At 25.3% G+C, this 65421-nt stretch overlaps 9 protein-coding genes across 16 annotated transcripts in view; 6 read left to right on the top strand and 3 right to left on the bottom strand.

Annotated features, from left to right (window-relative positions):
- The first annotated feature begins 52 nt into the window (after nt 1-52).
- LOC126902731 (protein Pixie-like) lies at nt 53-1500 on the top strand. The gene is made up of 2 exons (XM_050680309.1): nt 53-620; nt 1380-1500. The coding sequence occupies exons 1-2, from the start codon at nt 204-206 to the stop codon at nt 1425-1427; spliced, it is 465 nt and encodes a 154-aa protein (XP_050536266.1). The 5' UTR covers nt 53-203; the 3' UTR covers nt 1428-1500.
- A 3879-nt stretch (nt 1501-5379) lies between these two features.
- LOC126902729 (E3 ubiquitin-protein ligase Mdm2-like) lies at nt 5380-7665 on the top strand (the record flags this gene model as incomplete). Its single annotated transcript, XM_050680306.1, is given in 5 exon segments — nt 5380-5433; nt 5540-5692; nt 6105-6274; nt 6680-6871; nt 7225-7665. Coding segments are annotated over 5 exon segments (933 nt in total). The 3' UTR covers nt 7591-7665.
- Nucleotides 7666-11416: 3751 nt separating this feature from the next.
- On the bottom strand, nt 11417-12217 carry LOC126902068 (uncharacterized). The gene has a single exon (XM_050679090.1). It carries the CDS (start codon nt 12215-12217, stop codon nt 11417-11419), a length of 801 nt encoding a protein of 266 aa, XP_050535047.1.
- A 4800-nt stretch (nt 12218-17017) lies between these two features.
- Nucleotides 17018-26311, top strand: LOC126902728 (synapse-associated protein of 47 kDa). 6 transcript variants are annotated; one of them, XM_050680299.1, is made up of 10 exons: nt 17018-17167; nt 17257-17423; nt 17491-17673; nt 17789-17856; nt 18496-18617; nt 19648-19785; nt 21563-21702; nt 21757-21884; nt 23163-23303; nt 25256-26311. In XM_050680299.1, the coding sequence occupies exons 2-10, from the start codon at nt 17299-17301 to the stop codon at nt 25372-25374; spliced, it is 1164 nt and encodes a 387-aa protein (XP_050536256.1). In that variant the 5' UTR covers nt 17018-17167; nt 17257-17298; the 3' UTR covers nt 25375-26311. The 6 variants fall into 6 exon arrangements, with proteins under 6 accessions (XP_050536256.1, XP_050536257.1, XP_050536259.1 ...); XM_050680300.1 differs by lacking the exon at nt 25256-26311 and adding an exon at nt 24809-24970 and having other exon boundaries at nt 17050-17423; XM_050680302.1 differs by lacking the exon at nt 25256-26311 and adding an exon at nt 24348-24782 and having other exon boundaries at nt 17050-17423.
- LOC126902730 (ER membrane protein complex subunit 6) lies at nt 25631-29261 on the bottom strand. Of its 2 annotated transcripts, XM_050680307.1 has the most exons (5): nt 29061-29259; nt 28835-28995; nt 26433-26525; nt 26292-26311; nt 25631-25776 (listed from the first exon to the last, which is right to left on the bottom strand). In XM_050680307.1, the coding sequence occupies exons 1-5, from the start codon at nt 29089-29091 to the stop codon at nt 25746-25748; spliced, it is 336 nt and encodes a 111-aa protein (XP_050536264.1). In that variant the 5' UTR covers nt 29092-29259; the 3' UTR covers nt 25631-25745. The 2 variants fall into 2 exon arrangements, with proteins under 2 accessions (XP_050536264.1, XP_050536265.1); XM_050680308.1 differs by lacking the exon at nt 26292-26311 and having other exon boundaries at nt 29061-29261.
- Nucleotides 29262-29445: 184 nt separating this feature from the next.
- Nucleotides 29446-33772, top strand: LOC126902727 (protein Pixie). The gene is made up of 8 exons (XM_050680298.1): nt 29446-29617; nt 29728-30177; nt 30275-30482; nt 30966-31152; nt 31210-31331; nt 31389-31673; nt 32345-32892; nt 33652-33772. The coding sequence occupies exons 2-8, from the start codon at nt 29749-29751 to the stop codon at nt 33697-33699; spliced, it is 1827 nt and encodes a 608-aa protein (XP_050536255.1). The 5' UTR covers nt 29446-29617; nt 29728-29748; the 3' UTR covers nt 33700-33772.
- A 2376-nt stretch (nt 33773-36148) lies between these two features.
- LOC126902468 (nuclear pore complex protein Nup98-Nup96) lies at nt 36149-53543 on the top strand. The gene is made up of 26 exons (XM_050679779.1): nt 36149-36372; nt 36469-36678; nt 36740-37009; nt 37340-37566; nt 37635-37770; nt 39529-39705; nt 39772-39875; nt 42318-42603; nt 42913-43072; nt 43142-43262; nt 43371-43696; nt 43757-43926; nt 44157-44402; nt 44899-45311; nt 45382-45526; nt 45588-45737; nt 45799-45954; nt 46038-46090; nt 49269-49577; nt 49700-50099; nt 50157-50391; nt 50900-51307; nt 51376-51525; nt 51813-51913; nt 51975-52191; nt 53240-53543. Exons 1-26 carry the CDS (start codon nt 36366-36368, stop codon nt 53415-53417), a joined length of 5355 nt encoding a protein of 1784 aa, XP_050535736.1. The 5' UTR covers nt 36149-36365; the 3' UTR covers nt 53418-53543.
- Nucleotides 53544-53837: 294 nt separating this feature from the next.
- Nucleotides 53838-60295, bottom strand: LOC126902471 (prefoldin subunit 3). The gene is made up of 5 exons (XM_050679786.1): nt 60071-60295; nt 58403-58527; nt 55650-55809; nt 55215-55327; nt 53838-54068 (listed from the first exon to the last, which is right to left on the bottom strand). Exons 1-5 carry the CDS (start codon nt 60128-60130, stop codon nt 53981-53983), a joined length of 546 nt encoding a protein of 181 aa, XP_050535743.1. The 5' UTR covers nt 60131-60295; the 3' UTR covers nt 53838-53980.
- A 103-nt stretch (nt 60296-60398) lies between these two features.
- LOC126902469 (zinc finger MYM-type protein 3) overlaps nt 60399-65421 on the top strand; it is a 14204-nt gene continuing 9181 nt past the window's right edge. The window contains exons 1-7 of one of the 2 annotated variants that reach the window (XM_050679781.1): nt 60399-60976; nt 61077-61300; nt 61365-61475; nt 64174-64372; nt 64468-64670; nt 65190-65295; nt 65369-65421. The exon at nt 65369-65421 is cut by the window's right edge and continues 99 nt beyond it. In XM_050679781.1, the coding sequence (XP_050535738.1) occupies nt 60619-60976; nt 61077-61300; nt 61365-61475; nt 64174-64372; nt 64468-64670; nt 65190-65295; nt 65369-65421 (1254 nt within the window). In that variant the 5' untranslated portion in view covers nt 60399-60618. Of the gene's footprint in view, nt 61013-61076; nt 61301-61364; nt 61476-64173; nt 64373-64467; nt 64671-65189; nt 65296-65368 lie in introns of both variants that reach the window. The other variant, XM_050679780.1, reaches the window with a different exon arrangement.

Raw genomic sequence — 65421 nt, 5'->3', positions numbered from 1 at the left:
ATTTTATTTCAAATATATTAATTATAATATTAACATTATTATATTCAATTATATATTTAAAATTTATTTTAGCTGATTTGCCTCGGTTAAATGTAAGTTACAAACCACAAAAAATTAGTCCAAAAAGTCAATGTTTAGTTAGAGTTCTTCTACATGAAAAAATAAGAGATGCTTATGTACACCCACAATTTGTGACAGAAGTTATGAAACCTTTGAAAATTGATGATATAATGGATCAAGAAGTTCAAAACTTATCAGGAGGAGAACTGCAAAGAGTAGCTATTGCACTTTGTTTAGGAAAACCTGCTGACATATATTTAATTGATGAACCATCAGCTTACTTGGATTCTGAGCAACGTTTAGTGGCTGCTAAAGTTATTAAAAGATTTATTTTACATGCTAAAAAAACTGGATTTGTGGTTGAGCATGATTTTATTATGGCAACATATTTAGCCGATAGAGTCATAGTCTTGGAAGGCCAACCATCTATTACTTCAACAGCCAATGCTCCTCAAGGCTTGTTAGCAGGAATGAATCGTTTCTTGGAATTACTTGGAATTACATTTAGAAGAGATCCTAATAACTTCCGCCCACGTATAAATAAAACAAATTCTGTAAAGGTAAGTTGAAAAGTATTAAAATTAGTAATTGACTAATTTTAGTGAAGAATTTATTAAATTTAATTTTGAGTGCTTTGTAAGAAATAGTAAATTAGACCCCTCAGTTTATTATATTTAATCAAATTTTAAGCTCAATGTTCAATATTTCTCTCAGCTGTACACACTAATTTGTCAGTTTAAATAAAAGTTTATCAACGTGTGAATTAGAAGTGCATGGTAGCCTAGTATGTCTCTATGACACCTTGGTTTGGCGATGTAATCCCTTGCCTTATTTTTATTACATTTTTGATAATAGATCGTTAATTCCCATTAAATTCTTTTGAAAAAAGAAAAAAATTTTACTGAAAATAAAATAAACTTTTGTTAATTACCCACTTTCAAATGGCTGAGTCATATTTAATTGTATGTAGTTTTTGAAAAAATAATTTTTCTATAGTATTTTTATCTTGTTTATTGCTTTTGTACATTTAAAATGTTTCTAATATGTAATTTATGATTAAAATAAACTACTAAAAATAATACTTATTTATTCATAGATTATAAATATTATAAATCAATTTAAATTGAAATTGTATAATTCTAAAATTTTAATAGAACATATAGAAGCCTACATGTGAATTATGTAAATATTTAATATCTATAAATATTCTCAATATTTTAAATCTTCTAGCAGGATATAGTTTCCTCTTAATTTGTAGTTATTACATTTTTACAATAATTTCAGGTATCTTCATATTAATTTGTGTTCCTTTTTTCCAGGATGTGGAGCAAAAAAGAGCTGGCCAATATTTTTTCTTGGAAGATTAAATTGTTATGTTAAACTTATTTTTTCAATGTATATTATTTACATTAAATATCATAAGTACAAATTTTGATATAATGTTTTATTTTTTTAATGAAATTTTTTTTGAATTTCTTCCTTTGAATTGCCTTTCTTAAAGAGATATAAAATATTTTACTTGGGAAATATTTGAAAATTGTAACAAAATTAGTCACTTTTTTGAAAGTGGTGCATAAATAATTTTCATTTTATAATAAAATTGACTAAGAAAAAGTTAGAGGGATCAACTGTCTCCTTGTTGTCTCCAGTGGAATTTTTTATATTGGATATGTAATATTTTTATTCATTAATATTTTGTAATAACATAATTTTATATTGGCATGGAATTAAAAGAAAAAAATTTTCTATGAGATGAAATCCAACGTAACTCTAAAAGAAAAAATGTTTTACTTTTATTAGAATAAATAAGTTCCTTTAAGGAGAAAATTAATCAAATTGAGGTATGAAGATCTTGAAGAAAAGGGATCAAGAATAACAATAATAATCATATATCATTTTGTGTATTTTTTATAAACCTGACCCTTTATCTGGCCACAGGTAAAGGATTCAAAATGACAATTTTTTCACAAAAAATTAACTTTTTTTGAAAGTGTTCTGGAAATACTGACACTTTTATATATATCTTAAATTAAAGCTAATGTAATATACTTTATCAAGGAAAAAAAAATTCGGACTTTATTTTAATGAAAATGGCTAAAAAGTTTTTAAATCATTTGATTTTTATCTCATTTAGATTCAATAACTTTATTAAATATCAAGGACCCCATCACTGTAGTCCCCCCTCGTCTGAAGAAATTTCTTATTCATATTAATGTTGTCTTTTATTTTCTCAGCTCTGGACCAACTTTTTTTAACGATACATCAAATAATCACAACTAATACACTCAATTGAGTAGATTTTTTTAACAACATTTCGATTGGTTTTTTTAGTTAAGTAAATCATTAAAATTAATGATTTAATGTTCGGAATACTTCAATTGTAGAATATTTTTATTCACCAAAAAAATACTTAGAAATGATTACTGTGCTGTCTATTTATGTGATCTATGACAATAAAAATATTGAGTTTTTCTGATAAATTTACAATAAATAGTAATAACAATAAATACAATTTCCTGACTGCAAATTAATCTTAACGATGTAATTTTTTAACTCTCATAAAATTTTCTATTTAAAAATGTAAATTTCAAATATGAAATTGAGCTATAAAATATGGTAGAAAATTCAACATTTTTTTTTTATTATAAACTCACAAAATTCAACTTTAAAGGATTAAAAAAATAGGTTAAATATGTAATTTTGTATTGATTATTTATAACATATAAAAAATCAAAATCTTTTATAATTTAAAAACAATTTTGTTTTGTTTCAATTATTTTTTTATCGTAATAAATCATTTCAAAAGAAATATTAATTATTTCTATGTCACTTGGTGTATATAATTATATAGATGATATAATTGAAATTTTCCTCATAGTTTTTAATTAATTAGTAATAATATCAAAAATTATTGGTGAAAAAATGTAATAGCTAATTTGAAATTAGCACGAAAAATTGAATAATAAAAGTTTATTTTTGACCCTGATGAACATTTTTTGCATAATTCATAATATTCATAATTAACAACAAATTTTTATAAAAAAAGTTTTATGTCGAGCCTTTCAATTTTTATACACGTTTGCCATAAAAATAAAAACTACTTTATAATTTTTTATAAATTCCCCGAAANACGTTTGCCATAAAAATAAAAACTACTTTATAATTTTTTATAAATTCCCCGAAAAAATTACAATACTAAATTATTAAATATAAATTTCATACTACGTTGAATTGCTTTAATAAATATTTATTCATTAATTATACTTCAAATAAAAAAAAATAGTAATCAGGAATAATAAAGGAAATAGCAATTCATTATGTTTTTGGTATAATCCACAAACATCTTAAAATTAAACTNGAAATAGCAATTCATTATGTTTTTGGTATAATCCACAAACATCTTAAAATTAAAATTTATTTACAGAGTTGCATCGAAGCGTATTTTATAATTGTGATTTTAATCACTGTCAGATATTATTTATACTGGACCAACTATACCACGTCCCTATCGCAATACTGTTTTATTTATAAGTTTTTCATATAAAACTGATCAAGCAAATAATTTTTACTCTATAAGTAAATTATTAATATTTATATATGAGATATAAAAATTACATTTATTAGTTATGTGTTGTAGTGATCTTCATTTTAATTTCAATTCAGATAAAATGTTAATTCGTATTAATAAGTATTAATGCAGAATTGTTATCAATATATTTAATTGTTTTTTTGAGCTTAAATACATTTCACCACCCCATCGAGTTTTTAAAAAAAATTTTTTTTTAATTGATTCAGTTTTTTATACTGACTAAGAATATATAAAAAAATTTTGTCGGCGAAGTCCAGTTTAAAAGTTATGAGCTTTCAAAGTTTTCAACCATCATTGACAAATTTTGTTATATACTGCTGTTCTTTTTATTTTTTGGCATTAATTAATTAGAAAAAGTATTCTTGATGATGGAGTAATCGAATTTTATTTATTTAATTATACTAAAAATAAAAATATTTATATTTGTGTAGGTACTTAAATAAAAAAATTTACGTCGCGTCGCGCAATTCAAACTGTTGCTGAAAAGGTATTGCTGATAAATTTTATACATACAGTATCAGTTTCAAATCTAACTATTTATAAAAATTTTTGCATTTTTTAAATTATGATAATGCATTTTTATATTTGACAGTTGGTAACAAAGATGCACTGTTTTAATTTCAAACAGCTTAATTCTTTTTCTATTTAAGTTTTTTTTTCTCACTATGAACCGATGGATGTATAATGGAAATTTGTACAAATTTAAACCACAATGACAAATGTAAATATTCGGGATAAACTTAATAGTTATTTAGAATCGAGTAACACGCAATTTTTTGTGTGTCGTAAAGATTATACTGATCCAACACGTTGTCGATACTTTAAATACATGGCTGAAAATTATCACAACTGTAATTGTCATACCGAAGCATCATTATGCATTACTAGTTCAGGAAGTAATAAGGACAGACCGTATTACTGCTGTGCAAAACCGCGTACGAACCCACAAAGGTGCAATTATTTTAAATGGTATCAAGATGAATACTAAAATTTCAATATCTAATGTAATAGTTTTTTTTTTTTTTTTTGTTTTCAACAAGTGTTAATTAGTATACATAATATACTGTAAAAACTTTTATTTTATTGAATCAACAATTTTAAGTAAAACACCATATCGTGGTCTTTTTTTTTTGCTCAACTTGAATTAATTGAGTTTCTTGTTATTACTAATCATTATAATTACTTATATAAAATTTTATGAAAAATTCATTTTTATTTCGTATAGCGTAATTTTGATGTGTATAGTTTTGAAAAAAAAATTTTTGGAAAATCCTTATTTTTAAAGTTAATTTTCGTTTTAGGATTTTAAGAATGAGGATATTATGTAACAGTTACGTCATTATAGTTTCACAATATTATCATGAGAAAAAATACCAAAAATTAACAAAAAAAAAAAACAATTTTTGAGCTATTTTTAGTTTTTGACGTTTCAACTTTAAAAAGCTATAATTTTTGAACCAATTTTTCAAACACTTTGGAAAAAAGCATTGAAAAACACACGTTTAAAAAAAAAAAATTTGAAAAAACTCGATGGGGTGGTAAAATGCATTTGTTCGGTTTTTTTGTGCTAAAAAGATAATTTATAAATGGTTCATTAGTCAATTTCTGTTACAGCAATTTTAATAAATAATCATTTTATGTTAGACAATTAATTAATCATATTTATATATCATCTTAACTATTTTTTAATTTTATCGTTATTTAAATTTTTTGCTTGAAATACATTTTAGATATGCCTCCCCAAACATTAAAACGACAAGCAGAAGATGTAAGCTTTAATAATGGTATGTACACTGTACTGTTAGAATGAGTTTATTGTCTAATACATTGGTATAGTTAAATTCCTATCATTAGTATTATTTACTATGTAAAGTGTTAAATTTATTATAGATAATTTAAATGATGATGAATATGATGTTACTTGGGGAGGAAAGAGATCAAGATACATTTATACTTATACTCTACAATCTCCAGATTTATACTCTGCTATTAGTGATTCAGATGAACCCGAAAGTGTATATAGTATGCAGTCAAAAGCAACAAGTAATTTGGTTTCAATTCAATAATAATACTGATTTCCTAGTATATTGTTTGTTTCTTTAGGCCTAAAAATACATAAAACAATTTTTAATTGGAAAACCTATTTATATTTTATCTGTTTCTTATAATTAATAAAACCAGCTTTAATTATATTTACCAACATAACTGTAATTATTTAATAAATATTACATATTATTTATAAAATTTGTCATAGAAAAATGTTTTCCTTTTTTTAAAAACGGTAAATGTAAGAAAAATATTAACTTATTTATAATCAATGTAAAATTATAATAGTTTTTGAAACTCTATGAAATAAATCCGGATACACTATTACAACTTTTGTTAACTTAATAATATTTTAGATAACAAGTATTTATATATATCATTTATAACATAAATGATTTTGATTTTATAGTTCAAGTTGTTGATGAAAGTGATACGTCATCTATTTCAAATTGTTGTGGAACTGACTGTGATTGTCAAAATTCTAGTCAATCGGACAATACTGAGTTTGAGGTAGTCAGTTCATTCTCGTCTACACACGATTTTAATTTTTCTGACTCATCAGATTCTTCTATATCTGAGGTAAATATCTAATTAAATTTCTTTGAAGTATCTCTATAAATATGTTTTTATTTAACATACTTGTATATATATGGCATAATTCAGCCTTCTAGATAAATGATACATAAATTTTAGTTATTTTTGAAATATAGTTTAAAAAATTATATTGTCGTAAAAATAAAATTATACTTACTTTGGGAAAATGTTTCCTCTCCTAAAGTCTAAGAAAATTGAATACAATGATCCAAATAATTAAATATTAAATGTGATTAAAGTAATATTTAATAATAAAAATCCAGCTTAAATGAATAGTATATAAAAAAATTTCAAAACCACTTACTTTTACAAAAAATTTATATTGAATTTTTTAATTTACTATAAAACCAAGTAAAACATTATGTCTTTAATCAAAATAATTTTGTTTAGGATATTAAGGTAATCAATTTTCCAAATTTATCTTCGAAGAGCTCTGATAATGGATATTTGCCAGATGAAACGGATAATTCAGTTGTGAAATCACAATCAAATTTACCCCCACCAGCTTGTTTTAAAACTTGTCTCCAATGTAGAAAAGAAAATCCTAATCCTTATTTTCAATTTTGCTATTTATGTTTCAGAGTAAGTTAAAATAAAAAAAATACTTTTATTCTTTTATGTGAATCAGTTATTTTAAAATTAAATTACAAAAAACAGGGATGTAGAAAAAAGTGTAATATATCAAAAATATTTTGTACAAATTTTATTTATAATTAAAAAAACTAAAAATTAACTAAATAATCTATTAACAGATACACGAATATGTTAAGTTCTAGTAATATTTAGATTAAACATATAGAGATCTATGTTAAACCTGTACTTCAAAAATTATTTTTTGTGATTGCTACTTTAATGTAGACCAAAATTAAAAAATCTACTGACTTTCTGTGTATAATTACAAATGTTTATTATAATAATTACTTTTTTTTTTTTAGTATCGTATGCAGTTTTTCGAAGATAAACCATCACCTAAATCAAGAGGTATCAAACGATTAAACACAAATATGGAAGGTAAAAATGACAATTCATTACCAAATTCTCAAGAGTCTGGTTCATTTGGCTTATCTAGTTTAAATTTATCTCAAAAAGAAATTGATGATTTTACAAATCAGAAAAATGATAAAACTGATAGTTTATGTAATGTTTGTTTAATAAGACCAAAAAATGGTATATTTAACCATGGTAAAACTGGCCATGTTTATAGTTGTTATCAGTGTGCTAAACAAATTTGGAACAAAAATGGAAAATGTCCTATTTGTAATGTTAAAGTTAGAACTGTTACCAAAATTATAACTGTTTAGTAAATTCTGATTGTGACTGTGGTTTTGTTATAAGAATTTAAAAAATTTACAGGGAAATAAATTTTAACTCAATTATTTTGTTTATTTTTTTTAGTCTTGAATATATAAGAAACAAAAATTCTTTTCAACATAAAACAAACTTTTATTTTACCTGATTGAGTATATACAGTATATGTAGATTTATTAATATAAAATGTATAATGGGGTGGCTCTTATTTTATAAACTTTCATTGATCAATCTCCGTACCCACCAATTTTTTTCATTATTATAAGTCATTTCAGTAAAATTTGATTTTCATAATATTATTCCTTAAACCATTGTTAACTCATTATGAAAAGGAATATTTAGGTTCATTATAATATACTCAAATGAATTGAAATATTTAACCTTGAATTTATTGTTAATCAATGTTTAAAGTTGAATTAAAAGTAGGAGTACTATTAACCCTACCATTATGAGCATTCCAACTATTTTAATAAATCGATGGAATATTTTAATAAACCTTAAAGGGTATACTAAATAACCATTTTTAAAAGTAAGAGACTAGGTGTCTTAAATGCCTTCTATTTTCAGTCCTGCAATAAATAAAACTAGTAATGGATATGTTTTGATGAATACTATCTCCTCCCTGATCAGAAGTGTCATTTTAAACTATTTTTTATTTCAACATATTGTAACACGAATTGATTGTGGAAAATGTAGAAAATAAATGATTTATTGGAATTGTTATAGAATTTTCAATGTATCCTGACAATTTATTTTTTAAAGAAATTTTTACATTTTTAATCATCTTGTTAAAGGGCTTATCCTAGTAAGTCGTTGTCAACTTTACATATAATTGATGGGGGCAATGACACAAGCTGTTGCATATTTACCTTAGAGGGGCACAATCGGTTTGAATACTTTTTATGTTTGCTACCGAGGAGGAAGTCGCACATTTGAGACACCTCTTAATATTATAAAGTTATTATTCTTAGGTTTTTAAGTCACGGTACCAATTCTTTTTGAGGCGTCTTTTAGGGTTCCCAGGAAGTGTTAAAGAAGCTAAATCGTGTATTATTTGTTTGGGAATATCTTTTAACTTTGTGTGGAAGCGTTTATAATATATAGCAGCAGTATTATTGATTGAAGGTAGTTTGAGGTTCGAATTTAAGGTCTCGTTTGAGACGAACCAGGCTACATCAGTGATTATCCGCTGGCAGACGTTTTGGAATGCTTGAATGGTTCTTTTATTTGAGACCTTAGCAGAACCCAAGATTACAATACCATATGTCCAAATTAGTTGAAGAAGAGTTTTGTACAAAAGTATTTTGGTGGGTATGGTTAGGTTAGAACGGAGGAGTAGCCTTAACAGATGGAGTCTAGAATTTAGTTTTTTACGCTTATCTTTAAAATGACAAGACCAAGTTAGGCGCCTGTCGAATGTAAGACCAAGGTATTAAACTTCATTCGAGTGAGAAATGATGATATTGTTAATTGATACAGTTGGGCAGTTGTGAGGTCTGAGTGATAAAGTAACAAAGGAAGACTTTGATTCATTCATTTTTATTTTCCAGTTGGTGAACCATTGTGAAAGAGTATTAAGGTGAGTTTGAAGTTGTTGAGACGCAATGTTGTGATCGGGAGAAGCTGACAATAGGGCGGTATCATCAGCATAAGTTCCGACTATAGTGTTTTTAGATGTAGGCAGGCTGACGTATAAATAGTATGCAAGAATGGAGCGATATCACTGCGTTGAGGGACACCGGCAGGGATAGGGTATTGATTTGAATGTTGTAGGTTGTGACGAACATTAAATGAGGGGTTTTCAAGATAGGATTTTAGTATTAAGTACAGTGGAGCTGGAAAAGTATTTTTAAGTTTGTAAAGGAGACCATCATGCCAGACGCTATCAAATGCTTTCGCAACATCCAAAAAGACTCCGGCGCAGTATTTTTTGGTTTCGAGTGCAGATGAGATGGTGTCAGCAACCCGGTGAAGTTGGTGAGTTGTGGCATGGTGTGAGCGGAAGTCAAACTGGAAGTTAGGCATAATGTTGTTTGATTGTGCTATACTGGTAATGCCCTTGAGAATAATTTTTTTTAGAATTTTTCCCAATACTGGCAGTAGGCTAATGAGCCTATACGAGGAGGGGTTTTCTGGCGGCTTGCCAGGTTTGAGCACTGTGACAATAACTGATGATTTCCAGGTAGTTGAAAAGTATGATAAACGAAGGGCTGCGTTATAAATACGAGTTAAATGGACGATCACTTTCATTGGGAGATTTTTAACTACTTTTTTAGGAATCAAACAACAAATCCCCAGGTCATGACCTGGGGATTTGTTTGCCATTTTTTTTATGATACTCACTATCTCTGCTGGGGAGATTGGTTTAGCAGGAAAAGCCATAGGTAAAGTTGACTGAAGAGACTCCATGACTGTTGACATATGAAGTGCTGGTGTAGAGATGATATGGTTCTTCCGCGAGAGCATCTGCTTTTTCCTTGTCTGAGGTAACGAGTGAGTTGTCTGGTCGGCGTAGAGGGGGAGAGGAGTCCTTAATCCGCAGTATTGACATAGTTTTGCTCCAGAGAGAACTGTTTGTGAAAGAAAGGATTTATATGTGATTTTTGTACAGGTTATTTTATATATTGTACAGGCGGGTGCCTTCAGAAGATACTAGGTAACCTAGAAATTTCACCTCGGCCGAACTTAATACACATTTTTGCGGGTTAACGACAACACCGTAGTCAGAAAGTCTCCCGAAAAGAGTGCGTAAATGCTGTTTGTGGTCCTCTTCCGATTTAGAGAATACCAAAATGTCATCAATATATGCATAACAGAAGTCCAACCCATTGGTAACTTCGTCTATGAAGCGTTGAAAAGTTTGTCCAGCATTTCGCAATCCGAATGTCATAAAAGGAAATTCGTAAAGTCCGAATGGAGTGGTAATGGCTGTTTTGCATATATCGTCCGGATTAACAGGTATTTGATGGTAAGCCTTTACCAGATCGATTGTGGAAAATAGCGTGCAATTAGCCAGGTTGTGCGAGAAATCATGTATGTGTCTGACTGGATAGGAGTCTGGTATAGTTCGGGCGTTCAGCGCGCGGTAATCACCGCAAGGACGCCAGCTGTTCTCCCCTTTCGGTGCTAAATGTAATGGTGAAGACCACGGACTGCTTGAAGGTCTAGCGGTACCTGCCTTGACCATTTCCGCGAATTCCTGTTTGGCGATTTTTAGTCTACCTGGAGCTAAGCGGCGTGGGCGGCAGGCTATTGGCTGACCAGGTGTCGTAAGAATGTGGTGCACTGTTTGATGTTTTATTGTCCTGGGCAATCCGGTGGGACGTGTGATGTCCGGAAATTCTGCGAGAAGTGCAGCCCAAGGGGAAGTGTTGGCAACTGATTTTATGCTGCATTGATTTACAGAGGAAACCTTACCATTCACAGCCAAGCCTGTGACACCATCAATAAGACGTTTGGTACGGCAATCCGGCAGCAAGTGGTAGTATGCCATGAAGTCGGAACCAATGATAGGAGTACTCACGTCGGCGACAATAAAACTCCACGGGAAACTGCGTCGAAGTCCTAAATTCAAATTGAGATGGACCGTCCCGTAAGTTTTTATGGTACTGTTGTTGGCCGCGCTGAGGTCGTAATCGGTGGCATGGCGTCGTTCCCGTAGTAGCCGTTGAGGGTAACAAGATAAGTCGGAACCGGAGTCGACTAAAAATTGGCGTTTTGTTATTTGATCTGTAACAAACAGGCGGCTGCTCGGGTTCGGACAGTCTGTTGCCGCCGCTACTGACTGTCGTTGGAGTTTTCCTGATACTTGCAGGGAGCCTAGCATTTGGTAGCCTTTTCTCCATAAGTGCTATGATACCAACACCATCCTTTGCCGTTAGTCAGTTCCACGTTTGAACGGTTACGTGACCTAGAGCGGGAACGTTGCGGGCGTTTAGCACATAATTCGCTTACCTGTTTTGTGAGTGCTTCAATGGCAGCTAAAACATCGAGTTCCTTTTTATTGTTCGTCGTGGCAACAGCATGGACGAATTGCGAGGGGGCTGGCTGCACTTCAACAATTTTGTCAGCCAGCTCGGCTACCTTATCCAGAGGAAGCTCTGATTGTGCGGTTAAAATAGCTTGTGCATGTGATGGTAGACGGCGGAGCCAAAGTTGACGTAAAATATTGTCTTGTAATGTAGTAGTGCCGGCAAGGGAACGGAGATGTCGTAAGAACTGTGATGGCTTACGGTCACCTAGTTCTTCTTCATTGATGAGTTGCCGCACACGTTGTTCTTCTGAGATAGACAACCGTTCAACGAGTTTTGCGCGTAGATGTTTGTAGCGTTCAGTAGGCGGTGGGTTAGTAATAATATCCTCTACTTCGGCGGCGTAACGCGTATCAAGCTGAGCCACAACATAATTAAATTTTGTTTCCTCACTTGTTATTCCCGAGATTGCAAACTGCGAGTCAACCTGTGAGAACCATAAGCTCGGTCTTTCGGACCAGAAAGGTGGCAACTTGACGGCAACGCGATTCACTGAAGCTGTTGGATATTGCTGTGCCTGTAGTGCTGCAAGGCGAGCGTTTTCTTGGCGTAACTCCTCCAATTGATTGCGTAGTTCTTCGGGGTTCATACTTGTTATCGTCGAGGTCACCAATGTAGCGAGGTGTAATATATATAGAAGTAATAAACACTTTTGTGATTTAATAACAACTATACTATATTACAACGAACTAACAAATAACAAATAACAGCGAAAGACGAAGCGCGTTTAAGACAGAGTGCGTAAGTGATTGACTGATCGATTGATTGACTGGAGCGACGATCTTGCCCTTAAATAGTCAGAGGAATCTTCTAGAGGCGGCGGCGGAACTCTCTAGAACATTCGACCGCCACACGCTTATGTAGAGCGACGATTCTTCTAGAGGCGGCGGCAGCCGAACATTCTAGAACATTCGACCGCCACAGACTGATACCATTGTTCAAGTCAAAACTATTATCAAGAAAATCCAAAGTAATCTTATATAAAGTTTTGGTTAAACCAGTAGCTTTATACGCAAGCAGTACCTGGGCGACAACAAAAGCTGATGAAAAAGAGTTAGAAGTATTTGAGAGAAAGGTGTTGAGGAAGATATTTGGCCCAGAGAGAAACAATGAAGGAGAATATGAAATATAAAGCAATAAAAACTTGAAAAAACTATATAATGAACCTACCATTGTTGGGACCTTAAAAAGCGTGTGAATAGGATGTATGGAGATTGGAATGACTAATTGGACAAGTAACCGCTTGGAAACCAAAGTTAAAGAGACCCAGAGGAAGACCCAGATAAAGATGGACAGATAGAATAAAAGAAGACTTGAAGATGTTGGGAGTAAGAAATGCGGAAGAAACGGCAAAAGATAGAGGAGAGTGGGGGCAGGTGGTTGTTGCGGCAATGGGCCTGAAAGGCCTGTAAAAAGCCAAAAGAAGAAGAAGTTGAAAAAGTTAGTTTTTGTAAAATAGTATTTTAAATCCCCTCCCTGTGAGTAGGTTAAGTGTTATATTTTCAAAAAAATGATATCAAATAAAAGGAAAATATCTAAGGTTTTAATATAAAAAAAATTATGTTGATTTGTTGATATTTGAAAAAGTTATGGAAGTTTAAAAAAAAAAAATTGAAAAAAAAGTCAAAATTTAACGATTATAAAAATTGTAATTTTTTTGGAGATTTACCCCAATTGCGGGGAACGAGGGAAAATTTTTCAATTTTTAAGGGTAATATTTTCAATTAGATACGATTTGTGAACTTTTGACGTATTGTTGAATGAAATCGGTCCAGTGAGAGCTGAGAAAAAGTGGCAATAGACATCATGGTAAAATTAATACCTTCTCAGCTTCGCATGAAGCTAATAAACGGTAGCACAGTGGGGCCACAGCACAGTGTGAGCGTGATATAGTTGGAACAAGTATAGATAATATCTGATAGTGATTGAAATCATTATCATAAGAAACGCTCTATGCAAACCTGTAGTGTTTAATTTTAAGAAATTGGTGGATCATTCAAAAGCAAAATTAACTCTTACTTAGTTTCATTGTTCCTAATTAGTAGTTCTATAATTTATAAGTATAATATATGATTAAATATCTATTAAAGTAATTCAATGTAGTATGAAATTGTTATTTAATAATTTACTATTGTAATTTTTACGGAGGAATTATAAAAAATTTTAAAATAGTTAATATTTTTATGGCAAACGTATAAAATTGAAAAGCCTGATGCAAAACTTTTCAGAAGATAATTTGTTTTTAATTATGAATAAATGGTCTTCAAGGAATTTTCAACCTAGCCAAAAATTTACAAATTAGCGCAATTTATATATATCTTAAATTAATGCTTATGTAATATACTTTAATTTGAAAACAAAAATTGACCTCTGGATTTGTTTTCATGGTAAAAATGACTACCGTATTCAAAAATATGCAATTTTTGTGTTAATATTTTGGGTTTTGTATTTTATTTTAAAATACCTGACAAGGTGAGTACACTGATTTACATAAATATTATATAAATCAAATTGATATAGCATAGAAAGTTAAACTTGGTTAATTTTTTTTGCTTTTTTTAAGTCTAGAAAAATTACTTTGAAATTTAAATTAGCTTAAATTGCTATTATTTTCAGTCAACGGAGGCGACATACGGTTGCTGCTGAGTCGGCAACACTACTCGCTTAGGGTACAAGGTTCCAACCCGCTTATGGCAAGGAACTTTTTGAATTTTTTTCTTAATTCTTTTTAAGTTAGAAAAAATTGTCTACTCATTTGATTTTTATCTTATTTAGATTCAATAAAGATCAAGGATCCCATCACTGTAGTCGCCCCTCGTGAGAAGTAATTTCTTATTCATATTAAAATTATTTTACTATATGGTTTTTTTGTAACTATCATTTAATTTCTCAGCTTTAACTTGTGCCATGTCTTCCATACAGATAACTAAAATTATATTTTCTGATGTTTTCAAAGTATTATTAACAAATTAAGTTTAATAAGATAATAGATTTCAACTACAATATTAAATCATTTTACTTTGTAATTTATTATTTTTTTTACTTTATTTGTGTGTGCAACTACTACTAGACTATAATATTCCAAATTTTTTGTTAACATGTTGCCATATAAACAATTTCTAAAAAAAATAATTTTTAGTTTCACCTGAATTTAACAATGAATTTTTACAATTATAATCAAATTTTATAATACGCTTTATTGAGTAGATCTTTATAATAATTTTTTTTGATTGGTTTTTTCATTTCAATTGTAGAACCTTTTTAAACACTAAAAGTTACTAGGAAATGATTACTATTATTTTTATTTAAGTTATCTATTACGATAAAAATCCAAAACAATATTGAGCTTTCCTGATAAATTTACTATAAATAGTAATTATAAAATTTCCTGACTACATAATAATTTTAACTAAAAATTGTTTTATTTTTCATAAAATGTTGAAATTGACATTAAATAGAATTTCAAACTTGCTAGTTGAGCTAAGAGTTATGGTTAAATTAATTTTTTTTTATTAGAAACTATCCCTAAAAACAACTTTAAAGAACCAAAATATGGATTAAAAATGATATTATTAGCTTCGACGAGAAGCTGAGAAGGTATTAATTTTACTATGATGTGTATTTTTTTGTGTCTGTTACCACTTTTTTTCAGCTCTCACTGGACCGATTTCATTCAACAATACGTCAAAAGTTCACAAATCGTATATAATTGAAAATATTACCCTCAAAAATTGAAAAAATTTCCCTCGTTCCCCGTAAATGGGGGAAACCTCCAAAAAAATTACAAATTTAAAAATTGCTAATTTTTGAAAATGTTGACATTTTTTTTGCTTAAAACTGCCATAACTTTTTCAAAAATAAACAAATCAATATAATTTTTTTTTTTTGTAGATGCTTGATGTCTTTACCTATCATTTGGTATATTTTTTTTATAAATTTAACCCTTTACCAGCCCACAGGGGAAGATTCAAAATGATAACATTTTCACAAAAAATTAACTTAACATTTGAAAGTGTTCCGGAAATACTGACACTTTTATATATATCTAAAATTAAAGCTAATGTAATATACTTTATTATGGAAAAAAAAAAATTTCGGACTTTATTTTATCTTCATGGTGAAAATGGCTACTGAATGCTATTTTTGTGTGAAAATTCTCGATTTTATTTTTTACATTTTTAACTTTAAAATGTTATAACTTTTTGAAAATTGTATGGATCAATACAATTTTTTTATAAGAAATAATATTTATATTCTTCTTTCATTCAACATACTTTTTTTTTAAATCGGACCATTTCCCTTAATACAGGGGGGTTCAAAACATAAAAATGCATATAGAAAGTAGAACTTTTTCAACTTAATTTTTGAAAGTGTTCCGGAAATACTGCCACTTTTATGTATATCTTAAATTAAAGCTTATGTAATATACTTCAATATAAAAAAAAAAAAAATTCGGACTTTATTTAGTTTTCATGGTGAAAATATTTACCGTATTCAAAAATATGTTATTTTTGTGTTAAAATTCTTGGTTTTGTATTTTATTTTATTATAAAGGGATTACACTGATTGATAAACTTTTTTTTTATATGAAACACTATCTACAGATTTGCATCGAAGCGTTTTTTATGATAGTGATTTTAATCACTGTCAGATATCATCTATACTGGACCTAACTATGCCACGACCCCACTGTGCTGGAATTTTTTTTAATATAATAAAAATCAGTAATAATTTGAAAACATGTTTTCTTTTTTTTAATTATTTTTTTATATGGAAATACTCATTTTTTAAAGATTAGTAATAATATCAAAACTAAAAATGATAGAAATGGTCTAATTGCTGATTTGAAAACAGCGCGAATAGTTAATTTAGAAATGTATATTTTTTCTTCTGATTAAAATTCCATGTAGTACAGTGTATTTATTAATAAGAAACAAACAATTTTTATTGAAAAGTATTGCATCAAGCCCGTTAAATTTTTATACACGTTAATAGTTAAGTAATATAAAACTACTATATTATTTTTATAATATCTTCGTAAATATTACACAATATTAAATTATTATTTATTCATATTTTATACTTTTAAATCAAAGAACCACTAATCAGGGTATATAAAGGATATAGGAGTTAATTTTGTTTTTGGAATAATCCACTAATTTCTTAAAATTGAACACTATCTACAGATTTGCATCGAAGCGTTTTTTATGATAGTGATAATTATCATTGTCAGATATCATCTATACTTGTCTCAAACTATGCATCATCCCTACTCTGTCACGACCCCACTGTGCTAACGTTTTTAATTATGTGATAAGAATTCAAGTGACGTAAAAATGAAAAATCCATATCACAGAGTTACCACTACACAAATACTACTAGATGTTCCTATGGGAGTATACGATAGACAGCAGTAATAACACTACTCGCGTATTTGTTTTGGTGGTGAGCGGGCCTTGGGCCAACCACAGCACATCATGATACCTCAATCCAGTTGAGTGTCTGGCGCGTGAGCGTGTTGTTGGGCGTTGCTGATTCAGTAAATCGCTTAAATTTTATTCCACTAAATTTCGTATTTATAATTATATGTTCATTCCAATAAAAACATTCTGATTAATTTTTGTGTAGGATAAAATATTTGTACAATTGTGTCCATAAAACCACAACAAAATGTTTAACGGAATCACTAGTCAAGTAAGCAGTTGGATTGGTAAAAAGCAAGAAGATGTCGAAGAGACTGTCCCTTCTCCAAAGACAGAATTACCTGAAGATATTGATAATAAACCTGACATAAGGTATTTTGATTGGAGTACTATTGTTGATTTAAAGTTTATCTATAATCTTATATATTTTACTATTTAGTCCAACAAAACCACCCAGTAAATTGGAGATGTTGGGAAATGTTAAAAACCAAATGTCAAGTTGGTTAGGAAGTGGTATATCTGGACTACGTAAGAGTGATAGTGAAGTTGTACCTGATCCTCCAGCAGAACTTTTACAAGAGGCAACTGATGAGTCTAAAGAAAAAGAAGATGACAACTCAAGGTAATTAGAATTTAATATTGTTTTACATTAATTTCTTCTTGTTATACATTATATTTTTAAAAATTATGAAGTTCTGTTGAATCATTGATACTAGTTTAATTTATTATAAATGTAGTGCAACTGGGGATCCTGATACTCCTGTTTCAGAAACAGAAGATGATCTTGGGACTACTCAAGGAAATGGTAATTAAATTTAAATATTAAAATCAATTAAAGTATATTTTATTATTTAACCACTTAGGGACAAAAAAAAAAAGTTAAAAAAAAAGAATTACATTTAGATACAATTCAATTTCATGAAGTATTAACATGGTCCTAATTACTAAAATATTCAAATTATATGACAAATATTATTGTTCATTAGTTGACTTGACAAGACATTATTTATATGAAAAACTTAAAATTATCAATAACAAATCACACACCATCAACTATTTTTCAAGAATAGCCTAATGTGTTAGAACAAAAATTGGGTATTAAGTTAAACATATTTTTGGAATATTAGATTTCATTGTTCATTTGTCTTTTTTAATTATTTATTTAATCCCAATGTTTTTATTACCATTAAATATTTGAAACTACATTATGTTTTTTAAATTAACTTTTTAGAATTTATCAAATTTAAATGAAACAATAAAATTCTTATTATTTTAGTCTACCTTTATTGATTTATTTTAATTATATTGGATTAACAAATTTTAATTTCTTCATATGTAAAACTATTTAGTATTATTAAGTTGAATTTTATTCTAATATCTTATTTAGACTATTTATTATATTAAGTATTTATTTTTATTAAAAAAATTTATTTTCATTGTTTAGTTTCAAACAAAGCTTTACAAGGAGCGAAATCTTTTGGAAATTTCTTATACAGTGCTGTAAATAAAGCAGGAAAAACTGTAAGTGAAGCTGGAGCAAAAATTAAAAAAACTGTTGGAGATAATGTAAGTTAATACATATATATATATATATTTTATATTAATAATTAATATAGGATTAATAAAAATGTCCAAAAAAAATATTGATTTTAAATCAACGCAAATAATAAATTTCAATTTGAAATATTTATACTATTTTTTCAAAAAATGATTATTTTTATTAATTTTTGTTTTAAAATATTATTTATTTTTAACTAATAATATCTACAGTATTAACCTTATATGACTTTTAAATAATTCACTTTTTATGGTTTGAAATTAATAATTTTAATAAGTTTGTTATGTTATTTCAATTTTAGCTAAAAATTTTAAGCTTATATTCACTTTAAAGTGACATATCAGTTTGTATTTTTAGGATTTCACATGCATATATAGTGATAGTAATCAAAAAGCAGGGATGCTGTTTAATAGCAGCAGCAGTTTATTGATCCATTATCCACCCTTACACTCCCTTCCATTTCCTTTGTACTTAGCAGTTATTCTCAACCTTGACCTAAATAGGTATTACTCTTATCACTGTTTATTTAATAATATACATATACATGAACAAATGTTATAGAAATACAGGGTGATTTAGTTATGATTATACTTATTTGTAACATAAAATAATGATTTGTTCACAAAAAAATTACTCATAGTTTTATAATTATTCATAAACAAATTTACTGAAATTATTTTTGTTGGTCATTATTAATTAAACTATAGTTTGAATGATAAAATTGTTTAATGCTTACAGGAAAATCATTAAAAATAAATATTTTTAGTAATAAAGAAAAAATAAAACTCTAGTTCTATTAAGAAATAAAAAAAGAAGAATTTTTAAATTTTTAAATTAAAAATTAATTTGAAGTATTACTTTCTACTTTAAATATTTTAATAGCAACTAATTATGAATGACTATAACATAATCTGTACAAACGACATATAGGTTGTATATAGTTACTCTATAGATATATTAAGTTACTTGTATATTTATTATTATTATTATTTATCAAATTAATTAAAATTAAAAATTGAAGAAAAAAAATATTTTCAGGGAATACTTGGAGAATTAAATAAAGAGCAAGAATCATTTTTAAAAGACAAAAAAGACTGTAGTATTGCTGCAGTTCCACCTTGGGTTGGACATCCAAATGAAGAGGCAGTTAAGGCTGAATGTTTATCATTATCCACAGTAAGTAATATTAAATTTCTCAGTGTAATCAAATATATGAATTATTTTTCATCTTTTAATTTGAATGGTTATTTATGTTTTATTTCAAAAAAGAAATTGAACCTAGTACCATAGTTATAACAGTTAAATAAAATAAAATGAGTCTTTTTATTTTTAAAGCTATCATGTCAATTTTTTTAAATTGGAATTTTTAATTTAAATTGAATTTTATTTAAAATAACAATCTAATTGTAATCTATAATCTAATCTATTGATTTATTTTTATAGTTTAAATTGTAATATAGCTTACATTAAAAAAAGACATTTTTATCATCATTCCTTGTATGACAACATACAAAGACTATAAAAGGGTTATTAAAAAAAATTGTAGGCTTTTTAAACTGTGTGATTCCTCTTAATCTTAGGGGAATCCATGCTTATGGTAATTCTTTGTATTACTTTGTACATATCAATTGATAATAACACCACTTACCAATTATGGTTCATTGAATACCATTTACCAATCACGGTTTATTAATAAACTATACAACTTTTGGTGAAGTTTGATTTTTTTATTTGGTGGATTTCAAAATGAGTAACTTAAAAGAGCTTAAAAAGTAACTTAAAAAAGACTTAAATGTCAAATTCAGGAAATCTGTGACTGAAACTGTTAAAATGTTTAACATAACTTACAGTTGTAGTTATATGAAAACGAGAGAATATTTCAAGTAAGGTTTAGTTGAGAGTCAATTGAAGACGATGAACTACTTGATGTCATTCCACATCAATTATTAATCCATATGTTGACAAAATCAACCCTCTGGAAAGCAAAATGACTTTTAACAATTAGGGAGCTTCCAGAATAGCTTAGCATTATTACACTTGGATCTTCTTGTTAAATGTTGATTGAAAATTTGAAGTTGCTCCACATTGCTGTTAAATTTGTGCCTCAATTGATAATGAACTACCAAAAAGCCCATTATATCCAGCTTAAACAGGAACTGTTTGATTATGCAGAAAAGGATAAAAATTTCTTGTCAAGAATCATAATACATGATGCATCATGGGTGTACGGTTATGACATTAAAACATAGATTGAATTATCTTCAAAGATAAATGAAAATTCTCTCAGACCCAAAAAAGCTTACAAAGTTTGATCTAATATAAAGGAGATACTGATTGTTTTTTTTGTTGTCAAAGGTGTTGTTCACCTTGAGTACCTTTCTACAGATTCCAAAGAGAACTAGATTTACTATATTGAAGTTCTGAATCATTTTTCATTACCAGGATTATGAACTCTTCCACATTCTAGGATGAAAAACTAGCAGTTAATTAATTTTTCTATCATAAATATGCGTCAGCTTATTGAGATATCAGAACTCGTGAGTTTTTTGCCAAATAATTGATCACTGTACTTTACCACCCTATTCACCCTACTCCCTTTGATTTTTTCTTATTCTCTAAACTAAAAAGACCCCTGAAAGGAAAGAAATTTTATATAATTACCGAGATTAAAGCAAATGCGACAAAGAAACTGAAGGTAATTTCAGAAGAATCTTTTAAAGACTGTTTCTTATAAAGTGGAAACACTGTTGAGATAAGTATGTGTTAGGATTCAAGACTATTTTGGGATTGAAAATATAGTTTACTTTTATATACACCGTAATAAAATATTTTCATAGTATTATTAGTGCTGAAATTGCTGCATGAATGTTATTTAACAATAATAAAATAATAATATGAATTATTTAATTATAATATATAAAATTTTATTTTCAATTTTGTTATTACTTACTAGGATAGACGAAATTTTGTACGCAGTCCTCCAGTTGGAGTAGATTTCAATTTTGATTATACAACATCTTATCCCATAGCATTATCTATTTTGTCTGAAGATCCCAACTTAGAAAAAATGCGATTTGATCTTGTACCAAAAATGTAAGGCAATAATAGATTATTTTTTTCAATGTTTAAAATTATTTTGTATCATAGAATAAATGAAGAAAGTTTTTGGCAAAATTATTTCTACAGAGTTAACTTAATATGCAATGCAAATAATCTAGAAACATTAGATACAAAGGACTATAATGCAACATCAAATATTTCTATGGACTTAACAGGTAAACTTTTTTCAAAGTTATTTTTTAATTAGTAATTAATTAAAAAAATTGATTAAAATTTTATTTGTTGTCATTAAATTAAATTTTGAATTCATAAAAAATGAATTATTTTAGTAATATACTATTGCCAAAATTGTTTAATTTATATGCAATATACAAGAGCTCTTAAAAAAATTCACATCACCATAGTAATAAAAATAATCATTATTCAATTATTATGTAATTAAATTTTTTTCATTAAATTCAAAATTGAGATTTCTTATAAATTTATTATGCACCTATGCATGAATTTATAGTTCTGGCACTGTGTGATAGATTAACAAATGTGCATTTTTCAAGGTAAGGTAAACAAATTTAAGTAAATTAAAAAAATATATCACTACTATTGTTTATTCGTAGTGTATTATATTGTGATTAAATTTATTTAAGAAAAAGGTGAAAATTTTCATTCAATTTCAATTTTTTATGGATATTCGTTTATTTAACAAATAGTTGTATATTTACGATTTTTAAAATTTAGGTTAGTTACTCAAACATTTTGAATTGTAATTTGAACACAAAGAGGTTGCACAGACCTATTTTTTCTTTTATTTTATAATTGGACATTATTTTATATAAGATTTTCTTTTAATCAAATTGATTGAAAGAAAATTTTACACATTGTAGGCTGATAAAGCAAAAAAAGAAAAATTTTGATTTTGAAAGTGTATTATTTTAAAATTCAAGTTTGAAACTAAAAAATACAATTTTATCAATGTAAAAAATAACTGTGTTTTACATTGCAATAAGTCAAAAAAAATAATTTGTTTTCTTTTATACGCATTTACTGTAATTAAAGATAGAAAACGATGTTCCCATCTTTTTTTATTTCACAAGAATTGATCACTTGTGGCTAATATTATTTAAAATTAAAAAAATTAACTCAATATGTCATCAAAATTACTAAAAATTTGTGTATACATATTATATATGAGTATATCATCAGTGCTAAAGATATATGCTGTTGATATTTTTTAACATTAATGATGATAACATCACTCCATAGTTATCTATACTCGATTATTTAGTAATTTATGTGTCTTTTTGAATTAAAATAATATTTTAAATACATTTTAAAATTTTAATTTCTTACTTATTTTAATTTAGCAGTATTGATTATTTTGCATGAATGCAAATATTATTAAAGTTAATTTTTTTCTTAATAAAATTACTATGCACACATTTTATATAAACATATTTATTTGATTTTTATAAGTATTTATTCTTGTAATATACTAGACTCTGGAGATAATGCTTCTCACAATTATGTAAAAGAAACTGAATTTGTATCAGATACATTTGCAGTGCATGATTCTAAAGAAATAAATGAAATAAGAGAAAGTTTAAAGAAAAGTTTGGGTGTTAATTCTTCAGAAAATGGTAAGTAGATTGGTTTGCCCTTGTTTTCATTTAGAGACAGATTCATTTATGAACCTAAATAGTATAAAAAAATTAAAAAATAAATATTTATTTAAATTTATAGGAAAACAACATTTTTAGTTATGAATATATTATTATTTGTCAACTTTGTTTTCAATAACTTTCTAGAGGGTCTTAAAAAAAAAAAATCCAGCACAGTAGTGATGTACCATAGTTGGATCAAGTATAATGATATCTGACAGTGATTAAAATCACTATATTAAAAAAACACTTCGATGCAAATCTTTAGATAATGTTTAATTTTAAAAAATCGGTGAATTATTCCAAAAGCTACATAATCAGCTAGTTTCTTATTAATATCCTGATTAAGATAAAGTATGTCGAATGAAAAAGGGATTATTAAAAAATATTATTTCTTATAAAAAAATTGTGTTGATCCATACACTTTTCAATAAGTTATAGCATTATAAATTTAAAAATGTAAAAAATAAAATCGAGAATTTTCACACAAAAATAGCATTCAGTAGCCATTTTCACCGTGAAGATAAAATAAAGTCCGAAATTTTTTTTTTCCATAATAAAGTATATTACATTAGCTTTAATTTAAGATATATATAAAAATTTTTGGAGGTGTCCCCCATTTATGGGAAATTTTTTCAATTTTTTAGGGTAATGTCTTCGACTAGATACAATTTGTGATATTTTGACGTATCATTTAAAGAAATCGGTCCAGTGAGAGCTGAGAAAAAGTAGTGAAAAAAAAAAAAAAAAAAACATCATAGTAAAACTAATACCTTCTCAGCTTCACATCGAAGCTAATATTAATAGAATATAAAACGATAATCTAAATTCAAAGCATTTTATTTCTTTGCTACAATATATCTTATAAATTCTATATTAAAAAATTATTTTCTTCAAAATTGTTTTGGATTTCTGTATTTTCATAGTGGAAAATTATTAAGATTTAGGGAACATTTACAAAATTTAAGTTAATAAGTTCTCCTTATAGTGTGTGCATTTAAGTTTTGGTCTCTCTGTATATAGGGAAATTGCCAGATTTAAAAAAAAAGTATGTTGGATGAAAGGGTAATTATATTAAGTTTTTATAATTAAAAAAAATTGTATTGATCGATAATTGTTTAAAAATGATATAGCAATATAAAGTTAAAAATATATAATTAAGAATTTTAACACAAAAATAGCTTTTTTTTAACTACAGCTGCCATATACACATATAAGTTAAGTCTGCTTTAAGTTTTGAAGATTTCCCCTATTTACGGGGCACAAGAGAAATTTTGTTAATTTGTAATGGTAATGTCTTTGACTGGATACAATTTGTAATTTTTTGACGTATTGTTGATATAAATCTGTGTAGTGAAATCTAAAATAAAGTGGTAACAGACACACACACAAAATAATAGTTATAAAAATTAAAAAAATAGTATCTCAGCTTCGTATTGAAGCTTATACTTATTTATTATATTATTAAAAATTGTTTTTTGTAGCCTTGAATTTAGTTTATCAGTGTTCAAAAATCTTGAATGTTGCTTCTTGACAAATAAAATGCATGAAGTAGCTATTATATGTTTAGTAGAATAATTTTTTTCTGATCATGTAAATTAATGTGTATATAGTTTTGATAAGTTCAATTAATATGGAACATCCAATTCATGTAATAGATTTAATATAAGAATTTATTTAATTCATTTATTATATAATTAGAATTTAGGATTTTTAAAGCAAAAAAGTGTATATTTTTTGACAGCTTGAACAGTATGATCAATTTTCAACTACAAGGTGACTTTAAGTGCTTCTTTCTTTTACCTTTGAGGAATGTGTTTAATCTTATACTCGCTTTATCCTTTATCCTTAACGTGTAACACTTATTAAATCTTAACATATTTTCTCTTATCCTTGTGTGATTATTAAATGTTTTCGGAACCGGTTTGTAGAACATCATTGGGAACATGAATTGGACACTGAGCTGAATGAATATGAAATAATTAAAAGTAATGAAAATGATATATCAGATAAACCAAATGATGACTGTATTATATATGATATTAAATAAATTCATGCTATATTTCAAGGAAGTCTTAGTTTTAATATTCTGTTCCATAATAAAATGTATACAAATATTTTAAAATTTTATACTTTTATCTATTTAGAATATTGATAATAATTGACTGGTTCTTAGTTTTTATTAGAATTATTTCTATATACTATATTTAATCTAATATTAATTACCATTTATAGTTAGTTTAATAAATGTTGTTACTAGTGATAATTGTTTTTTATTAATTTAAACTATTCATATAAAATACTCATTATAGCAATAATTTATGTTTATTTTTATTATATTTTTTACATCAACAAAACTATGTGTAAACTATCTTGATGGCTATTTTTATGTGCTTCTATTTTTTTTATTCTATGCAATAATCAATACACATGTACCATTCCATATAAAAATCTATAAATATGATTAAGGGTAATATGAGTAGTAAGAAATTTGTACATTTTGTTTGAGTAATATATTTGCTAACAAAATATTTTCATCTTTATGGGAAGTTTTTGAATAATACTTATATTATTTGATTCGTAATAATTTCACATCAAGTTTGAATTAATTGAAGTTAACTTTTTTTAATTTTATGATTTATATTAATATTAATTAATGATTCTTAAATTTTTTAACTCAAATTCATAATAGTAATAATAATAAACCAAATAACAATAGAATGTTCGTAAATTATATCTTAAACTAATATAGACTTTATAATAATAAATTTTCTGATTGATTCTGACACTATATAAATAAAAAAAGGTGTAGAACTGTTTTCAACAAAGTTGATAGTTTAGGAGTTTTTCAACAAAAAAAAGTAATCTTGGTAATATTGTACTATGTATTATTTGTTAATATGTAAAAAATTCTGAAATAATATTTAAGTTAAAATAAATATAATTATTTTAATCATAAAAGGATACGTCCAAAATAATACATATGTCTGAAAAAACATGTTAAGAAATAAATTAATGTAAGACTTATAGTATAATTATTTTACTTTTGAATAAAAATACACAGTTGTGTAATATTTTTAAAATGTAATGAAGTTTTTAAAAGGATACAAAAAGTCCACTGAAAAATCCTCCAGTTAGTAAACTATGTCTGTTTAAAAAGTATTTTTGCCAACATTTGCCTGCTTTAAATAATAAAAGTCCCTAAAATTTAAAAAACTTTGATTAGTACACTTTAGAAAATTTGATTTATACTTACATACAGTATAATTCTAAAAAGTCAATTAGTTATAAAAATGTGACCTTATAATTATTATATAATATTTTTATTATATAATTTAATTTATTAAAATTATAATTTTTATACCTATTATTATATAATAATTTTTTTTTTTTAACGTGATATATTGTTTTTATTACTTTAACATATTGTTATTTTTTTAATTTATAAATGTTGTATTAATTATCCATAAAATAAATTTATACTATGTAATAATGTAAGATAATTATAGCTTGATTATTTTTTAGATAAATGTAGTAAACAAAATTGATCTGTTATATTATTAATATTTTAAAGGACTTATTATAAAAATATACGCGAAGATAATAATTTGTTTGAATATATATGTGTTTATTTAATAGGTTATTAATAATAGCGAAATATTTTCTTAATATAATATAATTATTATATTATATTGAAATAATAGTTTAAATTTTACAGTTTTAAAAAATAATAAATTTGTTTTTTTTTTAGATTTGAAAATATCAATTTTTTTAAAAATGTTTGAGAAGTTGTTAAGTACTTATTAATTACTTATCAATAAATAAAAATAATGAGTTATTATTGTGGTGTTACAAGTATTTTCATACATAGAGTGAATATGTAACGTGGGTGGAGTATAATTAAATATATCAGTACAAGTTGTATCCCCGTATTACAACCCACTTTATGTATTAAAATGCTTATACTCAATAGTTATTCATAAGTTGTTACCCATCAAAATTTTTTGGAAGAAAAGGATAATTTTAAAATTTCAAAAAATATAAATTTTAAGATTATTTTATATACATTAGAGAAAAAATGAAAAAAAAAACTCATAATATTTGCTATATCAAATGTTATTAAACATGGTGGGCAATTCTCCATAAATGGTAAGTTAAAAAAGCATTAAATTCAACCAGGAAAATATCAGTTTACAGTATATAGATTGATCTTGATAATATGGTTCTGATGTAGTACACCATACACAGTAATTGATGATTGAAACGGCACCATTATTAATATTTACAGTCCCTTATACAGAGGGTGCACGGGTCTTTTCTCCCCTCTTAAAATAATTTTTTTTCTGATTTATAATTATTATACATAATTTATTGTTCTGGAGTTAATTTGATTATACCACTCGGGGCAAAACTTTTTTAATAATCTCTCGTATAAGGTGAACAGACAGATTTTTTGGTGATTCTGCTTTTTCATAGACTAGCACTACTGTGGTTCTATAAACAGTTAGATTATCAAGATTCTTTTATGCTTAATTTTATTGTGTCAGTTGTAATTAAAACTATTTATAAATTTAAGTGTTTTAGAAAAAAAATTTTTGTAAGAAAATAATTAATACCTGCAGTTTAAATCTATCAACAAGTTGGTTGATTGGATAAAATTTCCAACAAACTAGTTAGAAATTCTTATTTAAGTAGAAATTTCAAATATTTTAAAACAATATTTAGTTTTACTATCATATTATACTATTGTAATGCAATAGTGTATTATACTAATACTATAAAATAATAACTTTTTTGAAAATTTTTTTAATTACACATGCATCTTTATTTAAAATAATATAATATATTATTTAAAATTATATATATATAATATAATATTTAGGTCCATCCTTTGTAACTAATAGAAGTTTCAACTTAATTTTTTTTATTGACAATATATGTAATAAACTAACTTATATAATAGAAAATGAGTGGTTGATAACTTTTGGAACATTGATTTAGATATTATTAACATTTTTGTTTTTAAACGGGAAAAGGAATCTGAGAAAGAAATGACTAACAATAAAAATAGCATCTAAGCTTTGCCTCTAGCCCGATATTTTAAAAGTTAAATGAAATTGTCCACACAAAAACCACTTCAATTAATATAATTAATTATTTAAAATATTATGAATATACTACAAACTGTAGTAATAAAATGCAGTGAGAATAAATTAAATATCAATTCTGTTATGGACTGATAAAATTCAATTGTAAAATGAAAAAATATACTGATATATAATTTGAATAATAAAGCATGTATAGAATAAAATTCATTCTTCTTCTTTTTTCTCGCCTTAAACCTATCTACTTGGGTTCAGCCAATAGAATTGGCTGATCCTAATTTATTTATTTAATAGAATAAAATTAATTAAAATTGTAAATAAATAAAAAAATTAATTTTAAAGTAATAAGTAAAAAAGACAAAAATTATTTTTTTTTAAAAATATCAATTTTTTCTAACTAATTACCCATAACATAAAAACTGAGAAAATGTAAAATATAAATCCTGATAATCCTGTTAAGCCTAAAATCCCAGCTGTGCTTCCAGATAATGCTGACATGGATGTACGACAATATTCAACAATTGAAGAATTATTTCTTAAAGCTGGTTCACTATATGATACTAACTCTGTATAAAGAAAATAAAATATAATGCTTAAAAAACATATTTTTAAGAATCTTTGATTATTATACCTTTAAATTTTGTTTCTGTATTTTCTGCCATATTTAAAAATGAGATCAAAATTTATTAGATAAAAATGAAAAATTCTAAAACTAAAATTTAAAAAACTTATAATTATAAAGAATCAAATTTTCATTTCGTTTATTTAAATAATTGAAGAACTTGTGAATTATTCAACATTATGATTTGTTAACAGTGTACGGTAATTAGCATAGATATATAATAAATATATATATATATGTTATATATCTGTGGTAGCTAGTTTACATATAAGTTTTATCATTTTCCATTATCAATAACTTATATGTTATCATTCTATAATCGCAAAAATTTTATATGTTCTCCTTGTGTTAAAGCGGTTCCTAACTTTAAGGTTATCACTGTCAACGTGTTTTTTTTAATTATAAAAATATTTCAGAGTTTTACTCTGTTTTTTTTATTTTAATAGAAGTTTAAGAATAACGGTACACGAATTGTACACATACAAGATTGGTGTACTAAATTTTGACTCTTAATGCAGTGATATCTTAAGAGTTTATCTAATTTTTAATTGTATCAGTTTTAACAGGTAAAGTTAGTCAATTATTTATTTTTATTTATTACAGATGAATTAGACACAAATTAATTTACTAATGGTTTAAAATTTAATTTATTTTTAATTGAATCATAATTTTTTAGTTCTCTTGAATATATATTTCAATGCCGCGAAACAAAGCTGTAGAGGAAACTGACAAACAAATTCGAATAGCTATTGTTAATAATGACAAATGTAAACCCAAGCGATGTCGGCAAGAATGCAAAAAGTCATGTCCTGTTGTCAGAATGGGAAAACTATGCATAGAAGTTGCTCCTAATGACAAAATAGCATCAATATCAGAAGAGCTATGTATTGGTTGTGGTATTTGTGTGAAAAAATGTCCATTTGAAGCTATAACAATTATTAATTTACCTAGTAATTTAGAAAAGGATACAACTCATAGGTACTCTAAAAATTCATTTAAATTGCATAGATTACCTACACCAAGACAAGGTGAAGTCTTGGGATTAGTTGGAACTAATGGAATTGGAAAATCTACTGCCCTTAAAATTCTTGCTGGGAAACAAAAGCCAAATCTTGGACGTTTTTCAGTCAGTTTTCTTTTATAATTTATTCAATAGATTGTTTTGTCAAATAAATTGAAATTATTCATATTCATTTGAAAGTAACTTAGCTTTAATATTATAGGATCCACCTGATTGGTCAGAAATCTTAAATCATTTTAGAGGTTCTGAACTACAGAATTATTTTACAAAAATTTTGGAAGATGATTTAAAAGCAATGATAAAACCTCAATATGTTGATCAAATCCCAAAGGCTGTAAAAGGAACTGTTCAGCAATTGTTAGATAAGAAAAATGAAAGAAATAATATTGAAGAAATTTGTGATTTTCTTGGTAATATATTAAGCTAATGATTTTGCTCAAATAATATTATAAAATATAACTTATTCAAAACTATATAAAATATACAATGTATTTTTATATAGTCAGACATCTTAAAGCAAGAATTTGGTTTTATGTAATAGTTGACTCAGTTGCCATTAAAACTCTGAATTTTTATTGTGTGAGCTATTAACTATTAAATAATGGAACTGTCATAAGTTCTGAAAGCAGTATAAATGTATCCTAGACACAATAAAAATGTGTATACTTCAAAAGTCTAATATTGTAAACCCAACGCGCTTATACCATTAAAATGTTCTCCAATAATATTTATCTTATAAAAAAAATTTTTTTTTTGTTTTTAAAAGAATTAAATTATTATATAACTGAAATCTAAAGAGTTTGACAACTAATTACTATTGTGATAATTGTATATTACAATTTATTATTTGATTAATTTTTTTATTAATATGTATATTTATTAAATTTTTGTAGAATTAGATAAAATTCGAGATAGATCTATTGATCAACTTTCTGGAGGAGAATTACAACGGTTTGCATGTGCCATGGTTTGTATACAAAATGGAGATATATTTATGTTTGATGAACCATCTAGTTATCTTGATGTGAAACAACGTTTAAAGGCTGCTCTTACAATTCGTTCATTAATAGCTCCTGATAAGTAAGTTATTATGATAACATTAATAATAATTTAAATAGTATCAAATTATTTTTTTAGGTATATTATTGTGGTAGAACATGATTTGTCAGTTTTAGACTATTTATCTGATTACATTTGTTGTCTTTATGGAGTACCTGGAGCCTATGGTGTAGTTACTATGCCTTTCTCAGTAAGAGAAGGTTAGTTTTTTACTTTATTTAAAAATTGATATTTTACAGATGAATTTCTATTTTTAGGAATTAATATATTTTTGGATGGTTTTGTACCAACTGAAAATCTTCGTTTTCGAGATGAAAGTCTGATATTTAAAGTGGCTGAAAGTGCAACTGAAGAAGAAGTAAAACGAATGACTCATTATGAGTATCCAGAGATGTCCAAAACTCTTGGAAACTTTTCTTTAAAAGTTGAAAATGGGCAATTTACTGATTCTGAAATTTTAGTGTTATTAGGTGAAAATGGTACTGGAAAAACCACATTTATTAAACTGTTGGCTGGAATTATGCCACCTGATGGTGCTAAAGGTGAGTCATAGTAATATATAGGACAGAACTAGTAAGAAGAAATGGCTTTATAAATGTAAACCTAAATGAAGGACTGTCTTGAGCTAAATCTAGTCTATGTTTTAAATAACACAAATACGCTAGGTCCTAGTGGCTAGGGTATATATTTATTCACACAATATTTCATGGTTATAATATGTTATAAATAAATTAAATAATAATATTTCTAGAAACATAATTGATAACAGATAATCTTTATTTTTCTTATATTTAAAATTAAAAAAAATAAAAAATAATATAATTTATTGAATTAAAAACTTTTTAAGAACATTAATTTTAATTGTTTACTCCTTAAATATTTTCAATTGATTTTAAGATTTAAATAAATCATGAATATCTAAGCCTTATATCTGGATGATTTTTTACTATATATTTTTAAGTTACTTTTTTCAGTCATTTCAACACTATACATTTAAACAATAAAAAAAAACTTAAGCATATTTAATATATATGTATATATATATATATATATATATATATTTAATTCTAATTTTAATACAATGCGCCAAAATGTATAAAAGTTTTTAAAACTAACTTTTAATCAATTTTCTCTTGGTGGTATTTTATTTCAAATATATTAATTATAATATTAACATTATTATATTCAATTATATATTTAAAATTTATTTTAGCTGATTTGCCTCGGTTAAATGTAAGTTACAAACCACAAAAAATTAGTCCAAAAAGTCAATGTTTAGTTAGAGTTCTTCTACATGAAAAAATAAGAGATGCTTATGTACACCCACAATTTGTGACAGAAGTTATGAAACCTTTGAAAATTGATGATATAATGGATCAAGAAGTTCAAAACTTATCAGGAGGAGAACTGCAAAGAGTAGCTATTGCACTTTGTTTAGGAAAACCTGCTGACATATATTTAATTGATGAACCATCAGCTTACTTGGATTCTGAGCAACGTTTAGTGGCTGCTAAAGTTATTAAAAGATTTATTTTACATGCTAAAAAAACTGGATTTGTGGTTGAGCATGATTTTATTATGGCAACATATTTAGCCGATAGAGTCATAGTCTTGGAAGGCCAACCATCTATTACTTCAACAGCCAATGCTCCTCAAGGCTTGTTAGCAGGAATGAATCGTTTCTTGGAATTACTTGGAATTACATTTAGAAGAGATCCTAATAACTTCCGCCCACGTATAAATAAAACAAATTCTGTAAAGGTAAGTTGAAAAGTATTAAAATTAGTAATTGACTAATTTTAGCGAAGAATTTATTAAATTTAATTTTGAGTGCTTTGTAAGAAATAGTAAATTAGACCCCTCAGTTTATTATATTTAATCAAATTTTAAGCTCAATGTTCAATATTTCTCTCAGCTGTACACACTAATTTGTCAGTTTAAATAAAAGTTTATCAACGTGTGAATTAGAAGTGCATGGTAGCCTAGTATGTCTCTATGACACCTTGGTTTGGCGATGTAATCCCTTGCCTTATTTTTATTACATTTTTGATAATAGATCGTTAATTCCCATTAAATTCTTTTGAAAAAAGAAAAAAATTTTACTGAAAATAAAATAAACTTTTGTTAATTACCCACTTTCAAATGGCTGAGTCATATTTAATTGTATGTAGTTTTTGAAAAAATAATTTTTCTATAGTATTTTTATCTTGTTTATTGCTTTTGTACATTTAAAATGTTTCTAATATGTAATTTATGATTAAAATAAACTACTAAAAATAATACTTATTTATTCATAGATTATAAATATTATAAATCAATTTAAATTGAAATTGTATAATTCTAAAATTTTAATAGAACATATAGAAGCCTACATGTGAATTATGTAAATATTTAATATCTATAAATATTCTCAATATTTTAAATCTTCTAGCAGGATATAGTTTCCTCTTAATTTGTAGTTATTACATTTTTACAATAATTTCAGGTATCTTCATATTAATTTGTGTTCCTTTTTTCCAGGATGTGGAGCAAAAAAGAGCTGGCCAATATTTTTTCTTGGAAGATTAAATTGTTATGTTAAACTTATTTTTTCAATGTATATTATTTACATTAAATATCATAAGTACAAATTTTGATATAATGTTTTATTTTTTTAATGAAATTTTTTTTGAATTTCTTCCTTTGAATTGCCTTTCTTAAAGAGATATAAAATATTTTACTTGGGAAATATTTGAAAATTGTAACAAAATTAGTCACTTTTTTGAAAGTGGTGCATAAATAATTTTCATTTTATAATAAAATTGACTAAGAAAAAGTTAGAGGGATCAACTGTCTCCTTGTTGTCTCCAGTGGAATTTTTTATATTGGATATGTAATATTTTTATTCATTAATATTTTGTAATAACATAATTTTATATTGGCATGGAATTAAAAGAAAAAAATTTTCTATGAGATGAAATCCAACGTAACTCTAAAAGAAAAAATGTTTTACTTTTATTAGAATAAATAAGTTCCTTTAAGGAGAAAATTAATCAAATTGAGGTATGAAGATCTTGAAGAAAAGGGATCAAGAATAACAATAATAATCATATATCATTTTGTGTATTTTTTATAAACCTGACCCTTTATCTGGCCACAGGTAAAGGATTCAAAATGACAATTTTTTCACAAAAAATTAACTTTTTTTGAAAGTGTTCTGGAAATACTGACACTTTTATATATATCTTAAATTAAAGCTAATGTAATATACTTTATCAAGGAAAAAAAAATTCGGACTTTATTTTAATGAAAATGGCTAAAAAGTTTTTAAATCATTTGATTTTTATCTCATTTAGATTCAATAACTTTATTAAATATCAAGGACCCCATCACTGTAGTCCCCCCTCGTCTGAAGAAATTTCTTATTCATATTAATGTTGTCTTTTATTTTCTCAGCTCTGGACCAACTTTTTTTAACGATACATCAAATAATCACAACTAATACACTCAATTGAGTAGATTTTTTTAACAACATTTCGATTGGTTTTTTTAGTTAAGTAAATCATTAAAATTAATGATTTAATGTTCGGAATACTTCAATTGTAGAATATTTTTATTCACCAAAAAAATACTTAGAAATGATTACTGTGCTGTCTATTTATGTGATCTATGACAATAAAAATATTGAGTTTTTCTGATAAATTTACAATAAATAGTAATAACAATAAATACAATTTCCTGACTGCAAATTAATCTTAACGATGTAATTTTTTAACTCTCATAAAATTTTCTATTTAAAAATGTAAATTTCAAATATGAAATTGAGCTATAAAATATGGTAGAAAATTCAACATTTTTTTTTTATTATAAACTCACAAAATTCAACTTTAAAGGATTAAAAAAATAGGTTAAATATGTAATTTTGTATTGATTATTTATAACATATAAAAAATCAAAATCTTTTATAATTTAAAAACAATTTTGTTTTGTTTCAATTATTTTTTTATCGTAATAAATCATTTCAAAAGAAATATTAATTATTTCTATGTCACTTGGTGTATATAATTATATAGATGATATAATTGAAATTTTCCTCATAGTTTTTAATTAATTAGTAATAATATCAAAAATTATTGGTGAAAAAATGTAATAGCTAATTTGAAATTAGCACGAAAAATTGAATAATAAAAGTTTATTTTTGACCCTGATGAACATTTTTTGCATAATTCATAATATTCATAATTAACAACAAATTTTTATAAAAAAAGTTTTATGTCGAGCCTTTCAATTTTTATACACGTTTGCCATAAAAATAAAAACTACTTTATAATTTTTTATAAATTCCCCGAAAAAATTACAATACTAAATTATTAAATATAAATTTCATACTACGTTGAATTGCTTTAATAAATATTTATTCATTAATTATACTTCAAATAAAAAAAAATAGTAATCAGGAATAATAAAGGAAATAGCAATTCATTATGTTTTTGGTATAATCCACAAACATCTTAAAATTAAAATTTATTTACAGAGTTGCATCGAAGCGTTTTTTATAATTGTGATTTTAATCACTGTCAGATATTATTTATACTGGACCAATTATACCACGTCCCACTGTGCTGGGTTTTTTTAAATTGCTAATATTTTTAGCTTTGTAAAAACCATAAAGACTTATTTTTAGTCATTAAATTTTTGCTTCTCATGTAAAAATTAGTTTCGGTGTCCTTGGAACATACATATTGTTTTTAAAATTGTATAATTTATAAAAAAAAAAAATAACATTTGAAGCCTTTTAAAAATTTTCCTCAGAATTTTAATTTGCTTTTATCACTAACGAAAAGTTAGCCTATTTTTAACTTATTGAATAAATCTTCATTACACAATGAATAATTTTTAATTCATAATTTCACTAACCTCCAATTTTCCATACATTTTGAAATGGCTGACAAATGAAATTCATTTATACAAAAATATTGTAAGGTTGGTATTTGTTGTATCAATTGTTATCAATCGCATGATTTCATTATTCTATGTTGGTTAGTGAGTAACAAGATTTCAGTTATTTCGCATTCCCATAGTGATTACAAATGAACGGTGTTTCACGTTTTTAATAATAGTAAATAGTAAATAAGACGTTTCTAACTAAGTTTGCGTTGTAGGTGTATTTTATCTAAAATTAACATATTTGAATATATTAAATATTTATTGAAATGACTTATTATTTTTAAACATATTATACTTATCACATCAAGATGTTTGGTAAGTAATTTATTTAAGATAATTTGTCAGTTAAATATAATAATTTATATTGATCAAGTTTCTTTTATTTAATTTTCATTTTATTTCTGAGTCTAGGCTCAGGCTCAGGAGCTTTTTCAGGAGGAGCTGGAAATTCATCGGCATTTGGACAATCTACTTTTGGTAAACCTGCTGGTACTAGTGTTTTTGGACAATCCAATACATCAATATTCAATCAAACTACTCAACCAAACACGGGTTTGTTTGGATCTACAGCAGCAGCCCCTGCTTTTGGACAGACACCCGCAGCACAACAAACTTTTGGAGGTAATTTTTTTGTTTTGTTTTATTTTATATTTTTTTTTTGCTTTTGTAAAAAATTTTTTAGGTTTTAGTACTGGTGGTACCTCACTTTTTGGAACACCAACTGCAACACCTGCATCAAGTAGTAGCTTGTTTGGACAACAAAATGCATCTATGGTTGGAAATACTGGTGGTAGTTTATTTGGTTCATCAAATCCTAATGCTTCATTTGGTCAACCTAAGCCTGTTAATACAGGATTTTCTTTTGGATCTACTGTACAGCCATCTGGAAATATATTTGGTACACCTCAGGGGAGTTCAACAGGTTCTGGAATTTTTGGAGTGCCCTCAGCTGGTAAACATAAATCTATATTTTAAGTGATTTAATATTAATGAACTCTGATGGTTCATCTTTATTTTTGTCTTTATATATATATAATAAATTTAAAAGTATTATTAGGGTAGAAATTAAAATCTTGAAAAACTATCATGTATTACTTTTAAGTTGTCATATTATTGTTAGTGTTTTAAATATATCACAGTTTGTGAAAAAAATACACATAATTATTAAAACATTTAACTTAAATAGTTATAACTTTCAATAGTTAATTCTACTATTTCAGATTAACGTAAATTGTAAAAATATATATACATTAAAAAGTAATTTAATTATGAAATATTTCAGGCACCTTCGGTGCTACATCAGGATTTGGAAATGCACAAGTATCTACTGGTGGCACCACTATTAAATTTAATCCTGTAACTGGTACGGATACAATGGTTAAAAATGGTACCAATCAAACTATTAATACTAGACATCAATCTATTACGGTTATGAAAGAATATGAATCAAAAATATTTGAAGAACTACGATTTGAAGATTATTGTGCAAATAGAAAAGTTGGGCAGCAGGTATATTCTTAAATATTTTGGTAGAATTTATCATTCTATTAAAGTGTATAATTATGTATTTTTATTAGGGTACTGTTGGTGGTGGATTATTTGGAGCACCTAAAACATTGTTTGGTTCTACTGCTACGACCAGCACCGGATTATTTGGTTCTAATGATAATAAACCACTTTTTGGTGCAACATCTACTACTCCTGCTCTTGGTGGTAGGAATGATTGTTTTTTAGCCATAATATTAATAATTATTTTAAGATGTTTATTTTATGCTATTTGTATAAGATAGAGCATTATTTTACTTCAGATTATATGTAATAAATTTTACATTACACAATACATTAAAGAATTCTGTGGTTTTATCCACAGTAGTGACACAATCTACAGTACAGTATGTATTATTTGCATATCTAAAATTCTATGTTATCAATTTTGGCCCCAAAAGCCTTAGGTTATTCCTCCATTACCACCATCCCTTTGTAAAGAGTAATGTTTTTTTATATTATTTTTTATAGAAATTGTTAATAATATATGTATATTAGAGTGTATCGAAATTCGCAAAACATAAATGTATTTTTTATTAATGAATATTTTGTTAGAGCTAAGTGATAAATTATCAATTGACACAATAAGAAAGAAGTGTGTGAAAACTGGCCTCTGACAAATAACTCCTTCAGCTTTGAGTAATAGATTGAAGAATTAGGACTTGCAGGGTAAATTTTGAGGTATAGCTCGTGCATCAATAGGCAAAGGATGATGTTATAAAATGATAATTTGTAATGATAAAGCGTGAAAGGGGACAAAGAGACATTCTTCAAAACACGATAGCTCCTAATCTGTTGTATGATAGATCATATGAAGGAATTTGCTGCATCCCTAGCTGTAAATTATGAAATTAAAATTTTTTTTTGTAGCTTTTATAAAAAATGTATCATTAAATAACATTTTAGGGAAAAAAACTTTGTTTAAAAAATATTGTGTCACAAAATTTTTTAAAATTAATTTAAAACAAAAACAAATTACTATTGAACAAAATCATTTATAACTGTTAAAATGGTTTTTCAAATTGTTTAAACAGTTTTTTTAAACAATTTGAAAAACGAGCTAGAGGTGCAGCAAATTCCTTCATATGATCTCTCATACAACAGATTTGGAGTTATCGTGTTTTTGCCTATTGATGCACGAGCTATACCTCAAAATTTACCCTGCAAGTCCTAATTCTTCAATCTATTACTCAAAGCTGAAGGAATTATTTGTCAGAGGCCAGTTTTCACACGCTTCTTTCTTATTGTGTCAATGTACAATTTATCACTTTATATTTATTTACTTTTATTTATTTATATCACTTAATTTATTTTTATATAATCTTGTTCGTCATAACAAAAAATGTTAATCAAAAAAAAAAAAAAATTTATTTATGTAAATTTTAAATGGGATGGGCTACTTTGAAATTTAAGATATTTAAAGAAAAAATGCAATAGGTCTTCCAACATGGTCACATTATTATTTTATGTAGCGATAAGATCTACCAGTCAACGCACAATAGTCAGAATAACTAACGACCAATAACGTTCATGTTTGTTATGATTTTTTTTTAATAAACCCTAAACTTAAGAGAGCCAGAACGCTTAATAATAAATAAAATAAATAACTTCTTTTACAAAAGATTTTTTTTTATTAAATTAAATATAATGGTGTAAAAAAAAATAGGGTTGCCATTTGAAAATCTGATATAACACAAGTTTTAAGCATAATATATGGTGGTAAAAATTTAATATTTCTTGTAAAACAGCTTATCAAAGATCCATAATGATTAAAAAAAAAAATTGTTTATAACACTTATATTTTTTAAGATATTACGTGAGACATAGTATGCGGATCTCTCTGTATATATAATTTTGTTTGATTTAGGTATTTATTGATATGTCTAGTTATTAAGTTTGTATTTTAAAAGATTATAAATATCACAGGGTTTGGAAGTACTAGTACATCAAGTGTTTTTGGTGCACAGAATAATATTTTTGGCAAGACCCAACAAACGGCTCCTACTTTTGGAACTACAACATCAACATCTTCATTTGGTATGAATACAACTCAGCCTAGTATTTTTGGTGCAAATACTGCTCAGACATCCAAGCCATTTGGAGGTATTATACACATTTGAAGATTAAAACTAATTTTACTGATTTTTAATTAATTGACTAATTTCCTAGTTGGTGCACCACAAACAAATATTTTTGGAAGTACTGCTCCTACTGCTTTTGGTCCTTCAACCACTGGATTTGGACAAACTGGATTTGGTGCTCAACCCAATCAAGTAATAATTTTTAATTTTCTGTTTTTTTTTTTAATTTACAACAAAAGTACAAGTTGTTCATAAATATATTTTCATTAAAAGTAAAAAGAGTAATTAGTAACTTAAAAGATATAAGATATATTTAATATAAAACAATAATTTTAATTTCTTTATAAAATCACAGTCATTATAATAATAAATTGCCATAAGATATAGAGGGTGATTCATTTAGGATAATAAACATATTTTCATAGAAAATGTTGAAAATTTTATTGTTTAATTTTCTTAGATGGGAACCACTATTTATAGTTTGACGTTTTTCAATTAATGTTTGTTTAAATTTAAAAATTTTTGACCAATTTTCTATTGATCATTTTCTATTTAGTATACAGTAGTCGTCATTTATCACAAGTACAATTCAAAATTATTCATCATACAGAAATTTTACCTTTAATAATTCTTTTAAGAGACACATACTCTTATTTTCAACGCAAATTTTTTTGATAACTACCATAAATCGAATTCAGATTTTTGTATAATTTTGAAATGGTTGATCAGACAAAAAAACAATATTATTTGAAATTTTAGTTTTGATGTGAATCTAAATAAGTAGTAATGTTGTGTTTACTTTTACTTTTTTTGTGTTTGTTGCAAGTTTTTCTCAGTTCTTACTGGGCTGATATTATATTAATGATATGTCAAAAGATCACAAATTGTATATAGTTGAAAACATTATTATTAAAAATTGAAAGAAATACCCTTGTTCCCTATAAGTAGGGGGAAATCCCTAAAAATTTTAATTTTTGAACTTTGTATTTTTAAATTTTTTTTTCTTAATACTATCATAACTTTTTTAAATTTAGATGAATCAAAATAATTGTTTTTTATAAATACTTTTAGTGTATCCTTTTCGTTGGGTATATTTTTTTTGAAAATATGATTTATATGTCCACGGAGAATTCAAAATATGAATGTAATGTTAACCTTTTCAAATCAACTTTTAAAAATGTTCTGAGAAAATACTGTGTCTATTAAATATATGATAAAGAAAAGGTTGTATAATATATTATAAGTTAACAAAAAAAATTTGTCCCGACATTTTATCTTTTGTATGCAAATTACAACTTAAGTTAAAAAGACATACTATTTTTGTGTTAACGTATGGATTAATACAATTTTCTTTTTATAAGTACCTTATACATACCTCTTTCATCCGACATATTTTTTAAAAGAATCTGACCATTTTCCATTATGCAAGAAGGGTTCAAAACATGACTCACACATATGAAAATAGAATTTTTGAAAATGTACTGGAAATATTGCGTTCATTAATATATCTCGTATGTTAAATAATAAGTTATATATTGTATAACTAGTAGAAAAAGGAAATTTGTCCCTACGACTTGTCTTTTATATCTAAACAATCCTTCAAGCTAAGCAAAAAACGTTGTTATTTTTGTGTAATATTCTACTTAAATATTTTTGTTTCAATTGTTTATGCCTATACTTAAGGATAAACAGTATAGACATATAGAAAGAGATCTAAATACTACCATTTAAACACCTTTATTTATAAAAAAAATAAAAAATAAAATAAGATTTAATTGTTAATAATAAATATTTAAAAAAAAGATTTTTGCATTTTTTAATGTCCATCAATAAGTATATTACAAATAGGGGTGTCAATTAAAAAAAAAAAAAATGTATATATATATATATATATATTCAATTTACCAATGGTTTATCAAAAATAACAATTTTCATAACTGAAGTTATAATAAACTAACAAAATTCAGAGTAATCAATTTTTTTTTATAAATCCATATTTATTATTTTGATACATGTTTGCTACAGAGGTAATGAAAATGTAACAATTTTTTTGTTTTATATAATTTCTCTTTAAAATTTAGAATACTAAATTATTGAATATCAATTTCATATTAAATTTAATTACTATAATAATATTTATTAATTTATAAATTACAAAATTTGTAATTAGGATATAATTAAGGAAATAAAAGTTGATATTTCTTTTGGAATAATCCATCAATCATTTCTACAAATTTAACATTATCTACAGATTTACATCAAAGCATTTTTTATGATTTGGATTTCAACCACTATTAGATATCATATTAGTCCTATCTATGCAGTATTCCCAGTGTGCTATGGTGTTTTTTCTATTTATGTCATTAAAATAAAAATAGCGGTTCTTATTAAAGTTTAAGTTTTTATTTCTGAAAGGACAAATATAAAAATTATTTACTACATATTATTGTAGTTTTTTGAATCAATTTTACTAAAATTGAATTCTTTATTAGTTTCCAAGGAAATGAGTGTCTTATTCTTAATGAATCACTCGGTATATTGAAAGGGGTGGAGAATACATCTATAATATTTTGGTCTTAATTTTATAAAATTTATTCTAATAGCAATATTGAGGTGATAATATTTATCTTCTAGAATAACTTATTCAGTCAAAACAAATCTGCATTTGGTCTTGGATCTACTCCATCTTCAACAAGTTTTGGATTTGGAACTAATACTTCTACTAGTGCAAGTGGTGGCGGTCTATTTGGAAATAAACAAGCTAGTACTGGATTTCAGTTGCCTACTCCAGCATTTGGTTCAACTAATACTTTTGGAGCTACATCTACTGCTCAACCAGCTACTGGTGGTTTGTTTGGATCCAATGCTTTTAACAAACCTCAGACATCATTATTTAATCAACCTAATAACACACAAACAAGTTAGTTAATTTTGTATTAATTCGATTAGAAATAAGCAATGTTTTACTTAAATTAACACATTTTTTATTGAAAAAAAATTTTGTGTGAATAATAATGTGCAATAATAATAATCTATTAAATGTTTGAAATTGGCTCTATAGACTTTTTAGTAGCTATTTTTAATATAATAATCTCAATATTATTAAATCTGATATTTTAATAAAAGGGTATGTTTTTAAAATATATTTCATCAATGTAATTAAGATACTAAATTAAAAATTATTAAAACTTTTTTTTTGTAAAATTAAAATGTAATTAAATTTTTTTAGATGTCTTTAGTAGTGCTGCAAAACCAGGAGGTTTATTTGGACAAGGTACACAAAGTACAGGTTTATTTGGCTCTGCAAATAACAGTAGTTTTGGTACTGGTGGAACATCATTTTTTGGTAGTTCGCAACAACCTGGTAGTGGCATAGGTCTTTTTTCTGGGTAAAATAGTTTAGTTTATTTATTGTTATTAAATGATGAAGTATGGCTAAATTGTGATTAATTTTTTAGTTCAACAAATACTCAACTTACACCTAATCAATCTTCTCAAAATAATCAAATACAATTGCAATTAGAAACACTTAAAGCAATGCCATATGGTGATTCACCATTATTTAAAAGATTTTATAAGGTTATTAATGATTTAAGTTTGTAATAATGTTTTCTAAGCTTTATATTTACCTAAAGCATAATATATATTTAGGGTAGTTAATTAAAATTAACAATGTTTTTATTTCAGGATGTAACAAAAGTTGATGAGTCATCAGTAGTTAGATCACAAAATGTATCACTTGATAAATTTAGTAGTTATAAAGTATCACCTATACCAACCCCTAAAAGCCTACCTCAAGTACGCAGAAATTTTCCACAGTTCAATCGTAAATCTTTATTTGACGGTCTTGAGGAGTCTCCACCATCGTTTAAGACAAATGACAAAACAAGTGATGGTTCTATTCTTGTTTCTTCACCAAGAACTAATTATAAAAAGCTTAATTTAAAAAAAGACAGTGATAATAAATTAAAGTCAAGTAATAGTTTAATCTTGCATACAAAACCATTAGCAAAGTAAGTTTTTTATTCTGTTAAAAATATGAAAATTTTAAACAAATATAATTTCTATTTTAGATTAGAAAATTATTTCATTGCAAAACAAGGATCATTGTTGGATAACACACGAAAAGTAGATTTATCGATTAATGATAGCAATAATACTGTAGCTGAACTTCATAGTAATAAAAAAACCTCTCCAAATAGCTCTAAAGGTGTTGAAATCATTGATATTGTTCAAAATAATGGTATGTATTAGATTAAAAAAAATCAAACTAAAGTATTTTTCATTGTATGGTAGTATATCATAATATTTTAGAATTTAGGCTTAAAAAAGATTATAATGATAAAATTAAAATACTGGTTATAGTAAGAAGTAATCTTATTTTATAATAGCTTGAACTAACAAAAAAAAGTGTTAATAAATTTTTTCTTTTACTTATTTGTATTTTTATAATTATCCTGGATTATATTGTAGTAACTGAAATTGATAATAAAGAACCAAGCATTGATCCAAATATTCCTGAAGCAGAAGATCATTGTACTGGAATTAAACTAAGACGTGTTGGTTACTATACAATACCACCTATGAATGAATTAGCAGAATTAGTAGATGATAATGGTGCATGCTATGTTGACGGATTTACCATTGGGCGTTATGACTTCGGAAATGTTTTCTTTCCCGATCGTATTAATGTTGCTGGACTAGATTTAGACTCAATAGGTATAAAAAAAACATAATAGAGTTAAATTTTACAGTATTAACTAAATATTTTACGTAAAGAATAAAAATACTTATATGCAGGCGTATGTATTTAAGAGTTGACTTGAGGAGGAAATTGCCTCAAGAAGCGTTTTAGGCTAGATGATTATTTCCATTAGATTATAATTTAAAAATTTTTAAATAAAAAAGTTTCAGGATGTCAAAATTTTTATTATAAATACATGCTTAAAAATCAATTTTATTTTTATGAATACCAAGGTTAATAGGTCAATATTTGTAACTCTCACTCTTATTATAGCTAAATATTATAACTCACAATTAAATTAATTCCTATCTAAATTTTAAATCTCAAATTATGGTTTTCTATTAGTATTAACATAAAAAACCTACTAATTAATTTATCAACAAACAATATGGTTAAAGTCTTTGATAAAATTATAAATATAATAAAATTTATCTTAATGATATTAAATAAAAAAACTGTTTTATCTTTCAGTTCATATAAGACACCGGGAAGTCATAATTTATCAAGATGATGAAAATAAACCTCCTTTGGGAGAAGGGCTTAATAGGAAAGCCACTGTTACTCTTGATCGTGTTTGGCCAACTGACAAAACCACTAAGCAACCAATTACTTGTCCAGATAGAATTGCAGCCACAAATTTTGTTGCCAAACTTCAAAGAGTTTGTGGAAAACTAAATGCTCATTTTGTAGATTATCGTTTAGATAGTGGTTCATGGGTATTTAGTGTTGATCATTTTTCAAAGTATGCTTTATTAGATTCTGATGAAGATGATGATAATATAGAAGTAACTAATATAGATCCTAATAAAATACAACCAAAGTCAATACCTCAAAAACCCAAAATTGGAAAACTTGTTGTTGAAAATGGTAGTCCTAATCAATTAGTGAGTTTGCATTTAATATGATTATACTTATTTTTATATCAAAATATAAATAAATAATAACTTATGTTAGGTGGCTAATAAACAAATGTTAGATCTTACAGTTGGGCTGGATCGATCTCAGTTACCCCATCAGTATCTAATGAAATCAAATAACCAACCTATGACCATTGATTCATTAACCTTGAATGATGATCCTTCCGTAATGCATTTTTATGGTTTGTTAAATATATCAGTATAATGGAATAAAAATGTTTATTTTTGAAAACTTTTTTATAGATAATAATAAAGAAAATAGTGTAAATGTAACAGCTCAACTGTCACAAAACATGAATTTACAAGCCCATAAAATTCAATGCATGAAAGCTTCATTCAATGATATATTTTATGATGAGATAGAACCCATGGACCAAGATGAAGATAGTTATGGTATGAATTATCATAAATAATAAATATATATTGTTATACGATTATATATACCATACTTTAGATGAAAAAAATAAATTTGAGCATAAATTAGAAAAGATTTTGGAAACTCTACCAGATTTTATTGCCAGTCCAAATAAGAATGATACTTCTTTATCTAAATCAACTGTGATTATATCAAACAATCAAGCACCAGCTTCATTTTTTATTACTAAGCAAAGTAATTATTACTAATATTTAACTTCAATAAAATATTTAAAAATGTATATAATAAATTATTTAAATATTTTTTTTTTTTTTTAGAACGAAAAATTGGACAATCTACTCATACTCCAAAATTAAATTTAATGGCTCCAGTGAGTTTTTTTAATTTTCCATTGTTTTGAGTTGATGCTTTTATTCATTTTAATTAATAAATTACACATAACAGTCATTTTCGAGTTTACATTTTTATATATTGGGTCTATAACTTAATTTGTGCAGTTTTTTTTTTCTTCAAAATTTGAATGTTTTTTAAGAAAAACATGTACAATAATATTATTCAAAGTATTGTCTATCCAAAGTTATAACTTTTTCCTATCTTTCTGGAAATTTGTGGATTCCATCCCAAAAGAACTGCGCTGGCTTGGCAGCCAAGAATGAATCAAGCCAATTTTTGATATCTTCAACTTTGGTGAAGGGTTTTCCAGAAAACAGGGTTTTCTGCATCGATCGTAACAAATGGTAGTCAGAAGGGGCAATGTCTGAGCTATAAGGTGGGTGAGTCAAAACTTCCCAGTCGCTGTTTTCTAAATAGTTTTTAACCTGTCTTGCAACATCTTGCAAGTGTTGTCATGATTGAAAATTATTGTTTTGTGTCTAGTCGCATATTCCGGGCGTTTTTCGGCGACTTTTCTCTTTAAGTGAACCAATTTTGTTTAGTAGAAGTTCCCTGTAATCGTTTGGCCCGATTTCAATAGCTCAAACAACAGCATACCCTTCTATTCCCACCAAATACAGAGCATTACCCTAGCGCCATGGATATTCGACTTTGCGTTGATTTAGCTGGTTGGCCAGGTTTCACATAAGACTTTTTGTACTTGAAGTTGTCATAATAAATCCATTTTTAATTACTAGTCACAATATGATGCAAAAACGACTTCCTTTTGTAACGTTCAAGCACCATTTCTGACATGCAAAATCGTCTTTTGACGTCTCTTGGTTTCTATTAATTGGGCACCCAAATTACTTGCTTTTGAATGTTTCCAATTATTTTTAAACGTTTTGAAATAACTGCTTGAGTGATTCCCAAAAGATTCTACGAGCTCTTCTTGTGTTTGGCAACAATCTTCATCGAGTAATGCTTCCAGTTCTTCATTTTCAAGCTTTTTTAGCTGCCCAGGACGTCCTTCATCTTCCAAGCTAAAATCATCATTTTTAAATTGTGCAAACCACTTTTGACCCATTCGCTCAGCTAGAGCATGTTTACCATAAACTTTCACCAAAATACAATGAATTTCGGCAGCAGTTTTCTCATATTTAAGTAATGACGAAGAACTCTCCGCAAAAACAATTATTCGGGCATAAATTTGAGTGAAAATAAATTGTTGTTATTAACGCTTCAAATGAATGATGTATACTGATAAAGAAGCACTATGACAGTAGCTTTTCAACGCATCTTCGGAATATTGGAACGATGGGATAATTATCAAGTTAGGTTACGCCATCTCATCACAAATTAAGTTATAAACCCATTAGAATTTCAACATTGATTCCGAATCTAGCTTTAATATTTTTCTATCATATCTAGGTTTTTATATAATTACTTATTAGTAATAATGTAATATTTACGCATTAAAATTATCAAAAAATAATTTTTTTTTTAACTACCCTAAAATGATTTAATAAGAGTTGCACTAAATTTGGAACTGTTACATCAACCGATTTTTTGATCCTTAAAGTTCGAGTTTGAGGTTTTTTTTAAGAATATTTTAAGTTTAAGTGTCATTTAAAACAAAAAAGTTGAAATTTCAATTATAATTTTTTTTAGTTAAACTTTTAATTATAAAACTTAAACTGATAAATAGATATTTCTATAAGGATTTAAAAAATGTTAACTGTTAAATTAATTTCATTAATTATTTATAAATTTTACAATTGTTATATGTAAAATCTAAGCACACAATCGTATTAGACTTTAAAACATGTATAACATGGTGTTATATTACTATGTTATTTTATTTTAAATAAATCCATATTGGAAAAATATACAAAAAAACAGTATTTGTTGCGAATTTAAGAGATTTTCTTTGTATTTTTGAAGCGAAACTTCTTTATAGAATTAAATAAGAAAATTTTTAATAAATCTAAATTGTAAATAAAGTTTATAAGTGTATTTATTTCCTTTGTTCTAATATAAACTTAATATTCTATCAGTTGAATGACTGTAAAAAGTTTCACTTCATCTGCGCATAATACACATTGTTTTTTTTTATCGACAACATTTTTTTCGCTTTATATTTATTTAAAATGAACAATGTTAGTTAAAATTTCATAATTGTAAATAAAACAAAAAAATTATACTCGTAAATTAAATTTTATTTAAATAACACTCAAATTGAACTTTATAGATCAAAAAATTACAGGAACAGTTTTGCTACAACTGTTATTAAAAAACATGAAATAATCTTAGGAAATTTAAAAAAGTATTTATATTTTTTTATGTTAATTATTTTCATTTATAGTAATCATTAATTAGTAATTATCTCAAAAATGAGTGTAATAAAAATATCCAAAGCTAGATTCAGAATCAACATTGAAATTTTATATAGAATTCTTAAAAAAATTGAAAATAAAACAATATTTGTTATTAGTTATTCTGTTATTATTTTTTTTAACTATTGATGTTGTGGAGGTTTTTTAGCTTTTCAACATTTAAATGTATATTACATTATAAAAAAAATTATTTAAGAATCAATGAATTAATAATAATGATTATAATTTATTGATTTAAGTGTTGCCTGATTTTTTTTTATTTATATTATTAAATTTATTTACCCACAATAAATAAATTTATAGTGTCGGTTCTATAATGTGTAAATAACTTGCCAATGTTATAATTATACTAACAATTTTGTGTTTTACCTTAGGATATTAGCCTGTTATGTTATAAATAAATAAATATAATTCACAAGTAATAATATAATAATTGGATGGATTTAATGGAGAAATCTCTCTTTTTTATAATATCTTATTTAGACATTTCTTAGCTACTATTGTCAGAAATTATATGACCTATAAGTGGTGGTTCACGGGCTAGAAATATCTAAAATTTCTGCAAAATTATTAAGCACTTGTATTGTGATACTTGGATGTATTTTTCTTGCAATATTGTGAAAAAATATTACTGAAAATTCAATAGTAATGATATTTAAAAATATATTGTTTGAGAATCCTATTAATTATATATGTTGACTGAAAAAACTTTAATTATGGATGTATTTTTCTTTTTATTAATTTTTAACTTATATATTAATAGTTTTTTTTTTTTAATAGTTACAAGCAAAACGTTATAGTTTAAAATATGATGCTAGTGTTCGAATTCCATTTGAAGAAGAGTTTAAAAATATACACAAATCAAATAAATTAGCATTATTGAAATCTGTTTTTTTCAAAGTGCCTTGGTCAAATAACTTAACATTTGTTACCATTAATACAAAATCTAAGCAAAATTTTTTACAATCAAAAAAATTAGATATTAGCTGTTTATCTACAGATTTATCTGGTCGTGTAAATGATGATTATTCTTCTACTATTATTCAAAAAATAAAAATTATGACTCCAACTCAAACAGAAACTTTCTTAGTAAGTTTAAATTTGTAAATGTAAATAATTATTTTAATCAATATGTATGTATGTCTAAATGAAACAAAAAATTCTTTAATACTTTTTTTTTTATAATTTTCAAAATATGAATTGGTTTTTAGGAGCTTTTGACAGAGCATTTACAAATTTGTATGGAGCATAGCAATTTTGACACTGAAAATTCTACCCCCTTTTTTTATCCAAAATCAGGTGTTGATGGACTACATTCTCATTGTTGTTTATTAGCTCATTTTTCGGAATTGCCCGAAGAAACTCTTTATTCTCATGTTTGGGAATTAATTAAAGCACTTTGGGGAGATCCAGAAAATTTATTTACCAAAGATTGTCCTCAAGAGCATTTATATAATATGGCAAGGCGTCAGGCAATTTCTGATTGGCTAGAAGCTCTTTTAGAAAAAACTATTGATTTTAAAAATTCTGATGATAATACATCTCAAAAGATTTTGAAATTAGTTTCTGCACATAAAATTATGGAAGCTTGTGATTTAGCTATATCTGACAGTATGAAATAATATTTCATAAAATTAGGCATATATAATGTACTCTATTGTTTAACAGATGATTGTAATTTGGCTATGTTGTTGGCTCAATTAGGAAGTGAAAATTCTGTTAGATGTTGTATTCAGAGACAACTTTGGCAGTGGTCTAATAGTAAAGCTGATTTATTCATTGACAATGACCATCTGAAATTGTATACTATGGTAGCAGGACAGCCATTATATGACTCAAGTAAAGGAATTATCAATATATGTGAAAATATGGATTGGGTCAGAGCATTTGCTTTGCATTTATGGTATATTTTTAGATCTTATAAAGAAATTAATTTTACTTAAAATTCAAGGATTAGAGTTGTCTATATATCTATTTAAACTTAGTATATTGAACTCGTAATAAAGAAGAAAATACCTTTATTTAAGATTATTTAATACACATGTTTTTAATAAAGAACAGAAGACACAAGCTACAAGCTCATGTATTTTATTAACGACAAAAAAAACTTATAACCTTAAAAGTCAACAAAAGTTGACAATAACAATAACAATGATAACCAAAAGATAATAAACTAGATATATACTATTTAATAACATTAATTATTGAATTGTAATGACTGTTTCAATAAGTAGACTTAAATAGGATAGGCTGTGTTATAAATACTATTTAATTACCAAATTTACTATAAATATTTAGTCTTTAAATATAATTATTAATTTTAACAAAATAATTATTTATAAATCAAATAAAAAAAAAATTATTTATAATTTATACTTTCATCAACTTTTGATGACTCCTGTTTTTCTCAGGTATATTCAACCACCATCTGGTACTATTGAGGACGCATTGAATGCTTACCAAAATGCATTTGATGGTGATGATTCATATGCATGTATGCCATTTAGCAAAAATTATTTAAATCATGAATCACCTGATGATATATTTTCCACATTTGATGTTTGCTTCCATTTAATGAAATTATACACTAATTCAACTTATGATATTTATGAAATTGTAAATCCACTCACACATACACGTGATCCATTAGATTATAACTTTAGTTGGTTGTTGTTTAACACTCTACAATCACTTGGTTATACACAAATGTATGAACCTTATTGTAATCAATTGCATATTAACTTTGCTTCACAATTATCATCTCATGGATTATGGCATTGGGCAATATTTGTTCTTTTGCATATTAAGGACAATGAATTGTAAGTAAAATTTGTATAGTACAAAGAATATTTTTAAATCAATTATTAGTGGAGTAATTGCATTTTAGAAGGGAAAATTTAATTGAAGATATGATTGGTAGAAATGTTGAGAACACAATTGAACTTAATGATAAAGAAGCATTTATAGTTTCAAAGCTACATGTTAAAGAAACTATTATTTATTATGCAAAAGCAATATTAACAGAATCCCAAAAAATGTAAATTTTATATTTTGAATTTATTATACAGGGTGATCCATTTAACATTGACCAGCAAATATCTCAAAAACTATTTATTATTTTAATAATTTTTTTTTTTAATTATTTTAGTTACATAAAACTAAAAAAAATAAACTAAAAAAAAAATTATTAAAATAATAAATAGTTTTTGAGATATTTGCTGGTCAATGTTAAATGGATCACCCTGTAGTTAATACATATCTGAAATAATACTTAGTTTGTTAGCTAATTCTGTGAATTGTCATTACCATTAAATTTTTTTTTAGGTATCATGAAGCAGTTACTTGTTATTTAAAAGCTGAATGTTGGCAAGAAGCAAATGATGTGCTTGTTGGCAATCTTTTATCTTATTACATACTCCAAAGAGGTATGCATATTTTTTTTATACTTTTTTTATTTACTCTTCAAGCAATTATTGGCAATTCTAGATGGTAAACCAAAGTTAAAACATTTATTAAACTGGTTGATTGATGGTTGTAAAGTGGAAGGTATTGTTCCAACACCAATGCAAGACAGCTTAACAATTTTAGAATATCTAAAATTAAATGAAAATTTGAACTCAATGTCTGCTGATAAATTGATATCTCATGTAGTTTCACTATGTGAAAGAGTTGCTGGTTTCTCTGAGAAGACTGTTGAAGAAAGGTAACTATCTAGGACAGTATTTCTCAATCTGTAGTACACAAAATATTGTGATTATTACTAATATTAAATATTTGGTTTATTTGTTAAGCCAAATATTTGCATAACCTTATACTTCCAAATTACTTTTGTTAAATCACTAGAGAGTACTATATTTAAAAAAATTACTAGAATTAATGTTATACAAAAAATGTGTTAATAAGGAAATTCAGTGTTAGAAAAAAATTAATTTTCTATTTAAACAGTATTTTGTTTTAGAAGGTTGTATTCCTATTCTCCTATGCATACCGTTGATTAAGTCAAGTGGTAATTTAAAATGTTAAAAATGTATTAATGGTACTTGGATAGTTTAGAACCACTGGTCTAATATAGTTAGTTCAAGCATACATGTATACATTATATAAGCAACTCACATATATAAAATAAAATAGTTAAAATAAATAACTTAAAGTTATATATTGATTGATCACCAACAGATATATTTTTTTTATTTTATTATATTTAGTCTTCTAACTTATAAATAAGGTGTGGAATTTTGCCTTTTTAAATTTTGTTAAATTATTTCAAAAACACCATCATTAATATATTTATTAATTTACTTTAGAACCTAGTAATGTTGTTATCAATGTTATATACTTGGTAGGAATTAGGAAGTTTATCCCCTTAAAACAAAAAATATTTTTATGCTGTTGTATAATCTTATAACTTGAGATCTTTCAAAGTGATTTAAACAAAATTTATAAATGCATATAATACTGTGTGCTACTTTCTAATTACTAACTATATCATCTCTTGATAGGAAGAATTTATTGATAATATATAATTATAGCTTTTTAAAATTGTATAATTTGTTTAAACCTATTTGGATTTACCTAAGTATTAAAAAACGCACAATAAGAAAACATAATGAAGGGTTATAACATTTTAAGATATGTAAAACTTATCTGGTTATCTACAAGGTATGAAGTGAATATCTAACTCGTATAAGGAATTTACTAAACAAAATGTTAATAATTGTTTTAGTTTAATTCATTATCATTTTTTGTTTAAGGATGATTAAAACTGAAGTATCTACATCAATAGCACAGCAAATTGGACATATTATATCAAAGTTAGACTTACCAAATAGGAAAATGCTTAAATCTTTGATATTACCTCTGAACAAACTTACATTAACTGAAGATTATTCACTAGATGAAATTGTTCAAACTATTACTCATTTACTTTGAAAAGCATGTAGATTCTTTGTTCTTTTTTTATTACGTATTTAATTTTATTATATTATTTCAATCTAATAAATTACAATTTTGTACATATTATTGTATTGTTGAAAATATAATAATTCTAGAGGTTCATTTATGAGTTTAATTTAATTAAATGCTTTCAAAGAAATATTTCTTTCGGAAAGTAAAAAAAATTAGATATTTTTTATTTATTAAATAAAAAACTTAGGGTTAGTTTTAACTTTGGTCCAGCTTTACCTATATAGTCTACTGTGCCTCAGACTATGCGATAACATAATTTTGTTAAGATTATACTAATCATTTAAGTCAGTACATGGCTAGGCTGGTTTTTTCAGCCAATTAGGACAAAAAATGTTTTGCTTTAGTTAATATTAACAGAATATATAATTACAAAAGATAAGAAAATAGTTATTAAATAATTTTTAATCAACAAATTTTTAAAAAATCATGTGTTAATCACATTAAAAGTTTGTATTAATATTAATATTACAACTGCTAGAAAATAAGGTTACTTTATTATTTTTGGTTATCACAAAAATTATTTTTGCTTATTGTTTAATTTTGGCAGCTTGCCTTTTTTTCACATCCCAGTTATAAACACGGGCCATATTAACTTCTGTAGTAGTAAATTGATCTCTATAATAAATAGATAAATATTATTAGTAAAATGAATCATTTTATTTGATTTCTCAATTAATATTTATTAATAAAGAATTTATTAAGAAGGTTAAGAATTATACATAAAAATATGTAAAAAAATTGTGTTAATATTAATTATGGGTAATTAATATTAAGCAATTATGTGCTCTTTACACTTTTTACAGCAGTCTAATGTATTCAAAAAGTATGACTTATAATTTCTAAGGATTAAATAATATCTAATCCAACTAATTCAAATTAATGTAAATTAGGTATATTATTTATATACTAAAAATAATCCATTATTTTTTCAAAAAAAATAATAATATTACATCACTGATTTGACAATATCTTCTTGTATCTGACATTTGATAAAAATTTCAGGTGATATTAAAAACTAATTAAAACTTTTTAAATATTAATATATGTACTTATTTATATATATTTTTATTATGGGATATTTTATAAAATGTGAAATGTTTACTAACATCACAAATGTTTTTTTGTAAATTTAATTTAAAATAATAATAAACGTGTTATTTTCAAATCAATGACGATTAGTTAAATTTACTTAAAATAAAGTTATTACAATTAGAACGTTTAATATTCACATAAAATTTGAATATAATAATAATAATTATTATTATTAAGAAACATATATATTTATTAGACACTTGAAAAATTTGAGAAATAATTTTAAGTTATGTTAAATAGGGTTCAATATTCTATTGAAAAATCAATATTAGTGATATACTACAATATCAAAAATTAAATATTACACTATAGTCAAATACAAAATTAAATAATTAGAAATTAGTGAAATATATTTTAATAAATTAGAAATATATTCTATGATTATATTAAATAGTCATAAACATTTTAATGTGGTACTATAGAAGGATAGAAAAGATTAGAGGGAATGATAGATTTAATAATGAAGAAGTTTTGGAAAGGGTATCTGAGAGGAAATTGATATGGAAAAGTACAAAGATGAAATTAATTATTAGGTTATACTTTAAAAATCAAAGGGTTGCTAGAACTAATCTTGGAAGTAATCGATGGAAAAAATCATAGAGGAAGACCAAGATTACATAGTATTTATTTACTTATTATAAAATTTGGTAAATTGAAAAACATTTATACCTAAGAAAATCAAGATCATCATCAACTTGTTTCATATTGTCTGTGGCTAGTTGTATGTTTCTTGAAATTAGTTCAGTAGCATCATTTAGATTGTACTCTAGCATAACATTTGCCTATTGAAAATGTATTTAAAATAATAGTTTTATTAAATTGTAGAAAAAATAATAAATTGTACAATAAAATAATAAATTGTAAAAAATTGTAAATTGTACACTATTCTTTGTTTTAACTAAAATAAAAATTAATTTTACAAAGAAATTTTTTTGTATTAAAATATTTTACAATAATTTGTTTAATAAAATAATATGTTCATATAGTTTTCATTTAATCAACTATTTAAAAATAAGTAAACACTAATTCATAAGAAAAAATTATATTTTTAATATAAATCATAATAGTGTGATTAAAATTTTAAAAAATAATTCTAATACTTACACCAAGCCAAAGATAAACATTATCAGTAGCCTGTATATGTGCTTTAGTATATACATCATCAGATAGTAAAAAATCTGTTTTCAATTGTTGTCCTTTATGCAGTTTCATAGTTTTAATCATTCCTAATGTATTTTCTAAATCAGGAAGTTGTAATTGTAACCTATATTAAAAAAAAAAAATCATATTTTTTATTATAGATATTTTTTATAAGCTATATAACATCAAAAGATATATAAAAAACATTAAATTGTAAAATTATATATTATAAATATAAATAATTGTTATGGTTCTGTTCTAGTGGAGGGGGGATATACATATGAACACTTTTTACTTATCCTCTCAAATGAAAAAGAAATGTATCTTTACCATGTAAATGATTTTGTTCTACAGAGGGTCAATTCCTATTCCTCATAACTATACCACTTTCTGTGGTTTATTCTGACATAATTTATTAGAATATCAAATCGTATTTAATATATTAAATATTTTCAAAAAAAAATTTTTTTTTAGAATAGCCTAGCAATGTATAATGAACATAAGAATTAATAACTCAAATATAATTATATATTTTAAAAGTTAGATAAATTAGAATTATAAGTAAAATACAAATTTAAGATTATTATAGAGAAGTTATAAAATATAAGTTTAAAATATCTTTGGCTACATAGCAAAATCTTTTAAGTCACATTTTACCAATTTTACAAGAGAATCGAAAAACTCCTTAGTTTAGTATTAATGTAGAAACAAGGTTAAGTTTATGAGCATTAACATAATAAAGTTACATTGAAAATGAACTTTCTATTTATTATATGAAATTTATTAGTGATACTAATATGCAGAAAAAAAGTAATGTTTACATATTATAATATAATAATTGCAGTGTTGGGAAAGTTCCTTTTTAAATGGAATTCGTTCCGTTCCCCGTTCATTTTCTAAAATATGAACTCGTTCCAGATCCTAGTTCTTTATATTAAGAAGGAACTTGTTTCAGATCCAGTTCCTCCAAAATAAGAACTCGTTCCACTCTTCGTTCCTTTTATGTAACCAAGTTATTTAAAAAATTGTGGTAATGAGATCATGATAACGGTCATCAATGATTTTCATCAGCAGTCGAATACAAAACAAATTTGTAGTATTCCTTATTTAAAAGTATTCGAAAATTATATTTATAAGCAGGTAGTAAATGCTAACGACTTGTGTCAACGCGACCAATGTCTATTGTCTACATATAAGTTAGAAATAATAAATCAGAAATCCCAAAACCTTTAACATATATTAGTTAACAAGAATCGATGATAATATTTAGTGCATTATTTAATATATGTAAACATATATTAAATATTTACTGTATACCTACATGTGATAATAACTCTATTTATAGTCAATTGATTCATTTAAACAGCCTACGATCTCGGCTGGGTATATAGGGGACTTCCATTGTCATAAGTCAACTAAAAATACCATAATATTTTAATGTCTAGATACGAAGAAAACTACACTAAAACATGTTTATAAAAATTTTTAGGAACTGTAATTTCCGTTCACGTTCCTTAAAAAATGGAATTTGTTCATTTTCCTCGTTCCTTTATTTTAAAAGGAAGCAGTTCCTAGCATCGTTCCTTCAAAAAGAACTCGTTCCAGGAATCCGTTCCTTTTGGAACCAGTTCCTTCTCAACACTGAATAATTGTTAGGAATATGACTTGCAAGGATTTGTAACGTAACTAATAATATATTGTGATAAAAGTGAAATACCGGTAACTTAATATCATTATCTTTAATATGTAAATGGTCACATATAAATGATAAAATTTCTATTCATAAACACCAGAGATCAATATTTAAAATGATACAAAATATTAAATAACTTAAGTATAAATATTTTAACAGATTAAAAAATTATAAAATTACAGCCCTTGGTTATTTTTTGGTAAGCTCCTAAGTATTTCCTAATGCATATACAAAAACAACATTTAATTTAGAATTTGCAGATAAAACAACAATATTTGAAAAAAATAAAAATAGAATTTGCATGAATATATTTTTGCAGCATAGATTTATAATGTTTAATTAGATTTTAAAAATAACATTGAAAAAAATTAAGGAGCTTTAGAAATAAAAAATTTTAAAAGTTGAAAAATCAAAATTTTACAATATGTTTTATAGAATCTAATGTTAAATAAAGTAGTATGTTATGATGAATTAAAAAAAAAAAAATGTATTATTAAAATTTTTTTGTTGTTGTTGAATACTTCCTATTCTCTGGTTTTATAATTTATTTTATCTAGTTACATGATAATCTATTTGGATTTAAACTTGGGCAAAACCTTTTACCACTTGTTACTAAATTCTAGTCCTTTTTGCCCTTGCAGGATAATAAAAAACTTTGTGATTATCGTCATCTTCTTGATTGTTCTGTTTTAAATAATAATAGGTTTCCTTTTTTTTAAATTTCTTGATTACCATAGTATACTTTAAATACTTGATTTATTCCTATTACACTCTCAAATATTTCTTATCCAAGGTACCCTGAATTTTTAATTAAATAATATTGCTAATTCTATTTTTGTTTTATGTAGAAGAATGTTAACTTTTTAATTGCCATTATCTATACCTTGTTAAACTAAATATTAAAAAAATTGAAAGCTTTAAAAAAAAAGTTATAATAATAAAACTATTTTAACTAGACTTCAATAAAAAATTAGAGTAGAGTAGTTTCTATCTATTAATAGTATTAGCTCATTTAAAATTTTACCTTTTTCTTTTAGTAATCAAGTTGTACTCAAAAAACTTGTATTTGCTGTGTTGTTCATCCAAACGTTTGAGAACTTCTTCAACACTACTATTTTCAGATTTTTCCATAAACTTATCAACATCATCCTATAAAAAGTAGATTAATGTTAATTAACATTTATATTGATTACTTTTCAGTAATTTTAAATATCAAAAAAAAATTAATCAGTTAACACTTTCAAAATCTATACTACATTAAAGTAAACACAGGTCAATTCATTCACTGCTAGCTACTCATTTCTTTAAAAAAAAATTTTTAGATCCATCCTTTATTATAGAGGTGTTAACTTTATTTCTTTAAATAGAAATTTTTGTATTAAACAAGCTTATATAATAAAAAATTATCTAATTAAGAAAATAAGTAGTTGATAACAACTTTGGACCAATACTTTAGAAGATATTGGTATTTTTAAATATAAACTGAAGGTTAAGCGTGGATGATGTTATTTTTATTAGTAATTTCTTTGATGCACACCTTTTAAATAGATACAAAAATGTAAATATCTTCCAAAGCACTGATTCAAAAGTTGTTATTGATTAGTAATTTTCTATTTTCTAAACTAGTTTAATATGCATGTTGAAAGTACGAGGTTAGTTATGAAATATACAGACTTGTGTCTGCATGTTGATTGACATAAAAATTACTTTACAACGGATGAATGGAGATTAATATGTAATTAACAAAATCCAAACATAATTTTTTTTAAAAACTTATTATAAGTTATTATAATAATAATTTTTTAAAATATATAACTTATTATATATTAAATTGAATGGCTAGCTTTAAAAGAATCACCTTGTATATATTGTAGTTTAATAGACTTTGATGATATTATAAGCTTATTACGTAATGATATCACCATGCACAACAAAAAGGCAGTAACTCAAAAAACTAAACTTTGAGATTATGAAGTATTTAGATTTAAGTTTTACTCTTCTTGTAATAACTTTCATTAAAATACCAAATATTTGGTTTGAATCAGAATTAAACTACTTCAAAAATTGATAAATATATAGGTTGTAATCAGTTACAAAAGTGAGTTACTGCATTATTCATTGTGCATATTAATATACTAAATTTTTCTTTTCATGAAAAACTGGACAGGATATTATAAAGTTATAATTAAGGCCGCATTTAGACATTGTGTACAAAATTTCGCTGCCCCAATAAAATTTTCATTTTGTTTAACAAAAAAGTTTTTTTTTAGCCTTTATTTAAAAATATTATGGCTCAACAATTATTATGTGAAATGACAGTAAATATTGCAAATATATACGTTTACAACAAAAGAAATAACAGGAAAGAAAACAAAAGTGTAATAAAATCATTTACAAGAGACATTCATGTTATAAGTTGAAAACAAAATTAAATGAAATATAATAAAAAGTACTATAGGCAATCATTATGAATTATGGAGCAGCCAGCACTCAAAAGATATAATTGAGTTAATAATCAACAAAAAAGTTGTTCCCCAATTTTTTCAGTATTTCAGTTTCTTTAATAAAAAAAGTGTCTTCAACTATATAATTTATTTGGTTTCATATTTCAGTGGTTTTTAAAATCATCAGCTAGGGTACGTACACCCATGGTCGCGGCCTTGTTTATAATTTTGAAATGTAAATAACAAACCACAAAAATAGCAGATGGTATTCTGGGATTGGAATCTTGTTTTGAGTTATCTTTTTCCATAATTTATAGTTTGTTATAAAAATTATAGACGTAAGTAAGAATAATTTATTCAAGGATTTATCAAACTCCGAAAACCTAGAAAATACTATCACTTTATGTATTTGCTGTACAAAGTTGAACTCATACTAAATTATATTATTTAAATAATTTTTAAATATTATATTTTTTTTTATGATTTATAACCTAAAAATGTATATAAAAATTCATAATATATATCAGGATTATAATATCCATTAGACTTAATTTTTCCAAGAAAATATGATAAAAGATAAGGTTTTTTTGAAGATGTATCCACAAGAATATGTTGGTAATTTGAAAATTTTGAATTTATGTAAAGCTTTGTTGTAACACTAGAAGTGAAGATTAATACGATTTATCGATAAGTGTGTGTAAATAAATATGTTGCTTATCATGCCTACTAAATAAAATTTCAAGTTGTTACATTTGGTATATGAACATAATATTTTACTATTATATACGTCTAAATAATGTCTGAAAATGAAAATATTTATATTATGACTACAAATTCGTTAACTCCCTGTATTGAAATCAGTGATGTTAACTATAATGATAATCATTCAATACCAAAAGAAACCAACTCAAACAATTGTCTTATTAAAAGTCCAGCTACACGTAATGAAATTTGCAACGAAAATGTTGGTAATTCAACAAAGGATTTTAAAATTGAATTTACCAAAGAAGTAGAAAACCCAATTAATGGAAATAATGTTACCCAATTGGTTATTGATGACCAAAATCAATTGATATCGTCTATAACAAAACAGAAAAATTTTGATGAAAATAACCATGTGTCTCTTTTAAATCTTGAAGACAAAAAAACTCAAAGTAGTGAGAGTAATGTTCTTGATAAAGAAACAAATAGTAAAGCTAGAAAATTAATATTTTCTGAATTTAATAAAACAAAAAATTTAATTTTAATTTTCAGAGAATTTTGAAGAAAATATCTCTGATGTTCTTAATGAAAAATCAAGTGTAAATGAAAAAGATGAAAAGTTCAATTTAATAAATAACAAACCAATTAAAAATAACCAAAAAAATGAGCTTGATAATATGGAGGTTTTAAGTGCTGATATAACTTCAGAGTTTTTAACAAAAACAACTACTAGACCTCAGCGACAAGCTGCTAAAAAAGCAGAGAGCCAAATTAGAGTAAAATACTTAGTGTTTTATATGATTTGTATTGAATAAATTAATTATACATTTTATTTCATAGGAAATAGCTAAAGAAATAATAAAACCTCTTGACCGTGTTGAAGAAAAAGTTATAGAAATAATAGAAGGGTTATCTTCTCCGCTTAAAAAAGTTTGCTGCCAATGTAATAGGGTAATTATTATTTCATTTCATTTTTTATCTTTGTTTTCCATTATAAAGAGTTATGATTAAGTATAATTAATGGCGTATCTTGGATATTTTGACTATACATATAAATTGTATAATCATGTAAGTATTTAATTTGATAAAATGTATCACAAATAGTATTAAGTAATAAATATACCTTTTTTTCTATTTGTGGAAACTTACACTTACTTTCAAAAATTATTCATAAAGAAAAAGCTACAGGTTTTTCAAAATTATTAAGATACACATAATGCACGACCCCGAATAACACTGTAATGTAAAGCAATATAAATTATAGAGTTGAAAGTCATTCTTTTTTAAAATGGCATTATTTTATAACATTATGTAGCAGTATATAAAACGATTAATTTCAGGTTAGTTTGGAATGAATTTCATGTAATATGTTATTAAACCTAAAAAATATGACTAACTAAATATAAATATACGTATTTAATTTAAACAATACAAATTATATCTTGTTAGGACTGTATCCATGAGCTTAATATGGAGGGGCTTAAGGGGGTTTAGCTGTCCAAAAACGGAGTAAAATTAAATTCATTGTTATAAAAAAAATTATTTTTGAAAGGGAAATATTAAATTTAGCCCCCCAAAAAAATGTTTACAAACTCTATATTAAATCATTTATACATCTATAGTAGTATTTTGATAATTACAATTGTTTAAAAAAATCTAGAAATGTGCAAGCATGGTTTTTATTTTAAATATTGATGATAAACTATTTACCTCAATTTATAATACATAAAAAAAAAAAAAATTAATGTTTAAAATATTTAAATTTTATTTTAATTAAATAAACAATAAAATAAATATAAGGCTACATCACCAGTCATTGCCATGAAATCCAGTTTATAGTAATTGAGTTTAATACCTAATTAATATTATATTAGCATTTTAAATAATATTTTAATCTTTGAATTAAATATGATAATAAGCAAACAAAAGTTCACATTTTAGAACCTTAAAAAATACTCTGCACAGTGGTGGTTATAAGGGTCTGTGCCTTTCTTTAATATTATAGAAAAAATTATCTAGTGGACTATAAGTTATTAGGGAAAGTCTGGGAAAATTGTATAGGTTAAGTTTAGAAGCAAAAATAAGTATGAAGTATTATTAACAAACTTTTTTTAATAATTAATAATATTGCAAAATTAATTCAAATTTTAAAGTCTACTATCGAAGTTAATTTTATATTGAATTGTAATTAGTTAAAGCAACTTCTTTAAAAAAGTAAAAATTATTCATTTTGCTTAACTTATTAGATTGATTTGATGTAGAAATAAAGAAGTCAATTTTTTTTAATATTATAAATAATTAAAAAGAAAAAAATGTATATTATGATTATGTCCCTCACAGTACTTTGGTAAATTATAGAATTTTCAAAAAAAGTGTTCAGAAAGCAAGGTATTAAATATTACCACTGAAAATTATATTTTGATCCATATATTATATATATTATCATATCGATAAAAAATTACATGGTTCTAAACTTTAGAGGCTGATTGTTTATGTAATACGAGTCTTATATCTTTTTTAATTTGTGTAATATAACAAAAATCTTAAATTTGATATAGTTTTGAATTATTTTAATATTCTAATGTTATGTTAAACAACAATTTAAAATGAGTCATTTTCATAGAAAATTGTATGATTTTGGGTTTTTATGCCTTAAAGCTCTTATAAATAATATTTAGTACAATTTTTCTTTTTTCATTTTTGAGTAAATCGTATTAGCTTTAATTCAATGTAGATTTAAAGAGTTCGGGTGTATTGGAACATTGTCAAAAATTGAAAAGTAAAAAATTTTGATATGATCTTTAAACCCCAACAGTATCTTGGTTAATAATTAAAAAAAAAAAAAAATGTTGTCGGTAAAGTCATTTTTTAAAATTATTATCAATAAAAAATTTGAAATAGTAAGTCCAGTTTTTAAATAGTTATTTATTTCAATATAATGCATATAGACAAAACTATGACATGGCTTACTAGGAAATATTTTGATTTATTATTTTGGACCCTTATCAGAGAATGAGCACATAAGCTGACTAAATGAGGCTCCGTAATTATAATGTCACAAAATCATTAGAAATTTTATATTTTTAAATCCTTCCATTGATTTAAAAGTTTCTTTTGTGTGGTTTTATATTGTTAATAATGATATATTTTCAAAAATCCAAAAATTTCTTTTGCAACTTTGTTTTATTTATATTTCTAAAATCAATGCATTTATGAATGATGAAGAACGAGTGACATTAATCTAACCTGAGAAAAGAAATTATATATTTGCTTGTAACTAACTATTATGAACATATGATAATTATAATACTGATTATAATCAGTATGAAATATATTAGACACCTAGGTGAGTCGTTAAACAAGTGTCTTTTTTTTTTTATAAAAAAAAATTGGTTTACCTTAGTACTAAAGAGACCATTGGCACATAAATGAAGGCCTGGATTGCCTTACCAATATATTGGTTTTTATTATCATATTTCATAATAAAATAATAATCCTTATTGTTTATAAAAGTAACATCATAAATAATCATTTTAAAACTGATTTATTTGTACTGAAGAAATCATCACAAAAAAAGGTGTAATAAATTTGTACTTTTTTTTTTTTAATGATATTCCTAATTTTTTATGTTATAAATTGTAATTTTTAGTTTCGTCTGTGTAATTTCACTATAAAAAGTCTTAAATCTATGTATTTATGTCAAGAAGAATGTGTGACTAATTATCAAAATAGAATTAATCAATTACCATTAGTAAAGAAATGTGAACAATGTCAAAATGATATTGTTGAGAGCTCATATAATTACTTCAATTGGCAAACTAAAAACTTTTGTTCTGTAATTTGCCTTAGTATGTATTATTTTTAGATAATATGAGTTAAAGCTAATTTTGTAACTATTAAATTTAAATATTATATTCTTATAAGAAGAATTATTTAATATTAGATCAATATCAAACATTAATTTTTGAAAACAATTGTGGTAATTGCCATGAAGTCATATCATCAGATACTGATTTTGGAAAACATTGCCGTAACATAAGTGGAAAAATATTACAGTTTTGTGGTGTTATATGCTTAGAAAATTATGAAGAAAAGTTAAAATTATGTTCTTTTTGCCAGAAAAAATTGCTTGGAATTGAATCAAAAGTAATGTTAATTTTTAACTCAATTTAATTTTAGCACTAATTAATTATTATTAATTAATACTTTACCTTTTAAATATGTATCTAATAGAAAAAATAATGAATTATCTGTTAACTCGTTAACTTTTTTAAATTTAACTAAATATTAATGAGTAATAAATTTATAAATAAAATTGTATGTTATGGAAAGGATTTAAAAAATAATTTTTTGTCATATAACATTTTATACATTCTTATCAGTTATTTGAGCTTTTAAGATAATTTTTTTATTAAATCACTCCCCAAAAAATACAATTTTTTATTATTATATATTTTCAAAATAAAATTCATTAAATATTTCTGAATGTAAAATAATTAAAATATATTGTGCATGGTTTGCACATTGGAAAAGAGTAAGCTACACGATGAGAGGAATTGTGGAAGCAGAAATGAGCTTAAATGGCTTATAAAAATCAAACAAAATAATTTAAAATTCTTGTTTATTTATTTTTTTAATTTTACTATTTATATTTCATTTTCTCAGGATTTTTGCTCGTCATTTTGCCAAACTAAAGATTATGAATCTAGAAAAAAAAAATGTTTTTTCAATAATAGTTATGTTGGAAAAAATGATAGTAATTTTATTGCTGGTTAGATATTTGACTTACTCATTACATTTTTCAAATTCTATAATAACTTAATAATGTATATGATTGTTTTTAGATAGGTGTAATATTTGTTCCTATATATTAGATAGTTCTAATACTATGCAAATT

The sequence above is a fragment of the Daktulosphaira vitifoliae genome, unplaced genomic scaffold (assembly GCF_025091365.1).
Source record: "Daktulosphaira vitifoliae isolate Bord-2020 unplaced genomic scaffold, ASM2509136v1 Scaffold_3, whole genome shotgun sequence".
Lineage (NCBI taxonomy): Eukaryota > Metazoa > Arthropoda > Insecta > Hemiptera > Phylloxeridae > Daktulosphaira > Daktulosphaira vitifoliae.
The sequence above is the reverse complement of the archived record's forward strand: the minus strand, read 5'-3'. Positions and strand labels throughout refer to the sequence as shown.

Coding starts and splice junctions, on each gene's coding strand:
- LOC126902731 (XM_050680309.1), top strand. CDS start 204: ATGAAACCTTTGAAAATTGATGATATAATGGATCAAGAAGTTCAAAAC. Junction 621..1,379: donor ATAAAACAAATTCTGTAAAG/GTAAGTTGAAAA, acceptor CCTTTTTTCCAG/GATGTGGAGCAAAAAAGAGC.
- LOC126902468 (XM_050679779.1), top strand. Junction 37,771..39,528: donor TACTACTCCTGCTCTTGGTG/GTAGGAATGATT, acceptor TAAATATCACAG/GGTTTGGAAGTACTAGTACA. Junction 51,914..51,974: donor TTATTACATACTCCAAAGAG/GTATGCATATTT, acceptor TGGCAATTCTAG/ATGGTAAACCAAAGTTAAAA.
- LOC126902728 (XM_050680299.1), top strand. CDS start 17,299: ATGTTTAACGGAATCACTAGTCAAGTAAGCAGTTGGATTGGTAAAAAG. Junction 19,786..21,562: donor AATGTTTATCATTATCCACA/GTAAGTAATATT, acceptor ATTACTTACTAG/GATAGACGAAATTTTGTACG. Junction 23,304..25,255: donor TGTTAATTCTTCAGAAAATG/GTAAGTAGATTG, acceptor ACCGGTTTGTAG/AACATCATTGGGAACATGAA.
- LOC126902471 (XM_050679786.1), bottom strand. CDS start 60,130: ATGGAAAAAGATAACTCAAAACAAGATTCCAATCCCAGAATACCATCT. Junction 58,528..60,070: donor TACCATCTGCTATTTTTGTG/GTTTGTTATTTA, acceptor TACTTTTTATAG/GATGATGTTGATAAGTTTAT. Junction 55,328..55,649: donor ATGTTTATCTTTGGCTTGGT/GTAAGTATTAGA, acceptor CATTTTCAATAG/GCAAATGTTATGCTAGAGTA.
- LOC126902730 (XM_050680307.1), bottom strand. CDS start 29,091: ATGGCAGAAAATACAGAAACAAAATTTAAAG. Junction 28,996..29,060: donor TACAGAAACAAAATTTAAAG/GTATAATAATCA, acceptor TTCTTTATACAG/AGTTAGTATCATATAGTGAA. Junction 26,526..28,834: donor TCTCAGTTTTTATGTTATGG/GTAATTAGTTAG, acceptor TTTAAATTTTAG/GGACTTTTATTATTTAAAGC.
- LOC126902068 (XM_050679090.1), bottom strand. CDS start 12,217: ATGAACCCCGAAGAACTACGCAATCAATTGGAGGAGTTACGCCAAGAA.
- LOC126902727 (XM_050680298.1), top strand. CDS start 29,749: ATGCCGCGAAACAAAGCTGTAGAGGAAACTGACAAACAAATTCGAATA. Junction 31,153..31,209: donor TCATTAATAGCTCCTGATAA/GTAAGTTATTAT, acceptor TTATTTTTTTAG/GTATATTATTGTGGTAGAAC. Junction 31,332..31,388: donor GCCTTTCTCAGTAAGAGAAG/GTTAGTTTTTTA, acceptor TTCTATTTTTAG/GAATTAATATATTTTTGGAT.